This window comes from Marmota monax, unplaced genomic scaffold (assembly GCF_021218885.2).
Source record: "Marmota monax isolate L192 unplaced genomic scaffold, Marmota_monax_Labrador192_F-V1.1 WCK01_AAM20220418_F8-fsc00057, whole genome shotgun sequence".
NCBI classification, from domain to species: Eukaryota; Metazoa; Chordata; class Mammalia; order Rodentia; family Sciuridae; genus Marmota; species Marmota monax.
In genome coordinates, this window is record NW_026693933.1 from 7,377,849 (window position 1) to 7,449,937 (window position 72,089).

The window sequence follows — 72,089 nt, forward strand, 5'->3', positions numbered from 1 at the left end:
GATTATGCTAAAATATAAACAGGGCTGACCCACACGGAGCAGATCTTTTCTTCGCCTGCACAATCTGGCGAGACCCTTAAGAGTGAGAGAGAAGTCCGCCAACCTTGCGGACTCTTCCGCAACACAGGATGCAACCCTAGAAAGGTAGGTCATTGCTCTGCACCAGCGGCCAGCCAGGGACACAACAAATAAAAAATGGAAGATCCTTCTCTGTGGGAAAACAGGCCTCGGACTCATGCGGTGGGCCTGAAGGGGGAAGGTGAGCAAAGAAAGGCTCAGCAAAGGCGCTACTTCAAGAAGCCGGGTTCATTCAAACCCGGAGGACAGTAAACCCCGCCTCCCCACGCCGCCGCCCGCTCAATCGCCGAGCGCTCCCGGTGTGAGCTCGCCCCTCGGGGAGCGGCTTCAATCCGAGGAGGCGGTGGCAGAGGTGGTTTGGGCAGCCCCGCGCGGCGGATAGGCCCAGGCAAACAACACCCATTCCCCCTCCCCCTCGCTCAGTTCAACTCCCACTCGGCCCCGGCCACGCCCTGACGCCGCCGCCCCCTCGGGCAGCTTTCCGCTTGGCAGCTCGGCCTTGGTCGGGGGCGGGAGGAAGGCGGTGCCTCGGAGAGGCTGCATAGGCTGCTGGAGACTACAAGGGCCGACAGCCTTTGCGTCAGTGGCCCGCCCCCTTTCTCCCACCACTCAGCGCGCGTCAGCAGGAGCTCAGCCAATGGAGACCGAGCCAGGGAAAAAGGGCGCCCGGGTCCGGATGCGCCTCAGGAAAGCCATGCTCGCTGCGCGGGGGCAGTGGGCAGTTCACCCCTCGCGCCGAGCCGCCTGGGGTCTGCGCGTCCCGACGCTCGCCTCTCGCGCTTCCCTTGAGCGATAGCCCCACTTTTTCCTTTAGTGGCCATTCGGAGGGATGCTGGAACAGGGTTTTGAGTGGAGGGAGCCGGGAAATGAGTAGGGGGCGGGATATCCTGAGACAACAAGTTTGGCTGTAAGGAGGGCCTACCGGCAGCGCGCCTGAGCTAGAACATCGAGAGAAAGAGCGCGAGAGGAGCCAAGGGAGGAAAAGAAAAGTGACTGAAAGAATAACCCCGGGAAAGGGGGTGGAGAGGAGGCGGCCCCAGCGCCCCGGCCCCCGGCAGGTCGGCGGCCAATCCGCTGGGGGAAGGGGTGGAGAGTCGGCGGCTCCGGCGGAGAGAGGCCTAGGGGGGTGGGGAGTCGGCCTGGCTCGCACCGCCCTGGCCCCGCCCCCGGCCCGCGCCACCGCCCGCGCCGCGCGCCGCCGCTGTCAATCAAGGGCGAGTCAGCCGGGCTCGGGCGGAGAGAGGAGCTGCTACGCCACAGCCCAGCGGCGGCCATTCGCGGAAAAAGAGGCAGAGCCTGTGCCAGCTACAGCCTCCTCCGAGCCACCGCGGGCGGGCGGGACCGGCCTCTCCTCCCGCCTCGCCCCCACCCCCACCCACCTCTATCCCAGTGTCTCCGTCTGAGGGTTTGTCCTGTTAATGCGGGATGAGCGGTACGTATTCTCCACCCCCCTCGGTCTCCTTCACCGCCTCCCTCTCCCTCCCTCCCCAGACCCTGCTCGGTTCTCCCCCCTCCCCCGGGGCCGCTGAGATGCTTTAAGGGGAGGAGGAGAGGGAGGGAGGGAATCAGGGGGAGGGAAGGAGGGTTGTGTTTTGTCTTAATGTCTGAGCTAGAACAACCTCCTTCTGGGTGTTGCTCTGGAGCCGATGGGTCGGGTTTCAAACCACGTTTTGTGATATCCCCCTCCTCCCTTCCCTCCTTCTCCCCCACCCCCTGCCGGTGTGCAGGGATCGCCGGTTTATGGAGATTAATGTTCGGGGGGAGGGGGGAGAAGTGAAGAGGGGGAAGACAAATAATAATAATCCTAATAACCTGTTGTCGTGTATGTGTGTATGGGGGGGTTTGTTGCAGATCAGAAGAAGGAGGAGGAGGAGGAGGCGGCGGCAGCGGCGATGGCTACAGAAGGAGGGAAAACCTCTGAGCCAGAGAATAACAATAAAAAAACCAAAACCTCAGGCTCCCAGGTAAAAGCCAACATACGGAAAAAAAAAAAAAAAATCATCACGGAACATTAGGGAAGAAAGGGAGTTATGCCCTTTAAATGCCCAAAAGTAAAGAGCAAAATAAAAATGTTTATCCACTCAAAGCATCTTAAAGTGAGGAACTTAAATTGTAAATTCATGAAGATTTCACATATTTGAGGCTATAACGTTGTTTAAAATTACATCAGTAACTTATACTGTAAGAAAAAGGTATGTATTTTCCCAAGGGCATTTTGAGCTTAGGTGAATAACACTTTAGGAAAGTTTGTTAGAATTTTTTTTTTTTTTACTTAAACTTTGTATTACAGGTTCTGTTTCCTTATCCATATAGTTCTTACCTGTGTTTGTTAATATTTCTTTTTTTATTTCTGCCACTTCTTGAGTAAGTTCTGATATGTAGAGCTGTCAAAATAAATAAATGACCCCCTCCCAACTTCTGGCCTCCACTAAATCCGCCCACTTTTTCCCCCCCTCTCCTTTACCATTCCATTTTGGTTAGGACTCTCAGCCCTCTCCTCTGGCTTTACTGGCAGCTACTTGCAGCAAAATAGGGACTCCTGGTGAAAATCAAGCAACTGGACAACAACAAATTATTATAGATCCAAGCCAAGGATTGGTGCAACTTCAGAATCAACCACAACAGCTAGAACTGGTAACAACGCAACTTGCTGGAAACGCTTGGCAACTTGTTGCCTCCACTCCTCCTGCTTCAAAAGAAAATAACGTTTCTCAACCAGCTTCTAGTTCATCTAGTTCTTCCAGCAGTAATAACGGGAGTGCATCTCCTACAAAAGCTAAATCAGGTAATTCTTCCACCCCTGGTCAATTTCAAGTCATACAAGTACAAAATCCAAGTGGTAGTGTACAGTACCAAGTGATTCCACAACTTCAAACAGTGGAAGGTCAGCAAATTCAAATCAATCCAACTAGTAGTTCATCTCTACAGGATTTGCAGGGTCAGATTCAGCTAATTTCTGCAGGTAATAATCAAGCTATACTCACAGCTGCTAATAGGACATCTTCTGGGAATATTCTTGCTCAAAACCTCGCAAATCAGACAGTTCCAGTCCAAATTAGACCTGGTGTTTCAATACCACTGCAATTACAGACCCTTCCTGGTACTCAGGCTCAAGTTGTAACAACCCTACCAATTAACATTGGAGGAGTGACTTTGGCTTTGCCAGTGATAAACAACGTGACTACTGGAGGAGGGACTGGACAAGTTGGCCAGCCTGCTACTACTACTGATAGTGGGACTTCTAATGGGAATCAGTTAGTTTCCACACCCACAACCACCACTGCTTCTGCCAGTACTATGCCGGAATCACCCTCCTCCTCCACCACCTGCACAACCACCGCTTCAACATCTCTAACAAGCAGTGACACATTAGTGAGCTCAGCAGATACAGGCCAGTATGCAAGCACATCAGCCAGTAGTTCTGAACGCACCATTGAAGAATCTCAAACACCTGCTGCTACTGAGTCTGAAGCACAGAGCTCCAGTCAGCTTCAGCCTAATGGAATACAGAATGCACAGGATCAATCAAATTCTCTTCAGCAAGTGCAAATTGTAGGCCAGCCTATCTTACAACAGATCCAGATCCAACAGCCTCAGCAACAGATTATTCAGGCTATTCCACCACAGTCATTTCAACTTCAGTCAGGGCAGACAATTCAGACCATCCAGCAGCAGCCTTTGCAGAATGTTCAACTTCAAGCAGTAAATCCGACTCAGGTGCTTATCAGGGCTCCAACTTTAACACCTTCAGGGCAAATCAGTTGGCAAACTGTACAGGTTCAGAATATTCAGAGTCTTTCAAATTTGCAAGTTCAGAATGCTGGGTTATCCCAACAATTAACCATCACCCCAGTGTCTTCAAGTGGTGGCACAACTCTTGCTCAGATTGCTCCTGTGGCTGTTGCTGGTGCCCCAATAACTTTGAATACTGCCCAGCTTGCATCAGTGCCTAACCTTCAGACAGTGAGCGTTGCCAATCTGGGTGCTGCAGGCGTTCAAGTGCAGGGAGTTCCAGTTACAATCACTAGTGTTGCAGGTAAGTTACAACGTGTTTTCTGTTTAACTACAGTATAAACAGTTTTTAGTAATGATCAACTAGTGCTTCTCTTTGCTAACTCTTAGATTTGATATGATCTTTGAAGTAAACAAATGATCATAAGGAATTAAAACCAAACAAGAATACAGTATGAACAGCCATAACTATAGCAATCAGTGTGACCTGTTCACATCTGTAGATTTTAGTGTCGGGTTTTATGTGTTAAATTTGTTAAATAGACCGTTTTAAAAATTCTTCCATGAAACAAAATTTTCTCATTGGAATCCTAATTGTCTTCTGTAATTTAGACATCATGTTTGAGTACACTTGAACTCTTTAGAAAGAACTCTAGTTAAAATGATGTTCACCTGTTCTTCAGGAAAAGTAGGTTTAAATTGAAGTATGTATAGTTGAGAGTCTGTTGAAGTTTGAGTTCTGCTGTGTAATAAGTCTAGCTTTTTTTTTTTTAAACTGGAAGTTATTGCTCAAATTTCAGCATCTTGTTGCCAGTGTTTTGTATTTTATTATACTGTGTCATTATAAACTAGATATTGTTGCACTTAAGGAATAGAATTTGAAGTTGCAAATTGTTTCATTAACTTTTATGCCTACTTTTTGCTCTAATCAGGATTTGCTCTAGACTGTGAATTAATAGTTCTTTCATTAAAAATTTTTATTGTTTAAGTTTTGAGGTCATTGTATTATTTGTAGATGTTTAATGTGAGGTTGGTGGAAAGCAATATAAAAATGTAGACAGTAAAATGTCACTAATTTGGACTAACTGTAGAAAGGTCATTTTTAAACCAATTATAAAAGCAGTTGTTATTTGTTATGCATATAAATAGATACTGCTAAAGTACTTGGAAAACTAGTCCCTAGTAAGTAGTTTAATCTTTTTTGAAACAGTCTTATTGTACCTAATACTTGTTGACTTCTAGTAATTAAATATTTTTCATTGATTCTGGTTTGGTGAAAACCTAGTTGTGGTTTTAAGTGCTGTTGGTACTTTTAAATCTTGTTAATTGAATATTTCTATTTTGGTAATCTGAAATAAACAAGCTTGTCACTTTTGAATGACCTTTCTTAACACAAGTTGCAAAAAAAATATACTAAAAGTTAATACATAGAGTAGATGCATACATGTAAAATTGGAAATTGCCTGATAGGACCTATTGATTCAGGAGAACATAGACTACATTTTTTTTTCATAGATACCCACTACCTCTAGACCAGTGCCATCCAATAGAACTTTCTGTGCTCTTGGAAATGTTCTCTCTCTGTCCTATCAAACATGTTAGCCACTAGTGACATGTGGCTATTGAGCACTTTAAAATGTGGCTAGTGCAACTGAAGAACAGGGTTTTAAATGTTTATTTGAGTAGCCACATTTAGCTAATGGCTCCTATATTGATAGCACAGTAATCTTTTTAGTATTTTAATTTGATACTTTTTCCTCTATCACCATTACAGTACAATTATGTAAGTGATTCTCTGGCTTATAATCCTTAACTTGCTTTGTTCCTACTCATTTTCTAAACATTAACAGTGATTGGAGCATTTCAGAACAGTGTCTGCATTTGGTAGGTTGAGTGACAGTTTGCATTGTCACAGCAAAAGTTATTTCATCTTGACCTTTAAGTGTTAGTTAGTGAATTGTAGTAATTAAGAGAATTGAGTAATTTATAATTTAGATTAGAAGTAGCCACTTCTGCTCTTTAATTAATGTATGTTACAATCCAGAGGTTTCCCCTTCCCTGTTGAGAGTAAGCCAGTGTTCTGACCCCTCAACTCAAACTCACTTGAGTGGTTCATTTTAAACACAGGATCCAGCTTCTGGGATTAAGAATCACCTGGAAAATTTGAAAGAATCAAGGGTCTAATCATCAGCAGTAAACCAGAAGACAGAATATGGAAACAGAAGAGTATAGCTTGCCTCAGAAAATAGATTGACTGGCAAAAAAGGAAAAACTTTAGTTTTTAATTTCACAAATATATTTTGAGGATGGCTACTGTATGTTGAGCACTCCTAAGAGATGTGTTTATTTCTTTATTTTAATGGGTGATTTTTTTTTTTAAACTTAGAGAGTTCATATGCTTTAGGAGCTCCACTTAAAAAATGAGGAAAATTGAACTTTACATATTTGGATTTTTCCCCCCGAAGCCCAAGGACTTTAAGTTTTGTTGATGTTGCAGAGTTAATGTTATAGTAGATCAGCTCCATTTTTAAAAGAGATCCACATTACAAAGACCAGAAATTAATCCAGGTTTAGTTGTTTGCAGATTTTATCCTAATGCCTATCATGGTAGTTGCTTTTTGAAGTATGGTACTCAAGGTGATGGAGAAGGGTTGGGGACATAGTTCAGTGGTAGAGCACTCACTTAGCTTGTGTGAGGCCCTGGGTTAAACGCTCAGTACTCAAAAAAAAAAAAAAAAAAAAAAAAAAGAGAGAGAGACACACACATAACAGTTTGGAATTGGGAGTAGAGCCCAGGAATGATTATAGTGGAGCTAATAAAATTGCTCTGTTTTCTTTGGTTTTGTGTTTTTAAGACTTTAAAGAGTAGAAGACCAAATATTTTAATGCTTTGAGAAGAGGAGAACAAATACTTACATATCCCTTTTATAAATGAGCCCTGGAATTTCAGATCTGTAACTTCGTATCCCTATTCCATTTTAAATACCTTCTTGGTTATTTCATGTTTTTCTTCATGAGAATGTTTAATTTGTAGAAGTGTATTTACTCTTAATAGTCACAAGTTTTAAAAAATATTTTTAATTTTTAATTGACACATAATAGTTGTACTTATTCATGAGATATAGTTTGACATTTCAGTACATCTGTACAATGTATCACCCACCTCAGATGTTTATCATTTCTTTGTGTTGGGAACATTCAAAATTCTATTAGTAATTTTGGAATATTCAATTAATTGTCAGCCACAGTTATCCTACTGAGGTTTGGAACATTAGAAATTACTACTCTTATTCAACTAACTGCCTGTGTACCCACTAACCATCCTCTCTCTGTCACCTCGCCTCTTCCCTGGTTCTGATAACCACTGTTCTGTTCTTCATGTTTTTGAGATAACTCTTTCTCTCTCAACATATAAATGAGAACACTGTCTATATTTGAAAACATTATTGGTCAGCTTTAGCAGAATGTTATAGGTAGCTCAAGGACAAAGGTTAAAACTTATGCACCATCCATCCTCATTTTACTCTTCAGGGGGTATGGGGGAGATATGAATGATATGGACAAAGAATGGAAAAAATCCTACAAAGCAAATCTAATGAAACCAGTTCTTGAATCTGGGGAGCTTTGCACTTTGTATTATGAAATGAGACGCTCTCTTTTCTTGCTAATGTACTCAAAATAGTATGTTTCTGTGCTTTGGTCTAATCTAAAAATTCTGATTTTTAGGCTAAGCATCTTTAACAATTAGTTAAAATTGTAGTAGGAAGTAAATACATGTGCTTTCTGCATGTTTCTTTATTGGGATTCTGAGATTAAAGGAAAAGTGGGGAACCTTATTTTAAGTTAAGCACAAAGATAACAACTAATTGTACTTTGGCTTAAGGACCTCTTTTGTTTTAACTAAGTGAGGAGAGTGCAGGTTTTGTTCAAATGAGAACTATCTTCATATTGTCCCTAGTTACCAAGTGAACTTCAGGAGTTAGACCCTAAAGAATTTAGAGTTTTTAGGAACCATTGGTATATATAATTGTAATTAACTTGGGCTGGCCAGAGCCAGTGATTTAGCTTATTTTGGGCTATAATCATCACATATAGTAACACATCATGCTATAGGCCTTTTGCTTGATGACTGGATACTGCTTTGTTAATTTTAGTGGAAATTACATTTGCTATGCTAGTTTTCCCACAAAGGAAGTTCCGACTTGATAAGATATTGCTGACGCTGAGACTCTTACCAAATTCCTTTATTTTTGTGGGGGCATTGAAGTTTAAACCTGGGGATATAGTATGAAGCCAGAAATTGGAAAGCCAGTTCTTCATTACTGGTAAATATGGGGACCAAATAATATAATTGAAATTTATGTTTAATTTATAAAACTAATTTAATCTAGTAGAATTATCCTCTTACATCCAGAGCTACTAAAAGTAGAAACTTGGCTTGAGATTTAACACAAATAAAGTTTTATTTTGCCATATAGGTTATATTAATTTGGATTTCACTACTAGGCATCTTAAAAGGTCTGTATATATACATAAACTTATACTCAATTTGGTTGTTTTTCAGACAAGTCAGATTTACTTTTGTAACTCTTATTTTCTTAAAATCTTCTAACACTCTTTGTTACAGATTAGAATTTGTTAACAAGGGACTTACATCTTATACCCTAATGAATGATTTGGGTTCTGAACTACCAAATTGGTTTTAGCCATTAGATAGTTTGTTCCTGTAAGATGAAAAGGACTCAAGTTAGAGATAACATTAATTTTTTAAAAGGGCATCTTCTGCAAAGGATTTCAGGATTGAGAAAGGAGCAAGGGAAAACACTTTCAATCATTTGCTTTCTAAATTCTAAATCAGGCTGGATGTTATAGCACTTACCTGTAATCCCAGTTAATCAAAAAGCTGAGAGAGGAAGATTGCAAATTCAAGGCCAAACTGGGCAATTTAGCAAAACCCTGTTACAAAAAAGAAGAAGGTCTGGGGATATAGCTCAGTGGTAGAGCACCCCTGGGTTCAATCCCCCCCCCCCCAAAAATATATATATAAATAAATAAATAAATTAGTGTGTGTATATATATATATATATATATATGTATATATATATATATATATATATATATATATTTATATATATGTAAATCTTTCGAGTTTTGGGGCAGTCCAGAATAGTAGATTTAAGAGAAAATAGAAAAGGAAGTTTGATTAGGAAGCTAGGGGAAGGGGATATATGTAGACATTGTAGAATTACAGAGATTTATAAAATGATAGTATTTTTTAATGGGAAAGGATCCTTGGCTTACTAGCTCTGACCTTTTGCTATTGCTGCTAAAGTCTGTTTATAAAAGCATTTTATTGTTTTAAGTGAAAGCAGAAATATGGGTCAGGTGTTGTAGTCTCTAATAAGTGGGAATGACACATTAAGGATTGATTAAAAATGGGGGGAACCTGGCCTGATACCAGACCATACACATATATGTGCTATTCTGTACTCTTCTGAACTGTAATGTACATGATGAGGGTTGTTTTACTACCTAATGAATGAGCAAAGTGTGTCAAAGAAAATCTGTTTTAAATGCAAATTGCTTATAGAAGTAGGTGGTGGTAAGATGAAGGCTTAATGAAGTTGTAGTTACTAAGGAAACTTCAAAATAATCGAGTTGCTCCCATCCTCATTCCTTAGCCCTATTATTAGAAATGAGTAAATTGAAGCCCAGAAAGGTTGAAAGACTTTCTTGTATTTTATGGCTAAGTGAGAGCTGGAATCTTGACTTCTGCTCCAGTTGTTTTTCCGGGTTTGTTATCCAGATCTCTTGTGAGAAAATGTAGCTGAAGTTTAGAAATCAAGGAGGGACAGCTCTCCACTTGAATTTGTCTTTCACAGGCTGTTCCTGTCTTCACTGAATATTCCAGCTCTTGTATATTAAGTATGATATTACTGGTGAAAAATAGAATTCTCTAGGTTTCCGTGTTACAGAATTTAATGGTGGGAACTAGGTGATAGTATTTTTCTCTTTCTTGAAAGAGCATGTTCAGAAAAAAAGATGTTAGTAAATTATTTTTATACCTTTATTTTATTTATTTATTTTTTTTAATGCGGTGCCAGGGATAGAAGAACCCAGTGCCTCATGCATGCTAGGCAAGTGCTCTAGCCATAACTCCTACGTGTAAATTTTACATGTAGGTAAGGAAATCCTTGGGCTATAAAGAAGTATCTTTTCCCAAACTGTAGTTAGAAATGGCTTTTTCTTTTAAATGAAACTTGTGAAGGAAAGAAGTAGACATTTATTGTTTACCTAATATGTGTTAGGTGCTGGACCAGCGTTTATATGGTCTTATTAAACCTTACAATATTCTTATAAGTATTGTGTCCATTTTATAGACAGCCTTACTGAGCTTTAATTTCTTTAGGAAACTATGACTGCCAGTAAGTGGGAACAGCATGATTCAAAGTCATCTTTGATTCCATTCCTATTGTTACATAAGAAGCTACAGGATAAGTCCACAGACTTTTGCGTCTGATATCTATGCGGAAATCTTTAAAAGGGCTGATTGGTGACTTTGAAAATTGAAATATTGACTGTGCAATTAAGCTCTCTCCTAACACCAATAATTTGTGGTACTGACATATAATAATGAACAAAAGTGGTAAAAGAAGTGGTAAATTCCAACTAGTGTGGCTACATGGAGACCTTGTTAAGCTCAGATTTATTGTATGTGGAGAATAGAAGGAGGAGCATAGGATTAAGAATGAAAACAAAAAATAGCATGTATTTTAAGAATAATGTCAGGAAAATAGAAACTCATAATAAAAACAGGATTTTGAAAACATTTTAAACAACTTGCCAGGACTTTATTTATTTATTTTTTAATTTATTTTTTGGTACCGGGGATTGAACAGGGATGCTACTGAGCCACATCCCCAGTCCTTTTTAATATTTTATTTAGAGACAGGGTCTCACTGAATTGCTTAGGGCCTTGCTAAGTTGCTGAGGCTGGTTTTGAACTTCCCATCCTCCTGCCTCAGCCTCCAGAGCCACTGGGATTACAGGTGTGTGCCATCACACTTTGAATCAGAGCAAGATGGACACTCATTGAGCAAAATTGTGTAATATGAAGAGGGGACATAGCAAAGGCAGAGTTTTTCTATTCTGCTTCTCTTAACCAGAAGGAAAATATAGTACCAGCTGAAATGAGTTCCCTGTCACTATGAGATAATTGTTCAAGGTAAGTGAGGAGATATATCACATTTAGTTGTTTTGTGTAGGGGGTGGGGTGGGGGGGTACTGGGATTGAACCCAGATGCTGTACCACTGAGCTACATCCCCAGCCCTTTTTTAAATTTTCAAAACAGGGTCTTGCTAAATTGCAGAGGCTGACCTCAGACTTTTTAGTCTTGCCTCACTCAGCCTTCTGAGTCTCTGAGATTACAAACATATAGACTTGTCACTGTGCCTGGCTAGGTTTTTCTGTCAGTACCACAAATTACTGACTATGATGATGGTACAGATTATTCCTATCCTATGGTCAGAAGGAACTTTCAGATTCTGTTTCAAACTAGTATCAGTAAAATATTAGGGTGGAAAAAGTACCAGAAAATTAAGGATGAATAAGCACCTCAATTTTTTAAAATATTCTAAGCTTCAAACAAATCAGTTTGATTACTGTATTTAACAGTCTTTGAATGAATCATAAAGTAGATGGCCCCTGAGCATTTGAACAACAATCCAGGATCATTGGGAGCCACTGTGGGCTGACTAAGAAACTGGGTTCCTAGCCATGCATGCTGGTGCAGGCCTGTAATCTCAGCAACTGGAAGGCTGAGACAGGAATATGTAAGTTTGAGGCCAGCCTCAGCAGTTTAGTGAGGCCCTAAGCAACTTAGTGAGACCCTGGCAAAAATAAAAAGTAAAAAGAAGGCCAGGGTTGTAATCAGTGGTAAAACAGCCCTGGGTTCAATCTGCAGTACTGCCCTATCCTCATCTTCTTTGCTTAAGCTTTCTAATGAGTATACCAAGAAAGCAATGGCAGCACAATGACACAATTTCTGAATGGTTCATAACTGGTCACACAATCAGATGAAACCTGTTAATTGATTGTCTACGTTAATAGTTGTCTTTGGCATTTTGGCATGGGATTCTACCTTTGATACAGTCCTGTATAACTTTCTTTTTCAAGTACCAGGCTGGAAGATGACCTTATTTTATTTACTGAATTCAAAGATGAGACAAAGCTGGGAGATGGTGCTAATATGATAGGAGATAAAATTGAGATTCAGGGTGATCTTAAGAGGCTCCAATGCTGGGAAGATAAATACAACAGATAAGATCCTGTACTTAAAAGTGGGGAGTATTATATTTCTATAGGATAAAAAACCTGGCTTGCAGCAGGATTGTGAAAATGATTAGGGTTTTATTGGTTTAGTGTGGACTGAGAGTAGAGTATAGGTTTTTCTGTACTTCGTGCTTGTCATACTGCTTCTGCAATAATGTACACAGTTCTGGGTGGCATGTTTTAAGTGAGACATTGACAAACTAGCAAGCATATCAAGAAGGTTCCCAGAATGAAGAATGTGGAAAATATTTTATACTGGTAATAATTAAAGAAAGGCACTTTTTATTGTTAAGTGAGAACAAGAGAAAATGTGACAGCTATCTTTGGATATATGAAGGCCTGGTTGTTTTTTTTTTTTTAAACCTAAATAGTTCTGTTTTGTTTGGCCCTGGGAAACACAACATGCATGTGTATACACACACACACACACACACACACACAGTCTAGAACTAAACCATAATGGAATGATGTTTCATTAGTGATCTTTTGTCATTAAAGATTAGCTGTCCATCTGTCAGAGATTACTGTAGACTATTTTAAAAGACTTTCTTGTGTATAAAGTTTGATTAGATGAACTGTGAGTTGACTTTCAATTTTAAAACTTAACATTCTATGGATATTTGAGTTTATGGACATATATACGTCTGTCCAGCCTGTGGTCAGAGAGTTCTATAAGTCTTAAACTTACCTGATAGAATAAGTAGGGTTTTGAGGAGGAAGTTTGAAGGTGATGTTTACCATTTTTCTTATCAGAGGCTATATAATACAGATTAATTCTATGATGCAATGAATGTTTAACTCATATATTAATATATTAATATGTTCTTCATTATTTAGGTTTGTAGGTGCTAATGATAGACCCAGCCTGATTCCCTCTTAAAATTGGGATATTTTTCAGTATTATTTGTCCTTTAATTTGGTGAATATCAAAGCATTAAAGATAAAATTGAGATTCAGGGTGATCTTAAGAGGCTCTAAACATACACTTTGGCACCCAGCACTGATTTGGTACTTATTAGCTCTTTAGTTACAGTTCTGTTTCTGATACTGTTACATTAGTATGAACAATATGATCACTTCTTGAGTGGAATTGGAGAACAGTTGGAAAATCTGGGATCCTGAGATCAAACTCTGAGAAGCACTCACAGCTTTAAATTTGTTAATTTACCCTGTGGAGTATACAAATCCAGAATGTCTGTCTTTGGGGGTTCAAAATATCTAGCACCAGAAGTGTATGTATGTATGTATGTATGTATTTATTTATTTGTTTGTGTGTGTGTGTGTGTGTGTGTGTTTGGTGGTGGTTGTTTTTGAATTGAGACAAGAGAACCTTTTGAATAGGAAAGAAGTGTGATTCATACACCTGAAGGGTCTTTTCCTCAGAGATGATGATAAATGTAGTCAGGTGTGGTTCAAGGAGCAGATTTGTTGTTTATTAACTTCAGAGGCAGGTACTGAGAGCATAGCAGAGGACTGAAAATTAAAACTTTTTGTATTTTTGCTTCCATGGTACCAATTAACTGTTCCACCCTGGGCAAACTTTGTATTTGGAGCTTCATCCTTGTTTTCATTTGTCGAATAGCAATATTAGTTCCTTCTGTCTTTACTTCATAGAGTAGTAAAGATCAGATGTATGTATAAAAAAACCTGTTATAAATAAAACTATATATGAGAGGTGATGATCTGGTACACTCTTAACCTAGTAACATCCACTAAAACAATGTGAAGTAATAAAGTGGGAGAAAGTTATTTTAGGTATGGATATTAGTATTTACATTGGAAGTAAATGAGTGGTTTACATAAGAGAAGTATCAAAACTTTGGCAAAGTTCAACCAAGGATATGAGGAGAGGTGTATGTACAAGTGAAAAAAGCAGTGTTTCCATGTAGTAAGAATTAAATGTCTGCTTTGTGCTCTCAGCTAGCCTTTATTAGATTCTGAGAATACTCACCTGTCATTAAAAGGTGCTTATGTTGGGGAGATAAGGCTTATTATATACATGAAACAATTATCTGGAAATTGCAACTATATGAGATTTTAAACTTAAGTACTGGGTTTTGAGGAATGGCAAACAAGCATGAGAACTCAGAGACAAGTGAGATCAGGGTATTGGAGTAAACAATCAAATCTTTCTTGAATGGATATAGGACTTGATAATAGGCCTCAAGGATTGGTTTGAAAACTGGACATCTGAGACTTTGAAAGTGGAGAGGTGAAGGAAGATGATGTCTTGAGTCAAGCTGCTGAACATGGAATGAACTTGACAGGGATCAAAGCATAAAGACCTCACTTGGAGCTTAGAGCTAACACAGGGAGTGGTATTCCATAGAGGTACAGGGGTATCCCAGAATAGTAGCTCATCCTGTGCTCAGTAGGTAGTATGACATCCGTGTTTCAGCTGGAGAAGTTGTATTTATTGAACCAGTTCCTAACATTTTGAAAAGGAGATTTTGCCAAATCAATAATAAAAGTAAGTTCAAATAACATCAATCTAGTGTGTAGAAGGAATTAAATGGGAATATTTGTGATGCAAATGATATATACTAGAATGTTTCTCTAACTAAAAGTGTGGAAAAGTTAGAAAGGAGCCCAGGAGCCCAGTTAAAAGGGTTTTGTTGAGGTAATTAAGTCATAAAGTCACAGTGCCCTCCAAAGACTATGGCAGTGAAGGAAATGGTTACTAGATATGAAAAACAGATTATTGAACTTTTCTTTAGTACCTAGAATGTTGAGAAATGGTAAGGGATTAGATAAAAACATCAGATTTGTTCTTTTCCCTATGTATCAAGTATGGTAATTGGTATTGAAACACTAATGATGAAGTGAGACATTTTCACCTTTACAGGATATATAATCTGTTGTGGGAGAGACTGTTTTTTATTTTCTTCTAAGATATACTTTGTACATTTTAATATATTTAACATTGAAATACACCTTATAATAAAAATCATTTCATAGTTTAATAGACTTTTTTCTTTCTTGAGGTCATTCACATCTTAGACTCAATGGAATATGATGTATATATAGTTTATTAGATTACAATGTGACATTTGGTTTATAAGAGCTACGAGTGAAGTGTTATGGAAGCCCATAGGAAAGGAGAACTGGTTCTGGGAATGTGTTCATGGAGAAGTTTATAACTGAGCTGGGATTTAAAAGAAAACTGAAAATTTGCCAAGTCAAAAGAAAGAGGAGTACTATTTCAGGTTGTATTGGATGTCACATGTAGTTTGAAAATTCAATTAGTATTGTGTATACTTTATGGAATTTAGACTTAGATTAAGTAATAATAGTATATATTAACAAATATGTATACATATGTATATATGTACATACACACACGTGTATTTTCTTCTCACGCCCTGGTGAACATTTCTCCATACATATGATCTTGATACTAGGAAAAATATACAGGCAGAGAACTTAGACTTAATAGAAGAATGGAATGAATGAATAGATCCTTGAAATAGATTCAAGATTCATACTTAAAGAATGAGAGTTTATGATTATAAAAGGAAAAGTGATCAGTAAAGTGAAATAAAGAGAATTTGTATCAGATTGCTTTATATATTTTTGGTAGACAATTGCAGGCAAAAACTTTGGAAGAAAGGGGAATTTGAAGAGAACTTGAAAGTGCGTACAGACTCCAGTTTGTTTCTCTCCATCTGAGGTTATATAGATGCTTCGTAAGGAGGCCATCAAGAGGGGTTTAGCACAGTTCTGTAAATAATGAGACAAGTCACCATAGCTTTTTGTTCACAGAAGCGGAGCTGCTTTTGCACAGGAGTATAGGAACCAGATAGTGATCTATGCTGTGGTAAGTGGGTACCTGTGCTTGGTTTGGGGCTGTGGGAGGGCTGGAAAACCCTTGTTTTGGTATAGTTGAGGATGTTGACACCAGGGAGTTGAAGGAGAAAAAGGAAGAGGAAAAGATTAGATGAATGTGATGTCAAATACTAACTGGATATATATAGGAGAAATATCTAAGATGCTTTATAAATCCTGTAGGTTTTCCCAGATAGCTAAATGTACTTATGAAGCAATTTGAGACATTTGACAGATATTGTCATACATACTATAAATTATAATGTTTGTTGAAACAGACATCTAAGTATTTGTGATTTTAGTTTTATGATGTTAAAGCATGCTGTAATTTTATTTCTAGAATTTCTCTTGTCCTCATTAGTAGGCTACAACTACCTATATTTATTTTTATAATAGAGCAGGTAAATGCTTTTAGTAATTCCTTGATAGACTTTTATCCATTTCACTGACTCCCACTGGTGGACTGTATCCATGAATTCAGTAAACAAATAGATACTCAGCATCTATATTGTGTGGCTTCATGTGTTCTTTATAAGGTTTAATATCATGGGACTGATCTCCTGTCCCATATATTCTAATGGGGAAAGAAATCATGCTGTTTTATTTCGTGAATAAGACAAGTAGTAAAGGGGTACTTCTTTCATCCTTATATTTTATATTTTGGCTGACATTTACTGCATGGTTGTAGTATACTAGATTATAGATGCAGCATGTGATGTAGTAACTCATTTAATCTTCAGAACACACTATAAGGTAAGTGTTGTCATCCCTCCTTTCAGGTGTAAAAAACTGATCTAGAGAGAAATAACTTGCTCAAGGCCATCTGGTAAATGATGGTTCCAGAACCCTATACTTTAACCTCATTGTGTATTCCCTATGTACTATAGTGTTTGTCTCCTGTGATCATTTATGAAATTAGTTCATTGGTTGTCTTTTGTATGTTATACACTGTTTAAACACTGTGTTTATGGTAACTCATTTTTTTTCCCACAATCCTATAAAGAAGGTGATGGGTGGTGACCTCAATTTATAGAACAAGGAACCGAAGCCATCAGAGGTGAATTTACTTAACAAGGTCATTCAGCCAGTAAGTTAGGGAACTAGGAAGAACAAATTCTTTGTAAGATTGATCTAGGGCTGGCGATGTAGTTCAGTGGTAGAGTACTTACTTAGCATGTGTGAGGCCTGGGTTTGATCCCCAGCACTGGGCAGGGGTGGGGGTGGGGGGGGGTAGCGAGGGGAGGACTGGTTTAGATATCTAGATGAACAGGACTGTAATTGTAGTATAGTATGTTCAGTAAGGCACAGACATTCCTATATCTTTAAAAAAAACTTTATTCATTTTTTATGTGGTGCCAGGGATTGAACCCAGTGCCTCATGCATGCTAGGCAAGCGCTCTACCACTGAGCCACAACCCTGGCCCCCAAACTTCTATATCATCAGCTGAGTGTTCCAGTCCTCATTTCTTTGGGGGCACAGGGCACATTAGTCACAGAGGGAATTAAAATGCCAAAAAAAAAAAAAAGTTTTTATTACTTTGATATCCCATTTTGATTGGAAATTTGAGGGTAGGAAGAATATTTTATATCTGTAGAATTTGTATTCTTCAGGTAATTCTGCATGTCATTTTATGTGAAATTAACTCAATTGACAGGGATGGTGCTGTGGCTTTATTGTTTTGTAGTAGATAAATAATAAGCAAGATCTGCCACTGTATATCAGACATTGTTCTAGATGCTGGGGAAATAAAATATGCCCATTCTCTATTCATGGGGACTGTGCTTTATCTAGGTAAATTGTGTTTTATCTCAATCTTAGAATGTCATTGGCTTTTTGAGGGGGAAGCAAGCCTGTTGTTGTTGTTGTTGTTTGTTTTTTGTGGTTCTGGAGCTCAAATCTAGAGCCTCATGCATACTCAGCAAGCACTCCCCCTCTGAAGTACATCTCCTACCTGGTATTTTTAATTATTGAGGAAAAAAAATCAAGGCTCAGAAAGTTTAAATACTTTACCCAGTGTTACAAAATTAATACATGAAGATATTGGGGAAGGAACCTGAAGTCACTCTTGCTTTAAATCTCTTCCTGCTGTTTCATCATAATTTGTTGAGGCAAAGGAAATCATAGTTTCCATGAAAAGTTTTAAAGGAATTTTCTCTTTCCTTTTTTTTTTTTTTTTTTTTTGGCAATAAACTACCAAAGAGAATTGAAGACCAATTTACATTTTACAGAGGTTGATATATCAGAGTTCATTCACAATATTAAATTAAATAGATTAAATTTAATTTAGCTTTCATTTTCAAAACGTGATTGAGTTCATTTGTTTATCTGTATGTATGTTCATAGTATGTGTGCACATATATTCATTTACATATATATTTTCTTGTTAGAAAAATATTGAGGAATTGGGTATGATAGCACACACCATAATCCCAGCTACTATGGAGGCTGAGGCAGGAGGATGTCAAGTTCAGTTGGAGCCAATCTGGGCAATTTAGCAAGATTTTGTCTCAAAAAATAAAAAGGGTAAAGCTCAGTGGATTGGATTTGATCCCCAGTACTGGGGGCGGGGGGGAGAGACAGGAAAAGGGGATTATATTCTATGCCTATTCACCTTCTGTGTCCTCCCAGCACTACTTTATAATTAAGGTGTCACCCCATTTTGGAGTATTTACAAAAATTTGGTACACCTCTTCACATTTTCACCCTTACCCTAAAGGCACAAATAAAACTTGATTGTCAAAACCAAAGTATTCAAACAGCTTTCAGTGCTTTTTAAAGGCTTCTTTGGCAGCTGCCTGTCTTGGTACTGATAATCATGTATAATTTTCACATTGGAAGGCAAATATGTTTCATTCTGTAAGCAGTTTATGATTAGTAGAGGTTAACTGATACTATTTAAGAAAAACGCTCTGTACTGGAGAGCAGGTGTCTTTGTCATGTGTGATCTTTGGGAATAGCATCTGTTTTTTCTTTAGTACAAGAAAATGCTAGTGTGTGTGTGTGCGCGCGCGCGTATGTGTGTGTGTGGTGGTGGTGAAATAGTTGAGATAACTTTCGTTTAGTGTTAGAATACTGTAATTTTAAGCACAAATGTGTGGAGACTAGATTGGACTTAATTTTATTTCAGTGAATCAAGGGGAGTACTCAGATAAAATATCTAATTATTAATATTGTGAGTTTTAAAACTAATTACTAATATTGTGAGTTTTAAAATTGATTACCTTTTGAAGTTAAACTGTCAGTATTTATAAAAAAAAAGTTAAGTTTTGTTTTGGCAACTCTTTGAAGCCACATGTAATATTGAGTCTGTTATCTATAGATAAAGATCTTTAAAGATCAATATCTATAGGTTGAAATTGTTGTTAAGGACTTACAGAATTTGTTTTAAGAAAATGATTTGTTTGCCAGCATCCTTCTAACTAGGCACAAGCCCTGCCTTGAACAACAACAAAGGTAGAAACCAGGCCTCTACATCCTTGGGCATTTAGATTGATACAAACATTAAAGATGCCTGCTCAGAGACCAGTTGCCCTTTAAATCTGGGGAGTGTGCTTCCCTACCCCTGAGAACTCTAGCTTAAAAGCACAGTCCTGTGATAGTGCATACTGCCACAGTAACTTTCAGAAAGCTCTCCTGTCCGGTATTACCTTCTGACCTTTCAAAAACCAATTCCTGATTTTTAGACCAAAGATTTTTATCCCTTGCGCTCTCTCTTTTTAATAACCATCTTAGCTTACCTGTTTATTACTTTAGCACCTCATGATTGGACTTCTAGTCAGTCTGTCCCATGGACAGTAGTTATGAAATCTAGAAATTTAGAAGTGGTGTTAGGTACATTTATTTTGAAATCTCCATTTCAAAGGAGAAAATATTTTACTTCTTATTCTAGAAAGGGAAGAATGTCACAATTGTTTTGTACTCCTACAGGTCTTATAAGAGGAGTGGTATCTTGTCATCTGCTAGAATTTTTTGCTAATGATATTGAGGCAGGGAGCCTACCAACTACCAACACAAATTTGAGATCAGGTTTTAGCTGATACTGTGGGAAAAAAGTACTATAGATGCTAATGTCAAGAATGCATTTACACAGTGGCTCCTTGTGAAGAATTTTTTAGCTAATAATAAAAGTAGAAACATTTGAAAAGCAATTTATTTAAATTATTTATTATTTTTAATAGATAAATTGTATGTGTTTACATGATGAAGTATATGTACATTGTGGTATGGTTAAATCTAGCTAATAAACAAATGTATTACTGCACATAATTATCGTTTTTCTGGTGAGAATACTTAACACCCATTCTCTAAAAGCAATTTTAACTACAATATTTGCTTGGACTTTATATTATAGGTTAACAAATTTATAACCATTTTAAAAATATGTAATTACCCATGATTACCAATAAATAAAAGATTTGTTTTGGTAATATGTCTTAGAAAGGTTACACTAGCATACTACTATTATTAAGAAGTTAAAAAGAGAAAATTGTGCATTCAAATACTACTTATAAGAACTATCAGTAATGAATTTGTTTCATTAGTTACTAAGAATTCTGCATGCTTTTAAATATGGTATTAGCCCCACACTTGTAGTAGTAAAGGTTATTGAGCAATTAATCTTTAGCGGTTGGGAAAACTGTTTTTCCACATAATAATCTTGTAGACTTGACTGAAAGTAGAGCTGACTTTATGGTGTTGGTGAAAGTAGCAGTGGTCAGAAACCAAGACCGAGGTTCAGTACCCTGTTCTGTCAGTTGTTGTCTGTCATTTTGGATGTCATTTAACTTTCTTGAGCCTCATTGTAAACACTTCATTGTAAACATTATAAAATGAAAACAAGCTGCCTGCCAGACAAGGTTTTTCTGAGGATTAAACTGAATGATATGTGTGAAAATATTCTGTGAAGGCCAAAGCACTAAATAGTTAAGTTTACCTTTAGTCTTATACATTAATAAATGTGTATGCTTACTTAGCATTTTGTACTCTTATTTCCTAGTGCATGGCCATTTTTGTATCTGTGACATAGTACAATGCTGGTACATAGTGTTTAATAAATATTCAGTAAAAATAATTTTTTTAATGTATTCTCATACTTTGATATCTGGGAAGTTGCTGACTCTGGGGGATTTAGCCAGTTCTTAGATAAACAAATAGTCTGCCATTGTGATTTTCAAATACAAACCAGTCAATCCAGAGCCCATATTTCAATCACCTCATAATTATGTCCTAATCACCTAGAACCAGGTACCAGACAATTAGGAAGTATGCCCCAAAGCCCTCTAAAAATCATTTGAAGTAGTTGTCCTGAGCTTATTCTTTTTTGCAGAAAGCAGAAAGTGTGGCTCTGACTCTGGTATTCCCCACCCCTCCAATCTGTGGCCTGGTCTGTTCCTCTTGGGAACTGTCAACAACAAAACTGTCTCTTCAATAGCAGTCAATTTTTTATTAATACATTATTTTGTGTATTTAATTTTTGTAGTACTGGGGATTGAATCCAGAGGTCATTTCCTGCTGCTAAGCTTATATCCCCAGCTCACCCCACCTTTTTGGTTTTTTTTTTGAGATACAGTGTCACTAGGTTGCCCAGGCTGGCCTCAAACTTGTGCTCCTCCTGCCTTGGCCTCCTGAGTCACTGTGATTACAGGCATGAGCCACTGCACCTGGCTAATAGATTATTTTTAAATACTGGGCTACTAAATTATTTTTTTAAACAGTCCTTGTGCCAAAGAATCTTATCTTTAAGAAATAGTGTTAAAGTTTTCTTGGAAATAATTTGCATCAAGATTCAGAATGGTATTGAGATATATATGTTTGTATGTAAAGGTAAATATGTATGTGTCTGTATATAAAAATATTTTTTAACCTTACTGGAAGATGACAGGAATTCTGATCTCTAAGTTACCCTTACAGATCATTTTTGATTGATCTGTAAGGGTAACTTACATGTTACCCTTTTTTTAAAAAAATAAATTTTAAAAGTGAGACCCACATTGGAGATATAGTTTATCCAGATCAAACCTTTAGTTGTTGGCAATGCCAGAAGAACTCAGATCTAACTCCTTGAGGCATAAGTAGATACTCAAGTTCTATAAGGTTTTTTATTAGGAAGAATATTATTAGAGGCAAGTTTTTCTTGCATCTCCTCTTCTCAAGGGAATAAGTTCTTAAAGTAAATGTTGTTTTCTCCTATCCCAGGTGACAGTGATTTGGTTGCTAAGTAATTGTTACAATTGGTGTAGCTTCTCCACTAGCAAAACTAAAATTTAAAATCTAATATGGTCATTTAAATTATTTTACATGCAAGTGTTTAGAGTAAACCCCATATAGTTTATGCCTGAATCTTGCTTTTTCGTGTGTGATTTTTCTTTTATTTTGTTTTCAGCATTAGATTCACAAACCAGGCAGCCTTTAAGCTGCTCTAAATGTTTTATCATAAACATTTTATAGCAAATGTAATTAATGATTAATAGTCATATTGTGAACAGGTAATATGGGGAAATTATTGACTAAAGAGATCAATGAATTATTGTGAAAAAGTGATTTAGGAAATGGGAATTTTTAAGGGTTTTTGGGTTTTGCTTTTGTTTATTTGGGGCTCATAATTTCAGAGGTCTTAGTCCATAGGTGGCTGGCTTCATACTTTGGGCTTGAGATGAAGCAGGACATCTTGGCAGAAGAGTGCGGTGGAAGAAAACATCTCAGGACATGCTATCAAGAAGCAGAAAGACTACACTCATCAGGGATAAAATATATACCCCAAAGACACAACTTCAGGGACCCACTTCCTCCCGACACACTATCTGCCTACAACCACCACTCAGTTAATCCCTATCATGGGATTAATGCACTGATTAGATTAAGGCTCTCATAACCCAGTCATTTCACTTATAAACTCTCATGCATTGTCTCACACATGAGCTTTTGGGGGATACTTTGTATCTAAACCATTCAGATAGGTCTTCGTTACCCTCAGAAAACTAAACGAATTGTAATTATTTTGGAAGGATAAATTAGTTTAAATTAATGTATTCTTGATGTAATGCTTAAACAAGGGTATAACTATTATTGAATCTCTGCCCATGAAAAAATTTTTTTATAGTGCATGTTAGTTTGTTCTAGGATTGCAAGTCACCTGCTCCCCAGGGAACCCAATATGATTTTTTAAATCATATTGAATAAAATATTTAGCAATTTCATTTTATAGTCCAATCCTAAATCTTGGTTGAATGATGTAGAATTATCTGGTTTATTCAGGAACTCAAGAGTTCTAAAAAATCTTTGATTCCCTGTCAGATTTTTCATATAGCCTTTTTTTTTTTTTTTTTTGGGGGGGGGGGGGGAGCTTTTACACCTGGTTTCTAGGAAGCCCAGAGATGTGCTTATTGCCATAACTTCCAGCTTTTGTAATGGAAAATACACAACTATAAATGAGATCTAATTAAGTAATGGTCCATTATACCACTAATACTTTAGTGCACTGATCATCTTGGCTTCCTCCAGACTTCCTCCATAGATTCCTTGTTTATTTTTGGTGCTTAATAAATATTTGACTGAGTAGATTCAGCTTTACTGAAAATTTTTGAATAAAATTGAGTTTCTATAGGCATATGGGCATTTTCCTGAACTAAGTTATTTCAGGGACAAGTAGTTACATGGGCTGTAGAAAGCATATAGAAATTTTGGAGTTAGCTGCATGCAGTAGTGCCCACCTGCAATCCCATCAATTAGGGAGGCTGAGTCAGAAGGGTTGCAAGTTCAAGGCCAGCTTCAACAACTTAGCAAGACCCTAAGCAATTTAGTAAAACCCTGTCTCAAAAAATAAGAAGGGTTGGGGATATAGCTCAGTGGTAAAGTACCCTTCGGTTAAATCCCCAGTTGCCTCCCAACACCCCCCACCAACAAAAGGAATTTTGAGTGTCTCTTTTGGAGTGTTTGCTTTTTTTGTAAATTAAATAAAAGATCATTTTATTATTTCTCTGGTAACATGAAAATATGAATATTCTGTATTATGACAAAATCTGGTTTTTTTCAGTGATATATATCTGCTTTACATTTACTTTGTGTTTTGTAACTGCTAATGAAAGTTAAACAAGTTTTTGCTTGTGTTTTATTATTAATAGTTCCTTTTCATACTGAAACATTGGATGTTCAGTGGATATCTGTTTTCTCTCTAGATGCTATAACTCTGGCCAGATTTTATTTTTTAGAATTTAAAATCATACACAATGCTTTGATTACTAATTAAAACTAAAATTTTTATATGACACAAATTTAGTAGCATCACAAATTTAGAAGCACTTAGTAACTTTTCAGGTTTCTTATGATGAAGTATTACTAAGTACAGTGTAGTGGTGTAGGCCTATAATCTCAGATACTCTGGAGGCTGAGGAAGGAAGATCCCAAGTTTGAGGTCAGCTTGGGTAACTTAGCTAGATCCTGTCCTAAAATTAAAAAAAAAAAAAAAAAATTAAATTTAAAAAAGGATAGCTAGGGATGTAGTTCAGTGGTAGAGTACCCTGGGGCCTAGTCTAGTCCTCCGAACTGTTAAAAAAAATTTTTTTTAAAAATATATAAATAAAAGCAAATTTTTTTAAAAATTATTTTTTTATTTAATTGTTATACTTGACAGCAGAATGCATTTCAATTCATAGTATACATATGGAGCACAATTTTTCGTTACTCTGGTTGTACACAAAGTAGAGTCACACTATTCGTTGTCTTCAAAAATGTACCTAGGGTAATGATGTCCATCTCATTCCACCATCTTTGCTACCCTCAGGCCCCCTCTCTTTTTTTCCCTCCCCCTTGCCCTATCCAAAGTTCCTCCATTCCTCCCATGCTCCCCCACCCCCACCCACATTATGGATCAACATCCATTTCTCAGAGAAAACATTTGGCCTTTGGTTTTTTGGTATTGGCTTACTTCACTTAGCATGATATTCTTCAGCTTTAGCTCCACCCATTCACCTGCAAATGCCATGATTTTATTCTCTTTTAATGCTGAGTAATATTTCATTGTGTATATATAGTTTCTTTATCCATTCATCTATTGAAGGGCATCTAGGTTGGTTCCACAATTCAGCTATTGTGAATTGTGTTGTTATAAACATTGATGTGACTGCTTCACTGTAGCACACTGTTTTTAAATTCTTTGGGTATAAACCAAGGAGTGGGATAGCTGGGTCAAATGGTGATTCCATTCCAAGTTTTCTAAGGAATCTCCATACTGCTTTCTAGATTGGTTGCACTAATTTGCAGTCCCATCAGCAATGTAAGAGTGTGCCTTTTTTCCCACAACCTTGCCAACACTTTTTGTTGCTTGTATTCTTAATAACTGTCATTCTGACTGGAGTGAGGTAAAAATCTCAAGAGTAGTTTTGATTTGCATTTCTCTAATTGCTAGAGATGTTGAACATTTTTTCATGTATCTATTGATCAATTGTGTATCTTCTTAGAAGTGTCTATTCAGTTCCCTGGCCCTTTTATTGATTGGGTTATTTGGTTTTTTTTTTTTTTTTTTTTTTTTGGTGTTAATATTTTTGAGTTCTTTATATATCCTGGAGATTAGTGCTCTATCTGGTATGCATGTGGTAAAAACTTGCTCCTGTTCTGTAGACTCTCTCTTCACCTCCCTGATTGTTTCTTTTGCTGAGAAGAAGCTTTATAGTTTGAATCCATCCCTTTTATTGATTCCTGATTTTATTTCTTGCGCTCTATAGGAGTCTTGTTAAGGAAATCAGAGCCTAATCCAACATGATGAAGATTTGAGCCTACTTTTTCTTCTATTAGGCATAGGATCTCTGGTCTAGTTCCTAGATCCTTGATCCACTTTGAGTTGAGTTTTGTGCATGTTGAGAGTTAGGGGCGTAATTTCATTTTGCTGCATGTAGATTTCCAGTTTTTCCAGCACCATTTGTTGAAGAGGCTGTTTTTTTCCCAATGTATGTTTTTGGCACCTTTGTCTAATATGAGATAACTGTATTTATGTGGGTTTGTCTCTGTGTCCTCTATTATGTACCATTGGTCTACAAGTCTGTTTTGGTGCCAGAACCATGCTGTTTTTGTTACTATTGCTCTGTAGTATAGTTTAAGGTCTGGTATAGTGATGCCACCTGCTTCACTCTTCTTGCTAAGGATTGCTTTGGTTTTTCTGGGTCTCTTATTTTTCCAGATGAATTTCATGATTGCTTTTTCTGCTTCTATGAGGAATGTCATTGGATTTTGATTAGAATTGCATTAAATCTGTATAATGCTTTTGGTAGTATGGTCATTTTGATAATATTCTGCCTATCCAAGAACAAGGGAGATTTTTCCATCTTCTAAGGTCTTCTTTAATTTCTTTCTTTAGCATTCTGTAGTTTTCATTGTAGAGGTCTTTCACCTCTTTTGTTAAGTTGATTCTTAAGTATTTTTTTTAAAATAAAAGCAATTTTGAGTATTAAAAAAAAAAGTTAAGCCATTCTCTGAATTTAAGTGCAGGTTGAACATACCTCACCTGAAATCCATAATGCTCTGAAATCAGAAGCTGTTCTCTTTTCTTTTTAATGGCAGTCATCAGATTGAACCCAGATAAATTGGAAATGTTTTGAGCACTGACTTGATGGCAAGAGTGGAAAATTCAACAACTGACTTTGTGTGATAGGTTGCTATCAAAATGCCAGCACACTGAAAATATACAAAATTATTTCCAGGCTATGTGTATAAGATGTGTATGAAACATAAATGAATTTCATGTTGGACTTAGGTCACATCCCAAGATATCTCATTATGTTTATGAAAATATTCCCAAACCTGAAAAAGAGAATTGAAATCCAAAATAGCTGTGGTCTCAAGCATTTCGGATAAGGTATTGTCAACCTGTATTTACTACATCTAGAAATAAGAACAGTTTCATGTTCTTTTCCTTTTTTCAGAATCATCAAAGGTAAACAGGCCAGAAGTATTCTTTGATCACAAATAGATAATTTTCTGCCCAAGTTGATAAAAGCACATGACTTTTTTCCCCAAGGGATAACAAAATACAAATCTAAAATAGTAATTAAGCCTCCAGTGTGATTAAGGGGAAAGGGATATGATTGTAATCAATCGTTGGTTCTTTTCATTAGTTGTTCTTTTATTTATATCATTCATTTCTCATCTGTTGCCATACATAATGGTTAAGTGCACATATGTGGAAAGATTCTTGAACTATCTTAGTATGAGCAGTAAATTACATGAATCTAATTTTAAAAAACAGCAATATACAAATACATGGTCTTTTGGAGATAATTATTGTGTTGAAGACACTAGAAGAATAAAATACTCTTGATTTAAAGAGTTTTTAACTCTTAGAAGTTTTGATTATACTTTTATAGTGAAGTTCATTCCTTTCCTTGTCTGAATTCTCCTATAAAGTATTCAAATTAGTCTATAAAGTGCAGAAATGGTTGTCCTATCAAAGCTCATATATATAAATGAGATTTTGTTTTTTCGGTCATAGTGTCAATTAATCAGGTAAATGATAAAACCTTTTCTTTGCTTATGTTCTGATCTCCTCTCCTCAATATGCCAACTGTTATTTTGTCTAGGAAAAAAAATCATATTTAAATATAATTTTTCCCACTCAAATATATGTACCTACCTACTCTTCTCATCTTAATTGTGGGTAAAAGAAATAACTAGAGCTGAATTCCTCACAATTGAACATAGGTCTGGATTACATAGTAGAATATGGAGGATGGTTCCATGGTTAGAATGATCCCCATTAAATTTTTATAGGAAAATTGTGGCTAGTTCATCTATACTTGAAAGTAGAAAGCTAGTATTTCCTCCTTGCTCAATATGCTGTTTGGAGATGCAGCTTAAAATAGCCATCTGTGGGGTTAGGTTAGACTGCTCTATGGCAGTGTAACAGTCTTGGACTAGCCTCCCTTGGCCCTACTGAGCAACTATTTTAAGCTGTGACCCTAAGAACTGACAGGGCATACTGTACCCTCTTACCTCTGAGTGCCAGTTCTGTATTTCCAGGGCTGGACAGATCAGCTATAAACTTCTTTGAAATTAAGGCTATCATTGTAATTTTGGAAATTCTTTTACCCACCTACCCTGGCTGCCAGATTGCCTTGATATATCAGGTTTCATTAAAATAAATATCATTGTAGGGGAGAAAAGATGATTAGGAAATCATAAACCCTATGTTTTACTCATTTATTTTAAGTAGTGCTCATTTGGGTGAACTTTCTATGCAAGAGAAAGATCCCAAGAGTCATTGATGATCACTGTGATAAGATTATGCTATTTTTAGATGGCTAATATACTAAGGTCTGATTCGGTGGTTGCTTTTGCCCATATTCTCTTCTCATGTCAGATTGCTTTTCCTTGTGTTTTTTTTTTTTTTTTCATTTTACCCATTTAATGTTTAGTATCTAGATTTCTTTCTCTTTTTCTCTGTGTGTTCCCACTTGAACAGCATATCTCTTTGTGATTATTTATGAACATTCCGACTTACAAAGTATAAACACAGTTAAGGGTAAGTGCTAGAACATAAAGGTGGAAATCTTTGCCTTCTAAAAGCTTAGGTTCTTGTTGAGGGGACACAGTATTCATTCATATAAAAGGTAGAACATAGGAATAATAGATGATGACATGTATTAAAAGTGAAATGAATGAAAAAAGGTAGTGATACTGAAATTAAGAGTGGAATGAAGTCACTGAGAGCCATAGCAGAAATCCAAGACTTCATGAAACCCAGGAGACTTGAACTGATTCCTAAAGAAAAGAAGAGCCTTCACAAACATGAATAAAGAAGCAAAGCATATAGACTGAGGAGACAGCAGGTACAAAGAAAGGAATCTGGAATATGGTTCACATATTTAAGATAGAATGGGTAGACCATCTAAACTGTTGTGGAGCTTTTGAGGGAAATGCTAGAAGATGAAGTTGTCCAGATTGATAGAAGTCTGGTTTTAGAATGGTGGTGTCAGACCAAGGACAGGTGACAAGTCATTGAAGAGATGTGTGAAGGTGTATACTTTTTGAGGGGAGTTTCACTTGTAGTGCTGGATAATAAAACTAAAACACTAAGAGAAATAGGGAAATCAGTTTTTATACCACAGATTTAGTCCAGATATCAGTGATAAAAATCTGAACTTGATTTCAAGGTGTGATTTTTCAGGAGTCCTTAAGAAAAATTACAGTATTTGATTCATGATTATAGAGAGGAAAACTAAAGGAATTTTAGTAAGTTTAAGTATGGATGACCATGGGTATAATTGTACCACTGAAAGAAATAACACTGAGAAAAAGAATGGGGTGAACTTGAACTTTCATATTTGTTATGTTAGATTTACTATTTAGCTAATAGTAAATCATTTTATTGGAAATGTTTAGTTTGTATTTGGAGACTAGATGTGAGAAGGGATCAGAATTGGCATTCTAGATTTGGAATTCTGCAGAGAGCTGGTGATTGAAATTGTGGTAATAAATGGAATTGATGAGACAACAGCTTTTGTTTGAAGTTCTGACACTGACCTTTGGGGACCAAAAGGAGACAGTTGAGCTAAGAATAAGAGCTGAGAAAGAATGAGTGAGTGAGAGAGAGCGAGAGAGAGAACACAGGATGATCTGTCAACAACGAAGAGGAATCTCAGTATCGAATGTTATTAAGATGACTTGAAGAGTGAGAAAGTTTAATGGATTTTGTATTTGAATTATTTGATGAGATGTAAGACCTATATTGTTCAATATGATAGCCAACATGTGGTTTTTTAAGGTAAAAGTAATTAAAAATTTACATCTTCAGTTGCATTAACCACATTTCATGTGCTATTAGCCATATGTGTCTAGAGGAGACCATATTGGAAAGCACTAATGTAGAACATTTTTATTGCCCCAGAAAGTCTGTAGGGGTGTGCAACTTTATAAAACTAAGGGATTTCTAAATAAAAAATTGGGGTGAGGGTTTAAATATGAGGGCATAGTGACAATATTAAGTGTATAATATACTTCAGAAAAGTTTGAAAACAGAGGAAGAACAACAATATCTTGGAGGCTGATAGAGAAAGGCTTTGTAAGGCCATGATTTTGTTTTTTCATATAGTACCTATTTGTTGAGGGCCTGTTGTGTGCCAAGTACTGTGTTAGGTATAGATGATATAACACAAAAGAAGGCATAACAGAGTGTGTAAGTATATAATTGGATCAGGGATGTTAACAGGTTGGAAATCAGATTAGTTACGATATAGTGTGGTATTTTTTTAAATGGAAGGACTGTCTTCTATGAGAACATTTAAATGTGGCTTTATAATAAAATGAGGGACTTTGTGAGGAAGGGTCCCTGAAGGAGGTAATACAGGATAGTTCAGGTAGAATGACATCAGCCATACTGGCAAAGAAACATCTAATGCTGAAGGTCAGGCTCATGTAATGGCATGGTATAATCTGGGATTTATGGATAACTTCAGGTGCTGTGACCACGAGTTCATGTACTCAAGTCAAGGTGGTAAGGACCAGGTCAGAAATATTCTTTTCTTGATAAGGAATTTAAACTGCATCCTGAAAGTTACGGGCAGCCTTCAAGGGACCTTAAGTATAATATCATGGGCGAATTTGCGTCTTGGATTGCTTAGTGTGTACAGTGGAGAAAGGAGGACAATCTGGTTTCACAGAAATTGAGAGTATAGGAAGATGAATCTTCGGATAGGGAAGGACTTGAGTGTGTATTTTTCTTTTAAGATCTGATACAGATCTTTTCAGTTACTGAAATGCTCTTAATCTTGTATTTGTTGTGCCAGAGAATCTAGAAACCAAATAATAATCAAAATTAATTGGTGAGGGTTGACTCAGAGGATAGGGAAGTAGGTAATCTTTTGGACTAATAACCTATCCCAGCAGGTTATGTGTGAAGTATGAAAAAGGGTAAGGTTGTCATTAGGATTTTCCTCGGAACTGAAATTTCATCCACTTCTATTGTGGTTATCTTTCTGATATTTGGAATATTGTCTTCCAGTTACAGTTGTTTTTCAAGATGGTAGTTCTCAATGAATGTTGATAAATTCTTACTATTCAGTACTTTTTTTCCACGTAGATAGATCAGGGAGATCTCTAGTTCTGCTGATGAATATAATCATTTCAAACCACACCAATATATTAACTTCTGAGCAAAATTAACTGTGAGCTTTTAACTCCCTTAACACAAATTTTAATACTTTAGTCTGTTTGCTTTTCAAAATAAAAATCAGGAAGAAAGGTTGGAAGTATAGTGTAAGAATTCTTGCCTAGCATACAAAAGGCCTGGCTTCAATTTCTAGTACAGCAAAACAGAATTGCATACAATTTCATTGAAAACAAAAAATTTAATTACAGGGGCTGGGGCTGGAGCTGGAGCTCAGTGGTAGAGCGCTTGCCAAGAGTGCTTGAGGCCCTGGGTTCAATCCTCAACACCACATAAAAATAAATAAATAAAATACAGATATTGTGTCCATCTATAACTAAAAAAAAATATTTAAAAAAATTGAATTACATACAATTTCATTGTGGCTAGTGAGGCCTGACTAGCCCAGCCCTAAAGTTCATTAAAAAGAAAGGAAGGAAGGAAATATTAAAAATTTGTTTCCAGTCAAATTAAGCATCCACTTATGTATATTTGGTACTTACAAATTATGTATTTTATAATTATTTTTATAAATTAAATTGTAATTATAATTATATGTACACATAAAACACATGTATTCTGGTGTCAAGGAATTTCTAGTGATAGATAAAAAAGTTTGAGATACCACTTTTATCTGTTTTTTTGCAAACAGCATTCTCTTTGCTTGTTTTTTGCTTTTTTTGGGTGGGGTTTATTTCCCCTTCTAGTACTGGGGATTGAATCCAGGGCCTAGCACATACTAGGCAAGTGTTCTACCACTAAACTATATCCCCAGTCCTTTCAAAATTTATTTTTGAGGCAGAGCCTCATCAAGTTGCTCATGCTGCCCTCAAACTTGGGATCCTCTTGCCTCTACTTTTGTGTTTGCTTGATTTTTTTTTTCTTTTCTTGCTTTCTTTCTGTTTATTTATTTATTGGTACTGAGGATTGAATCCAGGGCCTTGTGCTTGTTAGAGGCAAGTGTTCCACTACTGAGCTACATCCATCTTTTTTTATTTTGAGACAGGATCTCACTAATCTGTCACCTGGGCTAGCCTTGAACCTGTGATCCTGTAGGGAAACACATAGTTGTAGCCTTGCATAAAACAAAGAAGTGTTTTGTATAATTTCCAAACCTCTAGGATATTATTGTTTTCACTTTCTACTGTGGAATCTTTTTAGTTGGGTCTATCAAATCTGTCAAAGCCTATTCCTAAATTTATATTGTCTTCTTTTCAAAAGATTTAATCTCAGAGTCATGTAGTTGTTAAAGGTAACATACAAGGTACCATATTTTAATTTTCCTATGTTCAATTTTAGTTTGTGATAGTAATGATATGAATGAAAACCATAAACATTAGTTGAGTTCTGATACTGTTTGATAATTATTAAATAGGTGGTTTTCATTGAAATGATAGTTGGGTTAATTTATTTATAAGTAGGTAGTAGACAGTTGAGGTTGCTTAGTTTTTCCATTTTCTGGGTTATATTACCTACCCAGTAATGTAACCTGATATTCACTATAACAAACAAACAAAAAGCTTGGAAATCATTATGTTTTCCATAGGAAGAAATAGGCCCAGCTGGCTACAGTGGCATACTCTTGTAATCCCAGTGGCTGGGAAGGCTGAAACAGGAGGATCATGAATTCAAAGCCAGCCTCAGCAACTTAGCCAAGCCCTAGGTGACTCAGTGAGGTCCTGTCTCTCTAAATAAAATATGAAAAAGGGCTAGGGATGTTGCTCAGTGGCTAAGCATCCCTGGGTTCAATCTTTGGTACAAAAAATTTAAAAAAGAAGAAGAATAGGCCCAGTTGGATTATCTTGGGTCTGTTTTCTTATCTGTAAAATGAAGGTGTTAATGACTGACTGATTTACCTCAGTGGGTTTGTGTAAAGAGCATGAATCATGTTAATAATAGGTGAAGGAAATTCACAAGTTGTATCTTTATATTTTTTATTTCTATTTTCCTCTATGTTCCTTTTTGTTTAAAGTGTCCAAAGTTTGGTTAAAGTGTGTACACCATAAACAATATTTTCAACACATTAAACTAGGGGTCCTTAATAAGTAGAGCTACATAAAAGACCTGACTCCTTATACATAAATGGCAAAGGATATAAACACACAGTTCAAGAAATATTCAAATGACCAGTAAACATTTGAAAAACATGTTCAACTCTATTAGAAATCTAATAAATATAGATAAAATCAGTAATAGATTATTAAAATTTCCCTTTTAAAATTAGTCATATTAGCAATACATGAAAATGTTTTTTTTCCTCAAAAATAAAAATTGCAACTATTATAAGTGAGACTGAAGTTTCCTTTGACTATGCTCTAGTCTCAACCCCCTTTTATTTTTTTATTTTTATTTTTTAAAGAGAGAGAGAATTTTAATATTTATTTTTTAGTTTTTCGGCGGACACAACATCTTTGTTTGTATGTGGTGATGAGGATCGAACCCGGGTCGCACGCATGCCAGGCGAGCGTGCTACTGCTTGAGCCACATCCCCAGCCCCTCAACCCCCTTTTAAAGAAAATACTTTCAAATATTATATATTTATATTACATATAAAATATAATATTTAAATATTATATATTATATATCCTTTCAGATTTTTTCCCACTTTTTTCTCTTTTACTACATGTGAATGTCATTGTAGGAGCCTTATAGTACTATAATATAAACATTTACTAGGAACTCTGTTTTCATATAACCATATGCTTTAAAACAGACAGTACTTAAGTATTTCTATTGTTCTTTTTGACTACTACATTACATTCCATCTTTCAACTCTTTCACAGCATTTATCTTTCCCCCCAATTCTTAGTTATTTGTTTCTGAATTTTCACTGTTAGAAACAGTTGCAATAAATATCCTTTGGTATGTGGAAAAAGAAAAGTTAAACAGAATGTAAGGGAAATGGGATTGCTGGAGAGGATTGAGTTTTAAATAGAACAGTTGGTGTAAGGCAGACAACATTGAGGAGGTGACATTAAACCAAAGATTTGAAGGAAGTAAGGAATTTTTATATACATAGTTTGGGGAAAGACTATTCTAGGCAGAGATAGAGAGCAGAAACATCACTTTGGAACTATGCTTATTATATTCAAGGAACAGAAAAAGGAATCAGCATGGCTGAGGTAGAATACACCTGGAGATGCTTTTAGGGAGGTAAATGTGACCAGTTTATGTAGGACTTTATAGGCAGTCATTAAGCAGAGTAATGACTTGATTTGACTTTACATTTTAGAGTGATCCTTCTGGCACCCTGGAACTTATTAATAGATAGGGCAGTGGTAGCAGAAAGACCAGTTTGGAAGCTGTTGTGTTGTATTGTGATCAAGCAAGTGTCTTTGACAAAGTGTCTGGGATGTGGCTCAAGCGGTAGCGCGCTCGCCTGGCATGCATGCGGCCCCAGGTTCGATCCTCAGCACCACATACAAACAAAGATGTTGTGTCCGCCGAAAACTAAAAAATAAATATTAAAAAATTCTGTCTCTCTCTCTCTCTCTCTCTAAAAAAAAAAAAAAAAAAAAAAAAAAAAAATGCAAGCTGTGGGAATGATGGAGAAGTCCTTGAATGTTGGATAATTTTTGAAGGATGAGTCAGCAGGTTTGGTAATCAAATATAAAACAAAGCAAGAATCAAGAGTCATGGTGATTTCAAAGACTTTGGTCTAAGAGTTGATCAGATGGAGTTGGAGTTGTATACTTCAGAAATTTAAATTCTGATAAGGCCAAATTTATCAGTATTTTCCTTCATCTTTTGTATTGGAGTCTTGTTGAAAAGACTGGTTCTTCTGTATTTTCTTATAATATTTGTTATTTTGTTTTTACATTTAACTCTGTATGTATGTATTTGTAGCATTAGGGGTTTAGTCTAGAGTCTCTCACATGCTAGGCAAATGCTCTACCTTTAAGCTACATCTCCAGCTCTATTTTTTTTTTTTTGTCTGTCAAATAATTTAAAATTCTTACTGAATTTCTCTTGTGCATGAGATGCAGTAGTGTTCTCATACTTCTAGTGGAATGTAAAGGAATGCAGCTCTTTTCATACACTCCTGAAATTCCATAATCTGTATGAAATCTTATAAATGTTTCATACCTTTTGACCTAGTAATCTCACTTCTGGACTATCCATTGAAAATAGTGAGTAAAAGTATTTTTGTTCAAGTAACTCATTATTTATGTTACTTATCATAAGTGGAAATAATCTAAATGTCTGATTGTAGAGCAGTAGTTTTATAAGTTATGTTGTATGTATATGATAAAATAATGTACACTTATTATCTTAAATGTAATAGCTTGGAAGTACTTATTAAGAAGAATACAGAACCATTTTGTAGTAGAATTGCATCAGTATCAAAATGTGCTGAACAAAAGATTAGAAACAAATACATCAAAATGGTAATAAGTGGCAATCTATGGGTAATGGCTATATGCATGATTTTATTTCTTCCCTCTTAGTTTTCAATGGTGAGCATGCAGTATTCTTAAAACTCTTAATTAATTAATTAATTAATTAATTAATGGATGTGAGATTTTTCAAAATTTTGGTATTTGACATCTCAAACTTTATTATTGGCAAGCAATACTGTTAGCTGCCTTGCCTGTGAGGTATATTTTTAATACTCTTTTTTAAGAGAGATCTTGCTGAATTTGTTGAAAGTATGTTATAGGATAAATTCAATACCTGAGGGAGAAGAAATACAGTGACTTTGGTAGCAGGTTGTGACTTAAACCCCAGCTCAGCTCTTAAGTTGCCTGAATTCTGTGTTAATAAAGCTGGAGGGAATTAAGGTAAACGTCCACTTGCTCTTCTTATCATCTTGCCACCAACGTTACGTGTATATGGCAGACTAGCTAGCATCTAGGAGCATTCTGATGTATTATTGGCCTTGTTTCAGAAGAAAGCTTCTGCGTTTGTTTGAATTTTAAATTCCCATTCACTTTATTTAAGAAACAGTCACTGAATATTTCCAGTGTGCCAGGAACTTTGATAGCTAAAGTAAAAACGACACAAAACCACACAGATGTTCTCTGTCCTGAGCGGCCTTTGTTGGAAATAATTCTGTGACTAATACTATGATGGAATATCTGATTAGTGAAACTGGGAATTCTTAAATTCTAACTCAATCTTTATCATCTCTTGGGGAGCTAGGTATATGAGAAATCAAGTCAGAATGATACTTTGTTGCCTTAGGCAAGTTCCCCTTCCTCAAAACCCAGAGAACTAGGCTTGTGTACATAGAATATGTATTTTCCTTTATTAGTTAAACCTGCTTTCCCTTCTTTTTCTAAACTTATAAGCCTCAAATTTAATACTCTATTGAAGTAAAAGACCACTCAATTGGTGACAAAGGTAAATGTGCAAGAAGTGAGTTTTTTGGTTTTTTTTTTCCTCTCATATACCCATTCTAAATGTTGTTGAGTATCTCAAAGTCTATTGTCTTGCTGCCTTGGCCAAATTTCCGTATTTGAGAAAAAAGAAAAGACTAAAACAGTGGAATAAGAGAGATTGCCTGACTGCTGCAAGCAGCCTTGGAGTGCTTTTTTCCTCTGTTAGCATGGGAGAAAGAAAAAAGAAGGCTATACTCAGCCTGTTCTACCATAGTGTGTAACCACAATACCAAGAAATTTTGAGTTACTTAAAAATTTATTTCATAAAACTGTTTCAGAAGTATCAGGTGTCTGCATCTGTGCTGAGTATATACAGACTTTGCCCCTTGTCTGTATTCCCCAAACAATGCAGCAAACTACTTATATAGCATTTACATTGTATTAGGTATTTATTATAAGTAATCTTTTAAAAAAATAATTTAAAGTGAGTGGAGAATGCATAGATTATGTACAAATATTGTGCTATTCTGTATAAGGGACTTAAGCATCTGTAGATTTTGGTATCTGTATGTTGGGCAGGGCATGAGGGTGGGGATCCTGCTGGAACCAGACCCTTATCAATATTCAAGATGGCTGTGTTTATATTCAGAGAAGGGTATTCCCACAGAGTTCAGAGTGCTGTGGATACAGAGAAGGTTGAGATTACTTTGGCTGGGAGAGTCAGGGGTTTAAATTTGTTTAGTTAAATGCATGCTGTTTTCTTACTTGGTAATTTTTATTGTCTTTTCTTGGTTATTCCATATGTTTAACGTACTGTAAGTGCAGTTTTAAAAAACATTCCTTTATTTTTACAGCCAGGACCCACATGTTTGTTTCTGCTAATATGTTTTATCCTTATGTTGCCACCCACTCAGTGGAGACTCGTAATAATAGCTAACATGTAATGAAAATTTTGTACCATAAGAGATTTGTAAGTATTAACGTAATTAATCTTTACATCAACTCTCTGAGATGGGAGCATTCTTTCATAAACGGATGATTTTTTTTTTGTTTTTCAGTCTATTCATTTACTTGATATTGCTACCTCTGATGGTCAGAGTGTAGAACTATGTTGGAAAAAGGGTGATTATAAGATTTACTCAGTTTTACTTCAGGGTAATGTTAAACCATGCAAATAGATACTTTTTGGTCATATTATGCATAGTTTTTTTCCTAAGTGAAGAAGCTGAGTTAGTGTATATACTAATTTGAGAGGTGAAGCCTACGTTATAAAACATGAATGAATAACAATATCCTGTCTTTTTATTGCTGTAGTGATGGTAAGTAATAGTCATTAGTGGTTTACATTTAGAAAACCAGTTAACTGTGCATAATACAAAAATGACTTTTCAATAAAGGGATTAATTTTGCTTAAATGATTGAGAAATAAGAAATGTCCATAAAAGTTAATCCTTTGTTATTTTTTTCTTCTGTATTTTCTCGGCGCGATTAATACATGTTGTTTACTGTAGAAATAGTAATAATGCTTTGTATTTATGTAGCATTTTTCATCTGAGGATCTCAGAATGTTTTTCAAATATCTCATGAATCCCCACAGTACTTCACTGAGATAGGTAGGTGGCAAGTATTATTATCTTCCTTTTACAGTTGGAGGGAGAAATTAAGCCACAAGGAAGGTTAACTGATTTATGTATGGCCCCATGAACTAGAGAAAGAGATACTCTGAGCTACTAAAATCAAAATGAATATTAAATTTTAGGAGAGTTGGCATATATGAGTCATTAACTCTTTTGTACATGACACAGATTATTAGAACAAATATATTAGTTTTAAAATACCTACATGGGGACTGGGGATATAGCTCAAAGTTAGAGTGCTTGCCTAGCATATGTAAGGCCCTAATTTTAATCCCTGTACTGCAAAAGTAAATAAATAAATTACATGGAATTATTTCCTTTCTTTAGAAATAGAGAATATCATTTACTCTCTTTTTTCCCCCTGTTCCTTTTTAGGTCAGCAGCAAGGACAAGATGGAGTGAAAGTCCAGCAAGCTACCATAGCTCCTGTAACGGTAGCAGTTGGAGGAATTGCTAATGCCACAATAGGTGCTGTTAGTCCTGATCAACTCACTCAAGTGCATTTGCAGCAAAGCCAGCAGACTTCTGACCAAGAGGTGCAACCTGGCAAGAGGCTTCGAAGAGTTGCCTGTTCCTGTCCTAATTGTAGGGAAGGAGAAGGAAGGTAAATGCTCTGTTTTCAACTCTTTTAACTCTCAAAGTTATAAAATCAGTACTCCCAGTGAAGTTGTTGGCTACCTACTTTGATTCCTAGAACCTCACTGACTTTGTTGCCTAGAATCTGAAATATGTTATGAAGGGAATTAGACTATTCTAGGAGTGAGACTTGAGTGATCCTCTGCCTTGTACCTCATATTTTTTAAAAAGTGGATTTCTTTTATTTTGTAAAAATTTTAAACACCCTTGTTAATATAAAAATAACTCACACACCGTGACATTTTCCCATTTAGAGTATAGTTTGGTGGTTTTTATGTATTCACAAAATTGTACAAATATCACCATAATCAATTTTAGAATATTTTTTTATCCTCAAAAGAAATCCTATTTTTTTTAAGAAGTCCTGTGTTCTTTAGCTCTCAATCTCCCAGCCCTCTCAGTCTACGCAACTGTGAGACTAATTTCTGCCTTTATAGATTTGTCTGTTCTAGACATTTCATATAAATAGAATCATGGAATTTATGGTCTTTTGTGGATGGCTTCTTTTATTTAGCATTAATGTTCTCAAGGTCTTTCCATATGATGACACGATTAATACTTCATTCCTTTTTTATGGATGAATAATTCCATATTGTGGACTGTATTTTGTTTTTCTCATCACTTGGTAGATATTTGGGATTTTTTTCCCTGTTGAGAATCATGAATAATGTGTTGTAAACATTTGAGTAGAAGTGTTTGTGTGGATACAGGTTTTTCATTTCTCTTGTGTATGTGCCTTGGAATGGAATTGCTGGGTCATGTAGTTTAACCATTTGAGGAACTGCCAGGCTGTTTTCCAAAGTGACTGCACCATATTACATTTCTATCAGTGGTATGTAAGAATTCCAATTTCTTCATATCATTGCCACACTTGGTCTGACTTGTTATATCCAATTGTAGGATTAAAGAGGGATCTCACTGTGGTTTTGACTGGAATTTTTCTGATGATTGTTGATGTTGACATCTTTTCATGCATTTCTTGGTCATTTGTATATCTTTGGAGAATAGTATCCTTTGCATCAAGCACCAATGGTTTTGAATTCAATTTTTTTTCTGTTTTCTTTTTCCCCCCTTGGTTATTTCTGGTTTTGGTGTGATATTTAATTCATTGTCAAATCTAAGACCATGAAGAATCCTAATTTTCTTTTGAGAGTTTTATAGTTTTTACTCTTCAGATCTTTAATCAACTTAGGGTTAATTTTTGTATGTGGTGTGAGGTAAGGGTTTTGTCCAACACCATTCATTTATTGACAAGACTATCCTTTCTCCCACTGACTAATCTTGGTACCCTTGTCAAAAATAATTTACCATAGACATATGGGTTTATTTCTGGACTTTTAATTCTATTTTATTGAACTTTATATTTATCTTTATGCCAGTATCACACTGTCATGATTACTGTGACTTTGTTATAACTTTTGAAATCAGGAAATGTGGTGTCTTTCAACTTTTGTTATTTTTCAAAATTTCACGTACTTAGCAAAACTTTCACTTTTATGTGACTTTTAGCATCAACTTGTCTGTTTTTATGAAGATGCTAGATGAGATTCTGATGAGAATTACATTGAATCTGCAAATCAATTTGGGGAATATTGCCAAGTTAACAATATTAAATCTTTTGACCAATGCAAATGAGAGGTTTTTCTAGTGATTTAGATTCTTGCTGATTTTTTTGTCAATGTTTTATAGTTTTTAGAATATAATTTTAGCATGTTCGTTAAATTTATTCTGATTTTATTCTTTTTGCATATTATAAATGACATGGTTTTCTTGATTATTCATTCTAGTTGTAAAAAATAAACTTTTAATATATTGATCTGCTGGCCTAAAACTTTTGCTAAATTTTTTCATTAGTTCTAGTAGTTTTTTTTTTTTTTTTTTTTCAGTAGATCCCTTAGGATTTCTATATGTACGTTTATGGCATCTGTGAATAAAGATTTTACAATTTTCCACTCTAGAGAGAGAGTTCAGTTTCTCTCTTCCCCGCTCTCTCCTTCCCCTCACGTTAATTGCCTTGTCTAGAACTTTGAGTACAATGTTGAATAGAAGTGGCAAAAGTATACATCCTTGTTTTGTTTCTGATCTAGCTCTGAGTCCCTTTATCAAGTTAAGGAAACATCTTTCTATTCCTATTTTGTTGAGTATTTTTATTATGAAAGGATATTTGATTGTCTCATGTGCTTTCCTGCATTTGTTGTGGTGATCATGTGCTTATATTTTTATTTTACCAATATGTTACATTAGTTGATTGTCAGATATTAAAGCATTTTGCATTTCTGGAACGTATCCAACTTGATCATGGTGTATAATTCTTTTTATATGTTGTTGGATTCACTTTGATAGTATACTGTCAAGAATTTTTACATCTATACCCAAAAGAGATACTGGTCTTTGGTTTTCTTTTCTTGTAATGTCCTTATCTGGTTTTGGGAATAGTAATACTGGCCCCATAGAATGACTGGAGATATGTTCTCTCCAGTTTTATTTTCGAAAACATTTTTGAAGAATTGATATTCTTTAAATGCTTTCTGGAATTGACCAGTAAAGCTCTTTATCTTGGACTTTACTTTTGGGTAGTTTTGATTACTAAATCAATCTCTTTTCTCATTATGGATTTATTCTGACCGACTGTTCCTGAGTCAGTTTTACATTTTGTCTCTAGAATTTGTCTGTCTAGTAATTCCTTTATAATTCTTTTTATTTTTGTAAGATTGATAGTGATGTCCCCTTTTTCATTTATGATTGAACTAATTTTGAGGTGAGCCTATATATCTAATGAAGCTGTTAAATCTCCCGATCCTCTTTTGTAATAATATTTATTTGTTTGAGACACCCTTAGACTTGAACTTATTCAGCTTCATTGTAAATTGTCACTTCCTTTAGGAAGAGATTTGGAACTCTCTGATGGTGTGCTTATCTCTTTCTGGGCAAAATTTGAGTCATGGCTTTCTAGCTGGTGGTTGAAAGATGGCACATTTCTCTCTGAGTGACACCCTGTTTTAGGAGCTGAGTGCATGGTGGCAGGGGTAGCAATAGCCTCAGGTCTTCTCATCTTGCCTCTTCCAGCTTAGAAGCTCCAATTTATGAATTGTGAATGAAATAGCTTACTGTCCATTTGGGTCATAGATTTTTCATCTTGTCACATCCAAGGTAGTGCCTATGTTCCAGGGTTGGGGGCTGATGGAAAAAGAGAGTCTCAAGATTTCTCAGCCACACACTGACTAGAACTTAGTCACAACAGTGGGTAGCTGGGGGTAGGATGAGAAATGCTGTATCCTGCTCCTCCTGGGGATATAGCCCTTCAGCTAAGAGGTGGGAGGAAAAGGAACCCTGTTCTTGGCTGCATCTGTTTCCTGTGTCATGAAGATGGGGGCAAGAGGGGAAGGATTGAGTCTTGGTTCAAAAACCATAGGCTTGTGGTTGCTCTTACCAGTTCTGTTAGATTTTCTTGAATAAACGTGTGTTTACTGTTATTTGTTCCTAGAAGGACCATTGCCAGAAACAAAAATGATATTTTGTTTTATAATTTTTACCAGTTTTGCTGGCAAGCAGATCCAAGGAACTCCTCCTCACACTGTCCTGCTGGAAATAAAATTCTGCACCTTATACTTTGAACAGGAGTTAGCCATCCTTTTGATATTTCAGAGGAGAATTTTAAAATGTCTTAAAAAGCTTAAAGAGATTATTCCCCCAAGGTGAGAGCCTATGAGGGAAGGAACCTGAGGTCCATAGTAGACGTAAGCACTGAGGAAGTTTACAAGTTTTTAATAGCAATTTTTGTTCAATACACAAACCCGATTTATTTATTTTATTTGGTACTAGGAATTGGATTCCAGGGTGTTTAAGCACAGAGCTACCCCATCCTTTTCATTATTTTATGTTTCGAGACAGGGTCTTGCTAAATTGCTAAAGCTCTCAGTTGCTAAGGCTGGCCTTAAACTTGAGATCCTCCTGCCTCAGCCTCCCAAGTCTCTTTGGGATTTCAGGTATATACCACCACACTTGGTTATTTTTTCTTTAATTGAAGTCTTTCTGACTTTAACTGCTGTTGTGAGATTATGATTAAACAAACCTATTCAGAAAAGCACCATTTAATTATCTTGATTCCCTTTTAGTTTTTCATAGTTATAAACTTAGATTTGAAAATGTAACTATTATTTGGTTTTGTTTTTTGGCAGGAGCAGTAATGAACCTGGAAAAAAGAAACAGCATATCTGTCATATTGAAGGATGTGGAAAAGTTTATGGCAAAACATCTCACCTCCGAGCACATCTTCGCTGGCATACTGGAGAAAGACCTTTTATATGCAACTGGATGTTTTGTGGTAAAAGATTCACAAGGAGTGATGAGCTTCAGAGACATAGAAGAACCCATACAGGTTAGTTGGTTTATTTTAGTAGGACTTGTATGTTTTACTTGTTTTTTTTGTTTGTTTGTTTAATACTTAGCTAACCTGTTGCTAAAATGTCCATCTGTCAGATTAGAAATATGCAAATGAAGAAGAAAGAATTCACTTTAGCAATTATGTAAAAGATGTTGATGATAAAAATTTTTTTACTTCATTCCTGAAATGTGTTTTTTTTCTACTTTTTGTAAGCTTTATCAATGTATTTAAATGATGTGGAGGAATTTGTTCCTTTTGCTTATCTTGTGTTCTTAGTTTGTTGAATTCCCGTAATATTTTTCATCAGTGTTTAAATAGATAAACAGACAATTGGATTTTGATCTTAGAAGTGACCTTCATTAGTTTTGTTTTGTCTTTACAAATTCAGAAAATTCATCAAGAATAATATAACACATACCCAGTTCTCACTCAGAACTGACAGTTGTTGATATTTTATTTTCTGAGGGTCTAGGAATGTGAGACCCTGAGTTCAAACCCCAGGACCACAAAAAATAAAAAATTATATTTAGTAAAACAAATCTCTTTCAAAGTCAATATTGAAGACAACAGCTCCAGTGAATTTATTAATGTGTTAAAGTTTTTAGTGCATCTCTAATACCTTTACACAAATTATTCATGATTCTCTATATAAAATAATGTTTTGTGTAAATTAAAAAATGTTCCATAAATATGTTTCAGTCATAATTTTACTATGTTTTAAAAATTATTCAAGCACATATATGTGTATATTTTCAAGTATGTGTGCCTTAACAGCTATGTAGTATTCTGTCACATGACTGTACTACCTATATTAATTCATTTCCCAGTCTGTTGAGGTTATTGTTAGTTTTTTTTTTCTTTCACAAACTTTGTTGCTGTGAATATTCAGTGAACATGTGGAGAATTGTATTACTGGATACTAGAGAATGTGTATATGTGGTTATGCTAAATAATAGCTAAAGGATCTTCACAGTGGCCATTACAATCTGTACTCACTAGTAGGCGACATTAGTTGCCACTTTGCTGTGTGCTCACTTGTTAGCAGCATCAGGGCTCAGAAGTTTTTGTCTATCTACAATGGTTTCTATTTTTTTTTAATTTGTATTTTTCCTAATTATCAGTGAGATCAATCATCTTTTCATATGTGTGTGGGTCATTTATATATATTTTTTCTGTTCATTTTTCTTTTCCTCATTTGTCTTTTGAATTGTTTTCTTTTTTCTTATTCATATTATATGTTGCAGATTCTATATTTCAAACAATTTTTTTATTGTGCTATACTTTGTCATGCAGAAGTTCTATAGTTTTATTTAGTTAGATATAAATCTTTTGTTTTTTGCTTTTTGTTTATGACATTTTCTTCTTTCCCAGGATTTTTTAAAGTTTATTCAAACATTTTCTTTTAATGGCTTTAGTTTTCTTTTTATTAATTTGGCTTTTTAACAGTCAAGGTTTTTGGTTTGTTCAATCAATTCTTTTTTTTTTGGGTGATCAAATGAATCAGGGCTGCAATTTTATTTCTCTTCCGTATGGAAGGTAATTCCTTTTTTGGGGGGCGGGCATACTGGGAGTGAACCTAGGGGTACTGAAGTATATCCCTAGCCGTTTTATTTTTTTATTTTGAAATAGAGTTGCTAAGTTGCTGGAGGCTAACTTCAGACTCTTGCTTCTCCTGCCTTACAACCTCCTAAGTCACTAGAATTACAGGATGTGCCACTATACCCAACTAGGAAGTCATTTATTGTCTACTCATTCTTTCTCTATTGATCTGTAATAATTATCATAGGTTTATATTAGGTCTTGACATCTGGGAAAGCAGTCCCCCCACATCTGTCTGTCTGTCTCTCTCTCTCTCTGTCTCTCTGTCTCTGTCTCTCAGAACATGCACCCACTCTATTTAGAACATGCCTGTCATATATCAGTATTTAACTGCTGAACAAATTAGTTTAAGTAAATTATTGAATTAACCTTAACTTATACCAAGTATATGTGGAACAAAAGGAAGACAACTGACTCTTTTTCTTTTCATGGCAGGGAGCTGGGGATTGAACCCAGGAGCACTCTACCACTGAGCTACATCAGTCCTTTATTTATTTTAAGACAAGTTGCTGAGGCTGGCCTCTAACTTGTGATCCTTCTCCCTCAGCCTCCTGAGTCAACTGAGATTAGAGGCATGTCCCCATGACTGGCTTAGAACTAACTTTTTTTTTTTAATCAATTACCATTTATTAGATATTTTGAATATGTTGATTATAGCAGCAACTCTATGAGATAGAAATTAGCTCCTTTGTACAGTCTCAGAAAAGAAAAAATGTTAAATGCAAAATTATCTGATTTGACATGCACACATAGTAGTAACAACAATGAGTATTAGTTTATTGGCTCAATCCCTGGAGGACTTAGTACTAAAGCAGTGAGCTATAAGTTTTTTATAAAAGTTTTTATACCTTCCTGTATTTTATGAGGTTTTTAATGCCAACTCACCCTTGATATTGTCAACTATGATGTGATTAAAATTAATTCCTTAATAATGTTATATCTTTTGTGGGAAAATTATCTGCTATTTATGTCTATAGAAGAGGAATGTTGTATTTCCACCCTGGAATAGCAGTAAGAAAGATTAAGGAAGTTAAGAAAAATTACAACTTTGATGTGGAATCTCACACTGTGATTGCATCATTTTGTCCAAAAAGATAATGTGTTTATAAAATCCTGATGTGCCACACATCTACATTCACACAGATATACAAGACAGGTTAACTAAAGGATTTACGTGTACATATGCTTTCAAGTTAAATATTAACAATTGTTTAGGCCATCTCTTTTTAAAAAAATATGATTCATGCCATCATCATCATCTACTAGCTTGATAATTGAGAATCAAATATACATTATGCATGTTTATTGATACAAATGTCTTAAATACACCCTATCCAAAATTGCTTTTTTTAAAAAATTTTTGTAGTTGCAGATGGACACAATACCTTTGTTTTATTTATTTATTATTTTATGTGGTGCTGAGGATCAAACCCAGTGCTTCACACATGCTAGGCAAGTGCTCTTCCAGTGAGCCACAGCCCCCCAAAATTGTTTAATTAAAATTTGTTAGGGACTAGGAATATAGCTTGATGGTAGAGCATTCACCTGTCATGTACAAGGCCCTATCACCAGCACCATGAAAAAAATAAAACATAGTAACACAAATAGTAAACTCAATATCAGCATACTTACAAATGTTACTTTTTTAAAAGATTTTAACATAATAACTTCTACATGTTTACTGAGTTTGTTGAAAACAAAATGAAGAAGTAGATGTGGCTCAGTGGTACATCCTTTTGCCTAGCATGTGTGAGGCCCTGGGTTTGAGCCCAACACCACCAAAAAACAAACCAACAACAAAAAAAGTGTGTGTGTGTGTGTGTGTGTGTGTGTGAGAGAGAGAGAGAGAGAGAGAGAGAGAGAGAGAGAGAGAGAGAGAGAGAGAGGGAGAAAATACCTTTTGGAATAACTGTTGAGTGTTAAGTTGAAAGCCTTGACCATCCAGGGCAAGAACCATTTTATTCAGTGTTTAATCACTACTATCAGTAGAAACACATTGAATTACTATGAATGAATAAATGAGTTATTTTTAGTCACTGCTGAATATAGTGAATGATGTATTTGTTTGGGGGAAGAATGTAAAGGTCTTCAAAATGATACATGCATGTAGTGTTTAAAAATCAAATCCTATAAAGGAGCTTATATTTGCCTGGATTTCGATCTCTAGCACTGCAAATATTTTTAAAAGATTTTTTTTTTAAGTTACATTCTTCTTCATTTCATTAATTATTCTTTTTCCTCCTCCTCCTTGTTGTTGTACTAGAGATTGAACCCAGGGGTGCTTTACCACTGAGCTGTGTCCCACTGTTTTATTTTGATACAGGGTCTTGCTAAATTGCTATAGCTAGCCCCAGGCTTGTGATCCTCTTGCTTCAACCTGCCAAGTAGCTGAGATTATGGTTATTCACCACCACACCCAGCTAGAAGATTTATCTTTTCAAACTTTATATAGGCCACACATCATCTCTTGATTTACCCCTCTATAATATAGATATTACGTGTCTGTTCTTCATTTTTTTATCCTCTTAATTTCACTCACCTAAAAGGTTACCCTCTCTTTCTCTTGAGGTTAAAATGCTTATATTTTCATCAATAAATGCTAATCTGTTTTTAATAGCTTAATTTTTTAAAGTTGAAAATTATTTAATAATTACATTATGATCATATATGTACTGTTATTGTTTTCTTCATATTGTTTTTAGTTTCTCTAGCGAGTTTCTACCTTTTTTTTTTGTATTACCTAACTTTATCACTTTTGCAATTATTTCAAGTTTTCAAGAATAGAACCAACTTCATTCATTTTCTCTATATTCTGGAGATTCCATGTTTCTGATTGGACATGGACTGATTGTGTCGGAGTGTAATCATGAGATCTTTCTTGCCTGCTGTATGGTTTAGATCTCATATTGGTTCCAAAGATCTCATCATTTTTCTTGGTTTACTCCTTTCATTGCTGGAAAAATATTCTGAAATGCTTCCTAATCAAGAAAAGAAAGGGATAGTGATTTTGTCTGAAAACTTCTTTATTTTGCTTTTCCACTTAATTTGACTAATATAGTGTTCTAGATTCAAAATCATATTCCCTTAAAACATTAATTGCATTACTCAGTTGTCCTTTTCTTCTGTTTTACCAATTAAAAATCCATTGTCATTCTCTCTTGGGTTTTTTTTTTTTTTTTTAAGGTGATGTGATTTTTTTTTCCCCCTACAACTTTGTTACTTTTTATTTTGGAATAATTTTATGCTTAATAAAGTTGAAAAGATAATGTGAAGTTTTTATGTATTCTTTATGAAAGTTCCCTTGATGCTAACTTCTTATTAACCACAGTGACTTATGAAAACTAAGAAATTATCACCATACTGTTAGTTAAACTACAGACTTTGCCACAAATACACTTCTCTACGTTTAAATCTAGAATAACACATTGTATTTATTTGTCATGGCGCCTTAGTCTCTTGCAATATTTGGGATTTCCAAGTTCTTTTCTTATCTTTTATTGTCATTACACTTTGACAAACACTAGGTTAGGTATTTTGTAAGATGTGCCCTAATTTGGGTTTATCTAATGTTTTCTCATGATGAGACTAAATTATTTGATTGAATTAGATTATGAATTGTTGGAAAGAATATCAGAGGTTAATGCCTTTCTCATGTCGTTTTATGAGGTGGATACCCAATGTAATTATGTCTTACCAATTTTTTTTAGTTGTAGATATATACAATGCCTTTGCTTTATTTTTATTTATTTTATGTCTCTTTGTTCTTTTATTTTCTGTGACATTCTTTACTCTGTCATATATTTCTATTGAATTGTTTTTTTTCATTTCCAACAATGTCTTTTATTGTTCATGTTTTTTTTTTATTTTTATTTTTTTTACTGCTTGCTGTTTTCATAAGATGGATGCAATGCAGGTGCTTGCTGTAAATATCTTGAGTTTTTCATATGTCATTCAATATAGTTTTTTGTCTCTATCTGGCTTTTTCTGAATTGTACAGTGAAACTTCTTTTTTATTCAAGTTAATCATGATGATTAAAGAATATGTTTAAGTGAAAGATTATGAAAACTTTATTATAGGCTGGTCACTTTCATTGTAAGACTCTTGCGTGGGGCACTGTATCAACACTGGAAGATGTCTAATTAGCAAAGTTCAATAATATAACCCAAACCCAAGTAATGTTTCTTTAGATACATACAGATCCTCAAATATTTTGCTCCAATTTTTATTTATCCAAAAATTGATAGTAGGACTTATATTCTATGTATAGACTTTTTCTGTTTTATACTCTTTGTTTCCTTCTCACCATTTTGAGTCCCAGACTCTTACAGGTTTCCTCAGAAGATAGATTGGCTCTCTTCTATAACATCTCTTCTTTGATAATCTCTGTTTTCATTTGCAAAAGTGTGACACCATCATTTTGTTGATAACTTCCTTTTCTATTTTTGTTGTAGTAAATATTTAACCTGTTTTTTCTTAACCTTCAAATTTACCGTTACTTTTCCTGTTAATTGGGAAATAGTACAACAATGTGACCAAGTCACATTGTCTATAATACATATGTTGTATAGATGTATATATTTAATGTGTTCATATGTTAATGTAGTTTACTTTTATGAATATTTTATTGTAGTTATCTTGCACACTTACTATACTATTAGAGAACTTTCACTTTTTAAGAAACATCTTTGATTTTATGAATTTAATTTTAAGTTCTGTGATTTGAAAAAAAAATGGTTATTTCACACTAATGTGTTTGGCACATGCATGCCTAATGTTTATTTTAAAACTTAAAAAAAAAAAGAAAATTGGATCAAAAATAAGAATTCCATCACTTCCACTGAAATTTCCCCCAGTATTGTTTATATAGATGTCTCAGAAGTTAGTGAAATGGTCCAAACTGTTGTCTTTTAGTTCACTGTCAGCCACAATGGATCAAGCTGCCTGCAGCCTGTCAGTGCCATTTGATTACACTAAAAACTCTGGGGCACTAGTCTGTTTTCTTGAGCATCTGAATGACAATAGTGAAAATTAAACAATAACTGGCAACTGAGGAGTGAAACCAAACTTGTAAAACAGTGCATAATATGGGTGAGTTTCAGAGGTGTTTTTCACCAGTGTTTCTGATCCTGTGGGTGCTGCATAGGTATAGGCAAAAAACATAACTGCACAACTGGCCTTTTTTTTTTTTTTTTTGGTACCAGGAATCAAACCTATAGAGGCTGTACAAATCCAGCCTGTTTGTTTGTTTGAGACAGGGTCTTGCTTAATTGCTTAGGAACCTACTAAGTTGCTGAAGCTGGCTTTGAACTTGTGATCCTTCTTGCCTTAGCGTCCCTAGTTACTGAGATTTTAGGTGTGCACTGCCACATCCAACAGAAGACACTACTGAAGAAACTCCTGTATCTTGAGAGAGAAGTAAGAAAAGAAAATTAAAGGAAAAAATCTTAAAAGGAGCCAAAGGAAAATAACACATTTTACATATGGGGGAACAAAAATTTGAATGATGGCAGATTTCTCCTCAGAAACTTTGGAGGCCTGAAAAAGAAAAGATCTGTCAATTCAATATTTTATATCCAGTGGAAATATCCTGAGTAACAAAAGCCAAGTAAAGTTATTTTCAGATGAAGGAAGACTTAAAAAGTTTTTGGCATCAGATTTGCTCCAAAAGAAATGCTAAGGAAGTTCTTCATGGCAAAAATAAATATTGCTAGAGAGAAACTAGAAGGAAGAATAAATAATAAAAATTAAATGTAACTCCTATAAAATATCTGATACATTATAGAATTAGATAATTCTATAAATTAAATTAGAATACTATTAAAATAATACAAAATATGGGGCTGGAGTTGTAGCTTAGCAGTAGAGCACTTGCCTTGCATGTGTGAAGCACTGGGTTCAATTCTCAGCACCACATATAAAGAAGTAAATAAAATAAAGGTACATCAACAACTAAAAAATGTTTGTAAAAATCCAAAATAAAAAGGAAAGGGGAAAGGAAAATGAAAAAGGAACAGAAAACAGATAATAAGGTGATAGACTTAATTCTAGTCAAATCAATAATTATATGGTTTAAACATACTAATTAAAATTGTCAAGATGACTTTTTTTTTGTTTTATTTTAGAGGAAGGCCCCACTGGTGATTGAATCCAGGGATGCTTTACCACAGAACCACATCACTAGTCCTTGTTATTTTTATTTTAAGACAGGGTCTCGCTAAATGACTGAGACTGGCCTCAACTTTTCCTGCCTCAGTCTGTCAAGTAACTGGGATTACAGTCATGCACCACTGCACCTAACTATCAGATGGCCTTTTTTTTTTTTTTTTTAATGAACCAACTAATTACACTCAAAAACTCACTTTTAAATCTTATTCCAGCAAAGTTCATATTTTATTCAAGTGTAGATGAAGCCCAACATGGAGCCAAATACTTGTAGTAATCCCAGATACTTGGAAGGTTTAGGCAGTTCACAAGTTTAATCCTAGTCTGAGCAATTTAGCCAGAATCTGTCTCAAAATAAGTAAAAAGAGCTATGGATGTAGCTCAGTGGAAGAGCAAGCACTAAGGTGCATGTAACACAAAGAGAGATCATGTTCTGTGCTATGAACACACCTTAACAAGTTAAAAAGAACAAATTTCATTCAAAGTATATTCTCATCATCAGTGAATTAAACTACAAATCAAATAAAAATATCTGGAAAATCCCCAATGTTTGGAAATTAAATCACACATTTCTGATTAACTGATGGATCAAGAGGAAGTCTCTAGGGAAATTAGTAATTTTTTTTCAACTGAATGAAAATACAAATACTAAGACTTACAGGCCGGGTGCAGTGCCACATACCTATAATCCCGGTGGTTCGGGAAGCTGAGGTAGGAGGATTGAAAGATCAAAGCCAGCTTCAGTAACTTAGTGAAGCCCTAAGCAACCCAGTGAGACCCTGTCTCTAAAATAAAGTTTTAAATGGGCTGGGGATGTGACTCAGTGGTTACATGCCCCTGAATTCAGTCACTGGTACCAAAAACAAAAACAAAAAAAATGTGTAGGATTCAGGTAAAGTGATGCTTAGAGTGGATTTATACCATTAAATCCTCCTATTAAAAAAAAAAAAAGGAATGCCGAATGCCTTCAGTCAGTAAACTAATAAGCTTTCATTGTAGGAAACTAGAACGTGAGCAAATTAAATCCAAAATAAGAAGTTAGGAAATAATAAAAAGCAGAAATAAATTGAAAATAGAAAAAAATAGAGAAATTTAATCAAACCAAAGGTGGAATGGATAGACATCATTATCCAAAGTACATGTATGAAGACACAAATTAGTACAACCTACTTTATATACTTTATATACAACCAGAGATATGAAAAATTGTACTGTGTATACGTGTAATAAGAATTGTAATGCATTCCACTGTCATTTTTTTAAATCAATTTTTTAAAAAGAGATAAAACTAGTAAGTCTTTTTAGGTAGACTGTCAAGAAAATTTACCAACATTACTAAAGACCCAGTAAACATTAAATGAGTAATAAAGGAGTGCTGAGCATAACTCTGCTTTCTAAATTTGAGAATCAACTCCTTAAAAGACACAAACTACAAATACTTGTTCAACAAGAAATAGATAAACATGAATAGTTCAATATTTGTTAAGAAATTGGATATGTACTTTAAAATTTTGAACAAAGAAAACCCAGGGCCCAGATGATTTGATTGTCCAATTATATCACTTAAGAAAGAAATATCAGTTCTACACAGTCTCTGAAAATTTATGAGGAAATACTGTACAACTCACTGTGCAAGGCCCACAGTGACCTAGCAAAACCAAAGACTTCACAAGGTAAGAAGGAGAACACTGCAGACCAATATCAAAAGTTTAGGTGTCAAAATTCTCAACAAAATGTTGACAAACTAAATTCAGCAATATGTAAAAAAGATAGGCTATCATAACTAAGCAAAGTTTAATCCAGGAATTAAAAAATGTTTGAACATTTGAAAATCAGGTAGTATAATTACTAATGAAAGAAAAAAATCATTATTACTTAAATACAAGTAAATATTTGGCAAAATTCTGCATTTGTTTTTATAAAGAAGAGTTGAAGAAAACATCACACATATACCAGCTTAAAATAGCATACTTTATTATCTCAGTTTCTTTAGGTCAGAAGTCTGAGTGGGCTCAGTTGATGGCCCTTCTCAGCATCTCACAGAACCAGAATCCAGGTGTCAGCAGGGCCACATTCTTTCATGAAGACTCTGGGAAAGTATCTGCTCCAAACTCATTCCTCTTGGCAGTTAAATTCAGCTTTTTGCAGTGGTAGGACTAAGGTCCCTTTTTCCTTGCTGCTTGTCAACTGGGCTCCCAGTGTTTGCTTTTAGAGGCAGACTACCCATATTTTTTTTGCAGTCTTGACATGTGACCCCATCCAGTTACTCAGGTCAGGTCCCTCTCACACTATTAATCTCTCTGACACCAGGTAAAGTAAGTCCTCTGCTTTGACCAGCTCATGTGACCAGCCAACTTAGATAATTCAGAACACTTCCCCTATATTAGCTCTATAAGCTTAGTTACATCTGCAAAGTCTCTTTTACCGTGTAACACATTTATAGGTTTCAGGGATTGGATGTCTTTATAGGATCATTCTCTCTACCATAGTAACCAGTACCAACAGTTTTGATAATTAGATGCATTAATTATAAAAAGTAATCATATATTGTTAATAATTATAAAAGTAATTATTAAAAAAATATCATATATACTTAGTATAAGCACTGTATGTCCTTGAGTTAAAGTATACTGATAATGTTTGCTGAGGGTGGGAAATTTAGAAATTGTCTGACAAAACAACTTACTTCTCTGTGGAAAAGGTTAATAAACTGAAATGAGTCATTCCCTTAATGAAAAGAATTATACAACATAATTTGCACATATGAGATTCTAGGAAACTTTTCTTGCTTAAGATTAACTGGATGCCCACACCACTGAAATCCTAACACAAACCACATCACCATTATTTCCCTTTTATCTTACCATTTGCCACTGAGTATCTGAGCGCTAGAATTTCTTTGGGACTGATAGCTCTACATGGTTACAAGTAACTCTCAAGAGAAAGGAAGCTTCTTAAAGTGAGAGGCTCACTTGTTTATTTTTCATATCAGCAATGCCTGGCATGTTGTAGATAATCTACAGATTGTTATTGAAAAATTACTGAGTTTATGAATATCACAGTTAATACATACTTGTTAAATGGCCACTATGTACAGGTTGATCTCCAGCTATGTACTTATGAATGATTCCATGTCTTTAGGCTATCACCATCTGATTTTGATAATTCACAGCCTTTGTTGCTATAAAATAACATCAGTCTTTAGTTGCACTCTGGTAGAATAGCATAAAGAATTCAGACTGTAAATCTAATACCTGGCATGACTCTCAAGCAAATTAATTTCTGAAACTCAACTTTTTCATGTATAAAATAAAATATAAAATCAGATGCTGACAATTTTTCCAGTTTTAAATCTTGTTAACAGATTTTTTTTCTTTTAAATTTCTCTACTCCTTTCCCTCTCCGTCCCTCTCTCATGGTGGTGGTTCTCTGTGGCACACTACCACTGAGTTATACCCCCTCAGCCCTTTTTATCTTTTAATGTTGAGACAAGGTTTCACTAAGTTGCCTAGGCTGGCCTCAAATTTGTAGTCCTTCTGCCTCAACCTTCCAAGTAGCTAGATTGATTACAGGCTGTACCAGTGTGCCCAGAAGAGTTATTTTTCTTTTAAAGAAAAATAAGAACATTGAAAAGGTAAAGGAGTTCAAGATTGAGCCTGAACTGCATTTAATATTTTCACCCTTACCTAAATGTCATCTGTATTTGTAATATTCATATCCCTTTACTGCCTTTTAGTTTGAATATCTTTTAAGAATTCATCTAAGGCGTTTAATTGTTTACTATTTCAAAAAAGTAAATGCAAACATATAACGGGAAAATATCTGATGTGGACAAACTTGAGCTTATAGATTTTGTCTTGGTATGTCAAAAGTAGATCCATAAAATGAAATCAGCTGAACTGAACTTTCTTATTATCCAAGTTCTGACAGTCTGGAAAAACATCACTTTGTTTTATTAACTAACAATTTTAGAAGCTAATAGTCACCCATTTTAGATATCAGAATATACCAGTTAACCATATTTTTAATATTCCTTGTCCATTTTACACAAAAATCAGATGACCTTTTTTTTTTTTTTGTAGTTAACTGTTTTTATTCCAGAGAACTGAAGTAGTTCTACTAGGACTGTCTTACATTTTGAAGACCGTATGTTTGTATAAGTGCATGAAGATCCCTTTGTATAATAGAAAGTAATATTATTTTTCTGTGAAACCTAAAAGCTTTATTTAATTTGAAATTCAGCATGTTCTTGCTTCCCATTTTTACCTTGTGAAAAACTCAGTACAATACTAAATTCCTGGCTTACTTTATTTAAAATAGTTCTAAAATATTTCATGCCTTGGGATTAAAACTGAAACCCAAGTAACAGTTTTAAAGATGAGTAGACATGATCATCTATTAGAAGCATTCTTCTGGTTGGGGAAACTGAGATCCAAAGTAGTTTTTTCACTTGTTCAGCTTTTATTGTTCAGCTTTTATTTAGTTCATAGTAGAACTAAGACTTTAACTTAAGTATTGTTTTCTCACTCACTGATTTTTCTCCTGTAGGACTTGTTTGATGGCATTTTAAAATAAAAACAGAAAACATTGTGCTTCTAAGTAAACTATACAAAAAAAAAAAAAATCATACCATAGAAAAAGTATGGTATGACCAGAAGAGAAATTATTGAAAATTACAGTTTTATTTAAGTTAAATGTATATAACTTCATTTACTGTTTTTCCTTATAGGTGAAAAAAGATTTGAATGCCCAGAATGTTCTAAAAGGTTTATGAGGAGCGATCATCTCTCCAAACATGTCAAAACGCACCAGAATAAGAAAGGAGGCGGGACAGCTCTTGCCATTGTTACCTCGGGAGAACTGGACTCATCTGTTACAGAGGTGCTTGGCTCCCCAAGAATAGTCACAGTTGCAGCCATTTCTCAAGATTCGAATCCAGCAACACCCAATGTTTCAACCAACATGGAAGAATTCTGAAAAGTTATTTATAACAGAGACCTCTAGTGCTGCACTTAAGTTTACACACCTTTGAAAATCTGGAAATGGGCTGGTCAAGTGGATTACAGAGTAGGAAATCATGTTTTTATTCTTGGCTTCTTTAAGTATTCCAGGGTTTTGGTTCAACACATAAAGTGTTGAATTTTTAAAAATACAAAAACAAACTAATATACTGGAAACAGGTAGAAAAGTATTTCCTCCATACTATAAGTTGTAGTTATTTGGAAATATGTATCACATAACCTTTAAACAGAATCCTCCCCTCTCAATGATCATGTATTAATATGTTTAAAAAGACAGACCTCAGTAGTTTGCAGGCTGGACCTTAATTGGACTTTTTTTCTTTGAAAGTACTTTGTTATAAATTCAGGCAGTAATAATTTACGTGATTTTTTTTCCTCTTTCTCTATAGCACAGAAAACACATAGTTAATTGATGATAGAGATAATATTATATTTCCTTAGCTTGATTTTTGGAAAATCAATTCAAAATAGTTTTGGCCGTCTTTTCTAAATGTTAGAAATCCTTCAAAAGTTGAATTAGATAAGTTCCAAAACAGTAATCTGAGATGTATCTCAGATCTTTATTACCACTACATTATAGTAGTGTGTATGCAGACAATCAGTGAAATCCAATTACTTTCTCCATTTTGGAGACACAGAGGAACTTAGAGCTAAATCTTAGGTTAAATTTTAGGTTGAAACCTTAGGAAAATGCTGGGAAGAAAATGGTTAAACAACTCATAATAGCTTCAGAAAAATAAAATGAAGCAACTTAATGTGCATTGTTTTAAAGTTAGGATTGATTACATTCCTAACCCTAGGTTGAACCACAAAATTTCATTTTAAATGTTTATATTGGACATATTTGCATAGATTATAAATCATTTTGTAGTTTCATATTCTGTAAATATGAGTTATGTTGACAATGTGCAGAATTCTTTATGCTTTGACTTGGTAGCCAAAGAAAGAATTATCACACTTTTTTCAAAGTCAGCAGAAAATTATTTTTTAACTACATTATAATTTTTTGTTTTCCTTTACTAAAAATTGGCCATTCCCATTTTATTTTAAGTACTGTGCTAGAAGGTTAATTAGGAATTTATATCACAGTAATGTCTTCATATTATGTCAATAACTGAATTTTTCCTAAAAGTCTACACAGCCTAATAAATATATAAGAGATATATTATGAAGCAGAAATTATTTTTGAAGAATCAGAATACATTACAGTCAAATAGTGACTAAAGAAAAACATATTTCATCGTTTATGCAAGGATCTTATAGAAAGGGGTCTTATTAGGAAAGATGGCCAAAAGTTTCATATGAAAAAAATTGGATTATTCTGATAGCTTAAGCATTAGTAAGATGCTTACCGTTTTTAAAAGTATTTACACAAAATCAAAAATAACATTGACCATTTAAAAACTAAAGTTTTTACCTGCTTGGTTTATTAACATCATTGGTTTGGGGACTGTTTGAATATAGGTACATGTTTTCTTGTGCATTCTCTATTATTTCAGGAAAAGTACTACTCATGTGAATTCTCTTCCAAAATTGTGATGTTTCTTGTATTTTTGATGAAGGAGAAATACTGTAATGATCACTGTTTACACTATGTACACTTTAGGCCAGCCCTTTGTAGCGTTATATAAAACTGAAGGTCTTTTGTGCTTTCAGTTTGTATAAAAAAGCTTTGAGATTAAAGGAAAAAAAAATTTTTACACTGTGGTTATAAATTTCAAGTTTCTTAAAGCTTTTGTAGACTTGTAACAAAGTCTTTAAATTTTAGTTGGATTTTGTAAATTGTTTTGTATATTTTATTTAATGTACTCTTAACAACTGATGTATCTGGCTTTAAGACATCAGAATCAGTTTGTTGTTTTGTTTGGTACAGAGGAGCATTTGGTAGTGTTCATTTTAATTTTATTATATAGGAGCTGAAACATCAAATATATATTTTATCTATCATTATGCTACACAATCAGTGCTATAAATTTTTTTATGCAAAAAAACTTTCTTAATGTTTTAATCATGTTTCCTCCGAGTGACACTTTTTGTTGTTAATACCAAGTATGAGTACTCTGAATCATTATTCCATGAACCAGTTTTAATGCAAACCCATGTATGTTCATCAGAGATGGAAGTTATTTTTAATCAACAATAAGACCTATTATAAATTTATCAAACTGAATCTGGATAGCTTTATAGCATATAAAATATATTAATTTGTGTTAGCAGGTGCACATTTCACCACTGAAATTAGAAATATTTTGACAGTCTGTTCTGCATAACATTCTGAGTCCACTTTTCTGTCTATAAGAATCGTAAATTTCAGTGTCCTTTATTTGACTCAGTGGGATATAGCTGTTATAAGTAATAGGGCACAGATGTGCAGTAGAGTCTTGTTTAATGGCATTTCACTGTTCATTCCCTTTGCCACCATTATAAAACTTTTCTTTATTGTAATTATCAGTGCAAAGCTATGTATTTATCATGGTAGAACTCCAGTGTTAGAATAGTTTTTTCTTACAGTATACTTTCTTTGGTTAGGTTTGTGTATGTGTTGCTGATTACATTAGAACTTGATGTTAAGTCATTATTTATCACACTCTCATGAGAGCAGTAATAAAAGTGTGTAATCTAGGAGAAAAAGTTAATTTGTCAAACTTAGATAAGCATGATGTTTAGGTCCTATTTTTCAATTTTATAACTGTTTTATTGCAACAATATTTGTATTTAAGTCTCCATTTTAATGCCTTGTGGTGTTTTTTTATGCATGTCACTAAGTTGTCATCCCACATAAATTGATGTGCAGCATAGGGTATTAAATCTACATAATGATTTTAAAACAGAAATAGTTGATGGTAAAATGTAAATGTTTTGCAAAAATTCCTTATAAAAAGTTTCGTAGTAACATTTCACTTGTAAATTTTTTTGTAAAAAAAAAAAAAAAAGCAGAAGAAGAAGAAAGAAAATGGAAAAAAAAAAAAAAAGAAAAAAGATGAATCCAGGAAAAAACCTTGTTTCCCATATCCTAGAATTTAGACAATTACTCTGCCAGCAAAGCCTCTGGGGCTGTAATTGACATTTTTACAGTGCTGATTTGTATAAAATTTGTTTTTTGTGGATTTGGAAATAAAAATCATGTACAAGTTGTTGCCTGCAATAACAATTGCAAGTAACCTATTAAAAATTCCCTTGAGTTTAACATGTTTCATTTAATTATGTATACTCTAAAGCAGCAATAAATTGTTTGAACTATCAACCTTTTTATCACAGTGAACACTGGAAAGTAAAATGCTTCTCACTAGAAAATGCATTGGTAATCCCTCATAATTCCTGGTATTCAGATGTGGTCACCATTTCTCTGAACATACCGCCAAAGAATACCATTTCAAATTGCATGTTAATTTGTAACCATTGCTTTGAACATGTATGGAAATTAAATTTTGATTTAGAGATACTTTTTATTAAATATTTTCAGCAATAAATGTTAGGAAATTGTAGGAAGATCTAAAGCAAAAAAATCATTAAAATATTATTTAAGCTCTCAGAAGCACTAAGAAGTAGATCATGTGTATATATGCTACATAGTCTGTAAACAAAAACTCTTTTCCTCTTGGGAGAGCCTTGCAGATCTCATGAAGAACCTAACTGACATAATGAAGACTGGTGACTTTAGTGAACAACATCTCCAAACGCTCAGATAAACAGCAAAGGCGGGCAGGGAACAGCTGAGGGATATCTGGCCAAAAGGAAGTAAACTGGTCCACTGGCCAAGAACTAGAGTCTTTAAATCTCTAGGAATCAGGGTCCATTATAGTGTATTGGGTAAAGAGCTTATATGGCAAAGCCCTAAAATCATGGTTATATTACAACTTAATGTATGTTCATAACAATGACTAAATCAAGGAGCGGTTAAATTTATGTCACTCTGCCAAATAAGACCACAAAAAATACATTTTGTTAATAGATTTTCTGTCAAAAACAGAAGTGTATATTTCTGTTACCTGAAAAATTTACATTTGGAGGCAACAGGAAGATAGTGTATAAAAGAGTATAATGTGGGCTGGGGTTGTAGCTCAGTGGTAGAGTGCTTCCAAGCACGTGCAAGGTACTGAGTTTGATTTTTAGCACTGCGTATAAATTAATTAAGTGTCCATCGACAACTAAAATATTCTTTTAAAAAAGGGTAGTGCGGGGCTGGGGTTGTGGCTCAGCAGTAGAGCGCTTGCCTAGCACATGTGGGGCATTGGGTTCAATCCTCAGCGCCACATAAAAATTAAAGGTATGTGTCCAACTACAACTAAAATATTTTTAAAAAAAGGATAATGCAACTAGAAAATTAAGAAAATATGTTTAAATTTTTTTTAATATAGTAGCAATCTGGCTTTTTAACTTCTAGGAATTTTAACCACACAGGACAATCACAAAAGATGGGATAAATCACTTTATCATAGCTTTTTGACATAGAAATTTGTTCTAATAAATAGGGAAGTTGAAGCAATGCTAAAGAACATTACTTTGTATGTGTGCATGTATGCCTGTATGCAGGGGAGTACAGAATCTAGGCAAGGCAAATGCTCTACCAATTAATTATGATGCCCAGCCTGACACTTCTGTATCCTTGGAGTGGTTCACAATGCCATCATTAAAGATGACTTCAATATCATGGGGGTGGGGGGGAGCTTATTCAGTATAGCTTATTATTTACAAGTTCAAATCTTAATCATGGGGTGCAGAGGCTTCAGATGTCTTACACGAAATGTGAAATATTTTGTTCCTCAATGAATTTGAATAATGTATTGCAGTATTTACTGCTGGAGGAATAATGTCTGCTTAATATACACATAGCCAACTTGTAATTGTGTAGCAGAATATCTATGGCTTGATTTTCCATTCTTTTTTTAAAAGTTTTGCAGATTAGCATAAGCCTTGGGCTCTGCTAATGAAATCATTCATATTTGGATACCTGAGAGTAATCTCAAGTGGAAATAGTGGAAGAAACCAAGGAACAGAGAGAAAGAGGGGAGAAAAAGGAAGGAGCCTACAGACCTGTTTAGAATGCTGAGTTGCTTTCCATGGTGATAGCAAAGCACTGTGACAGAGATCATTAACTCCCCCATGGGGAGTACCCCACGGGGAGTCTGAGAATTAGGCTGGCTGGGTTCCTGGTTTAGGTGCTTACTAGCCATTCATCCTTGGCCAAGTTATTTTATTTTTCTGCATCTAAAATGATATATCATGATATATCTATTAAGAAGTTAACAAAACCATATCAATCACCTAGTAGTAATGTGTAATATGAGGATTTATTACTACTAATTATAAGTGAATCCAAAAGTCAGAGGTTATCTTAGTTCAGCCTACTATGGCAAAATAGCATAAACAATAGAAATTTATTTCTCACAGTTCCTAGAGGCTGGAAGTCCAAGGTCAGAAGTGCCAGCAGATTCAGTGCCTGCTGAGAGCCTGCTCCCTGGTCCATGCATTCTGGACACACTTCTAGCTGTGCCCTTGAAAGTAAAAAGGGCAAGACATCTTTCTGGGGCCTCTTGTAAGGACACTAATCCTGTTCAAGAGGGCTCCACTTTCACGATCTAATCACTTCTTAAAGGCCCATCTCCTGATAGAGTGGTAATCAGGTTTCAACATACAAATTTTGGAGGACACAAACACCCAGACTATCAGAGAGGGCATGGAATAGTTTCCACAGACCAATGCTGAAATTTTTTGCAAAGAAGCAAAAGTGAATTCTCAAAATCTCAAAGGAAAAAAAAACTTCAGTGGAAATTCCTCATTTCAACCATGTATTTTTCTCAAACTACCAGTAACGATAGCTAGGCCTAAACTACATCTGGAGGTCATTGCTTTGTTCTTAAAAATTTACAACCATCAGTCAAAATTTAAACATATATTAAATGAAGGGCTGCCCTATTCCTAGTTCAGTTCATTTCCCTTAAATGAACATAAAAGCAGTCAGGCATAGTGGCACACACCTGTAATACCAGCTACTTACAAGGCTGGGTAGTAAGCTAGTGTGGGGTACTCTAACCTCAAAATTATATGATGATCGTCTTCCTGGAGCATCCCAATCTGCGTGCCACACTAGAAACAGACTGCAGAGATATTGGAACACAGGAAGACCATGTCTACAGGAGGGATCCCAGGCTGAGGTAATGGGAGGCCAAACTGAAATGAACAGGATTCAAGACAGCTAAGAAATCAGATCTGGGAGCTAAGTTCAGACAAAAGCAGCATACAAAGAAAAAGAGTAGTTGTTTCAATTCTTCACTGAATCATGCCTTTCTAGGTGGTTAGTTTGGTTTAGATTGTGTTATTTATTATCTTGCTATGAAATGCCATCTAATAAATATTTTATTTGTAGTAGTAGTAGTAGTATTTTTTGAGATGTGGAAGCCATAATGAAGTTATATTTTCTGCTGGTAAAATTGTTCCTAGCTTGTATAATTTTATGCTAGAACTAAATACATCAGTAATTCATGGTGCTCTGTCTGTAAAGGGCATCAAGGCTTCCAAGAATTTGGTCAATTTAAGTTTGAACACACTACTGTTGAGGAAAACACTGTAAAGACACACAATAAGCTAACTGGAAAAACATTCCAATTCAATTCAGTGCTATCGTAAAGAGTAAACAACTTTACCATAGCTACGTTATGTCTTCCCAGCTTTTTTATGTTAGGGTATTCTTTGTCAAGTTCATATGTGTATATGTGATGTGGAGCATCATGTGTTTTTCTAATTATGGTTGATAACTCAGTAAATTTGAAAGTTTTTTTGTATTGCAGTTGTTGCTTTTTTCTTGAATTATGTGGACAGAAATATAACATTGTGAGAAAATTAAGCCCTATTATGATGACCTATATATTAGCTTACTTAAATTTTCACACTTAAGGAGCAAATCATGACTAGTACAGGATCTGGAGTCCTACAGAAAGAATTTCTCTTTGTTTTATTTGTTTGTTTGGCTTTGCTTTTCAAAATATTGTGAATGCCAATTTGTACTATCAGTGTATATAAGTACATCTGTTAGTTCCATAAATAGCTGGAAGTACTTTTATTCTTGTGTCCAATTGTAAATGTAAACTTTGACTTTAAAAAACAAATAAGCAAACCTCAAAATTTTGTTTAAGTTACCATTTGTAGACATAGGTGGTGGTCTGTACTTTTAGGAAAAATGTTATCTCATTTTATAATATTAATTTTTAAATATTTAATGTTTAAATTTGTTTTGTAAATATTAATTTTCATTTAAACTTTATGCATATTTGAACCCATGATCTTTGACATTTCTCTAAAGAATCAGTGATGTGAGAAAAAACCACCAGAGAATATATTCAAATAAAATTATCTTCAGCTTATGCATTTTATTCTAAGTGAAAATAATGATCAGGTTTATGATTCATTTGTTTGGGTCTCTTGTAAGAGAAACATAAAATGTCATTTAACTCTGGCATTATTCAGAATATTCCCAAAATAATTATGATCTTTAAAAAAATCTAATAACTTCATTGCTTTAATTTTTTTGTAGCTGAACGATAGCTAGGCCTAAACTACATCTGGAGGACATTGCTTTGTTCTTAAAAATTTACAACCATCAGTCAAAATTTAGGCATACTTATATATTAAATGAAGAGCTGCCCTATTCCTAGTTCAGTTCATTTCCCTTAAATGAACATAAAAGCAGTCAGGCATAATGGCACACACCTGTAATACCAGCTACTTAGAAGGCTGGGTAGGAGGATTCCAAGATCAAGGTGAACCTAGGCAATTTAGTGAGACACTATCTCAATATAAAATTTTGAAAAGGGCTAGGTATTGCAGTTAAGAGGCAGAACACTCTTGGGTTCAATGACTAGTACACAGAAAGAAAGAGGGGAAAGCAATTATTGGTTCTCATCAGATACAAAGCAGCTATGGTCTGAATGTCTGTGTAATTCAGAAATTTGTATGTTGAAACCTAATCTTCAAGGCGATGATATTAAGAGGTGGGCCTTTGGAGGTGAACAGGAGATGGGGGTGCCCTCATAAAAGAGGCCCCAGAGAGCTAGCTAACCCTCTTCACCACGTGAAAGCGCAGAGAGAAGTTGCCATGTATGAACCAGAGAGTCCCTCCCCAGATGCCAAATCTACCAGAACTTTCATCTTGGATTTCTTAGTCTTGAGAACTTTGAGACAAATAAATTTTTATTGTTTATAAGCCACCTAGTTTATAGTATTTTTGTTGCAGCAGCCCAAACAAACTTGGACAATGGGTGACAGTAAAAATACTAAGAAGCCACAGCACAGTTTCATCCATCTGAAGGTCTCAGGGCAACTCTCCCTCCTCCCTCCCCTTGCCTTTATTGTTAATCTAGAGAAGATCTCGGGGTGGTAGTAAATTAATTAAATTTTACATAAGTAAAAATATAAATGAGCTGGATGTCTTGGTGCATATTGAGGAATTAGAGGTGCTAGCACCTCTTGGTATGGAATTAGTTCAAAGTTTTAAGAACCAGTGTGGTAATACAGATGTCCCTCTGTAAAATGGACCCTGGGTGGGTGGGTTTATGTTCTGCCTATGCCCCAGACTTTAATATGTGGATAGAAAACCCAGACTCCAAAACATCCAATTAACTGCTAATATAATTTGTGAAAAAGCCCATGCAAGTTACATAGCATTTTGCTAAGGCTTGTGAAAATCAAGAGAAAGGGAAAGTGGAGAAGTCATTTCACTTCAAGACAGTTGGGGTTGATTCAAAAATACCTGTAAAACTTGGGTAAGAAAACACTTCATATTAAATTATGCTGGGCAAGGTGGCCCATGCCTACAATCTCATTGACTCAGGAGGCTGAGGCAGGAGGATCACAAGTTGGAGGTCAACTTCATCAATTTAGGGAGACCCTCAACAATTTATTGAGACACCGTTTCAAAAAATAACAATGTGTGGGGGGTGTAGTTCAGTTCTGGTTTTGGGGGGTTGTGTTTTTTGGTACCAGGGATTGAACAGAGGCACTTAACCCACTGAGCTACATCCCTAACCCCTTGTAAATTTTTTTTATTTTTATGTTTTATTTTGAGATGGGGTCTAGTTAAGTTACTGAGGCTGGCTTTGAACTTGAGATTCTCCTACTCTGGCTTCCTGAGCCACTGGGATTACAGGTGTGCACCACTGCACCCAGCTGTAGTTCAGTTCCCAAGCACCCTTGTGTTCAATCCCTACTACCAAAAAACAAACACACACAAAAAAACCCTTTGGATTATTATACCTTTACAATTTTAAAAGGCAAATCAGAGAAATGGGTTAAGTTTTGCAGTTGGGGTATTATATGAATAAATGTGATTGCTCCTTAAACTTTCTTTTCAGAGATTTTAAAAAGTATCTTCACTGTATTTATTAAATCTAAGACATGGTTGATTATATACCACTGAAAATACTCTGGCAATCATACAGCAACACAGTGCTTTAGTATAACTTACAAATTTTCTTTTGCACTATGAAAGGTCTTTCCAAGATTAACTTAGATATTTTATCATGTATTGCTCTTTTACATAATTAAAATATAAATGAGCTGGATGTAGTGGTACATGCCTGTAATCCCAGCAGTTCCAGAGGCTGAGGCAAGAGGTGCATAGTTCAAAGTCAGCCTCAATTATTTAGCAAGATCCTAAGCAACTTAGTGTGAAACTTAGTGAGACCCTGTCTCAAAATAAAAATTAAAAAGGGATGGTAATGTGGCTCAGTGATTAAGTGCTCTTGGGTTCAATCCCAGTATCCAAAAAAATACACACACACATACACACACACACAAATATGAAATTGTGTCTTCTTATCACTTTCTAATCATATTTTGCCTGAGAGTGGTAGTATTAAAACTACAACATTAAAGCTACTCAGGAGGCTGAGGCAGGAGGATCATAACTTTGAGGTCAATGTAGACAATTTAGCAAGACCCTGTCTCAAAAAATAAAAAGGATAGTGATGTGACCAGAGATAGAGAGCCCCTGGGTTCAATCCAGGGGTCAGGGTGGTGGGGAAGCCCTTATAATTCTTTTTGATACTCCTCCTCTCAATAGGTGGAGACTAATTAATTCCCTTCCCATTGAGTGTTGGACTGTACTGAATGACTTTCTTCCAATCAATAGAATACAGTGGATGTGACAGTATGCAATTTCAGGGACTCACTCATTTGAAGTCACTGTAGTTTCTCTTTTAGTTGTTCTCCTGATTGGACACTTTGGGGGAGACCATCTGCCATTTCATAGCCAACTGTATCCAGAGGTGGCGAGGAGCTGGCACATCTGTGAGCCTGGAGGAAATAGGGCACTCTATTTAGAGGCTGCAGCCTCAGCCCACATTTTGACTACAACCTCAAAGGGAGCCTTGACCTAGAATACCCAACTAAACCCCTTACAGATTTGTGATCAGCAGAAACCACATGAGCCGATAAATGTTGTTTCAGGTTGTATTTTGGAGGTAATTTGTTATACAACAGTAGATAATGAATATAGCATGAGTCATCAATTCTCAACCAATACCATCTTCTGCATCATGATGAGCATTGATGATACAGCTTTTTTTTTCATGGTTGTTTTGGTTTTTAAAAATTTTTTAAATCTTTCCCCTTTTTATTGGCACATTGTAATGATACATAACAGTGGGATTTGTTATAATATAGATGAGGCTTTTCTTGAAAGGGTGCTCCACTTTCACCTCCAGGAGTTTCCTCTATACTGACTCTATCCATTCTGCAAGTTCTGCTGCAGGTGTATGGGCAATAATAACTACAAAGGACTTGTCTCCTGGTGGATCGCAAATGTAAGAGAGACCCTAATTAGAAAGACACTAAAATGTGGGGTGAAAGGTACATCATGGAATCAGTGAAGTACATTTAAAGTCATGCTTCTTATTTCCTTTTTGTTCTACCTTTCTCCTGTTAGACCTTGATCTTCTGCGTCTCAGGACAAACCAAGTGTTCACAAAGGCTTACTTTGTCTGCATCCTCCACTTTACACGAGGAGTGAAAGGCTAGGGAGATGTTGGGGAAAGAATGATCGGTGCAACTACAGAAATGCTTTACCCAACATCTCCCAGCCCAGGCAACCCTGGCTGTGATTGTCACAGAGGGGAGCACCCTCTTGAAACCCGCCTGAAATTACTGGTGGTAGTTGGGGGAGGGGATCGTTGGTGCTGGTAGAATTGGAGGCATGAATGAGGACACATTAAACCTTGGAGACTTGAGAATAAGCCAGTTCCATGTGATATTCTATATCCTGGAGTAGTTCATTACCAGCATAATATATATTTAAGAGGAAAAGCAAGAATGCAAACAATACTTACTGGTTTATTAAGAAGACTTGGCTGTGTCACAATGGGTACACACCAAAGAAAATATAAAGGAAAGAAGCAGATCTATCTGACCTAACCACTGCAATCTCCTCTTTCAATCCTTCTCCATGAAATAAGATGCCACCCAGGAAAGGATTTTGTAAAGTGGTGAGCCCTGGCAAATGTAAGGCTTAATTACATTCGTTTTCCATCCTGCCTCCATGCTGGGAGAGATCACAGAGCCTCATTTAATTCCCACCTGTGCCTGATTTACAGCCCTTTCTCTGGGCTTTCTCTTCATTTCTAATCTCAAGGAAAGGTGTAAGGAACAGAAATAGAAATAATAACGCTTAATACGATTTAGGAGATAATTCAGAAGTAATTGTGCTTAAGACCTTTATAATTTTACTCTCTTTCATATTGTTGGGAAGAATTTATTTAACCTGTCAATCTTTTTCCCTCTCTGGAACTAGGATTCCTAAAATAAATTTGCTTTTCCATCCTGATCCCCTCTAATTTAATTTATCTCTTTTTACAGGTTTCCTCTAGTCCTTCTCCCTTCAGAGTTCTAACTTTTCTCAAACTTGAATTTCTTGGTTCTAGAAGTCCTTTCTTCCTAGCATTTCTGTAGAGCTCCTTTCAATTTAACAAATATTTGAACAATGGTATTGTTAGAGGGTCTATCTATGCTAGATGCTGCAGGAGGTAAAAAATTAATGACACAGTCCCTGACAGTGCCCACGCAAAGGGCGTGGTTACTACCCATGAAAAATAAGAAAGCAACAAATAAGTATAATGCCAGGCAGAGCATGTTACACTGGAACAGGAGATTACTCCAGGTGTTTCGTGAGTATTTTCTCTCCTGAGAGTCTTGGCTTGGTTGCTTTTTCTGTCAGTCTTGGTCCTCAATAGTTTTTTTCTGTCTAGATATTACATCATCAATCTTTGAAAAATCTATCAGTTTTATATGATACTTTGTCCTTTAACTCTTAAATTCATGCTTAAATACCACAATGATGATGCAGTTTTTTTAGTTTAGTTTGTTTTAAATTATTTTGTCCAAACCAGCAATAGTAAGACACTTTCGTTTTATTTCTGCTCTGTGTGGTCTTGACCTTATTAGGCTACATTTCTGCCTGTGACCTGCAAGTCCTCATTTGGGCTCAGCCCCTCTTTGCCTCCATCCTCATGTGCACCAAACAGCTGGTGACCTTAACAGCAGCTGCCTGATAGATTTGCCTTCACCCACTTGTTTCTATGTCTTGATATCTCTGGGCCAGATATTAAAATTCCTCAAGTCACATGGTTTTCTTAGTTTCACTCTGATTTTCCTTTTCTCCTTCCAAAATACTAAGTTGAGAACAGTCAAGGGCTTCTCCAGAAATAGTTTGTTTAATGTTTAGCCACACACTTAAAAAAAAAAAGTCATGAAGTCTCTATCAGGCATGGGAAATCACATTAGTATAAAGTGCTATTTCCAGCACTGTTGTATATATTGGGGCATCTGAAACAAAACCATTTTCATATGTTGCTTGGTTGACTACCAGATACTCCCCTCACTCGCTTTTCCTCACTAAGAGAACCTAGATTTTGCTCAGACACCTCCTAGTGGCCATATCCTTAAGAAGAGATTGAAGATAAATCTTTGGTAAGCTAACCAAGAAGGTCTCATTTCTCGTGACAAATGCCAAGATTTAGACATGGGCATGAGATGTCATTCTGGCCAAGCATATGTAGAAGGAAGTTTTCATAAGGCTTTGGGAGGTTGTTTGTGGGTTTTGTTGTTGTTGTTGTTTTGCTAAAAATGAAGATGTTCTTTGCTATGTTTTAATTGCCCCCTTTAAAAACTCATGTTAGAATATAATTGCCATTGTAACAGTACTAAGAGGGGGGTCTTATGGGAAGTGACTAGATCACAAAGGCTTCATCCTTATGAATGCATTGATGCTGTTATGGAGGTTATAAGGGAGTGGGTTCCTGATAGAACAATGAGTTGGTCCCCCTTCTTGTGTATATATGGCATGCTCCCCTGCCCTTCCTCCCATGTTATGATGCAACATTAGCCTTAATCAGATGCTGGCATCATACTCTTGGACTTCCCCATCTCTAGAATCTTCAGCCAAACTAATTTCTATTCTTAACAAATTAGCTGGTTCGTAGTATTTTGTTATATCAGCAGCAAGCAAACTAAGACGTTTCCTTTTTTGTGGGACCTAGTCACCTGCGTGGAATGCTAAAAAGCATAGCTGCCACTTGGCAATCATGATAGAAGAATCACTGACTCACTGGGACCATAGTCTCATCCCTGCCTCATTGAATCAAACTGCCCACAAACTCTGTACATTCGGAGTTCTTGCGTGAGATTATCAATGTCCTTCCCATATATCATTTTTTAGTTAGATATTTTTGTTTACAGCAGTAGAAAGCATGTCTGTCTGACATGGCTTGTGGTAGAATTAGACACAATACTGAATCACTTTCAAGTCTACTTTTGTTGTTCTTTCCTCCTCCCCTCCAGGCACTCTGTTCCCCTTCAGTTGTGTGGAACCCTCCTACTCTTCTTGAGCATTTTATCAAACTTGAAAAGAATTGTAAAATTGGATCATGTATCCTCACAGAATAATTGTGTGATTGGAACTGATAGGTTGAGGGAATTTTTAGGCATTAGCAAATGGTAGAAGTAACTGTATTTAGGATTCTGGAAATCATTATCTACTATTATTTATGAGGTTGGTACTGAAGACGAAGTCTGAATTCATCCTTGTGTTCAGCAGGAATCTACTTTCCCAAGAAGAGACAGTATTTATCTTGCATTAGGCGAGTTATTTGACTTCTCTCAGTGTCAGCCTCCTCATTTCTTACATAGAGATGATAGTTGTAGTATCTCAAGAGTCACTGTGAGGATTGTATGAGATACCTTGTTGTCCTCTTCAGATCCCTGAGCCATTCCTTCTTAGAGCTCTTGCCTTACTGTCACTCTTTCCAACACAATTTTTGTAAGTATTTTTAGTGCTTTCAGTAGCAACAGAGATGATCTTTCCAAAGCTTTATTTCTGGAAACCTCTTTTCTTACAGTGATCCTGAAGTTCATACAACTCAGCTACTGACCTACATGCTCCTACCCTAGACCTCTTCATTTCCAATAACTACAAATACTCAATTGTTTCACTTCCAACATCACATTCTCACTACCATATCTTATCCTTCTAGCAATCTTTCTCAGCTACTCAGACTTCAAGTGTCTTTAACTTCATCTGGTTCAGCAATCCATTGATTCTGTTTTTTTTTCTTTTCTTTTTATTAAATTGATTTTATTTTTTTAAATACACAACAGTGAAATGCATTATAATTCTTATTACACATATAGAGCACAATTTTTCATATCTTTCTATATAAAGTATGTTCACGCCAGTTCATGTCTTTATACAGGTACTTTATTTTGTGTTTTTTTTTGCATTACAGTTCTTATTACACATATATACCACAATTTTTCATATCTCTGTTTGTTTATAAAGTAGGTTGACACCCAATTTGTGTCTTCATACATGTACTTTGGATAATGATGTCTATCACATTCCACCATCCTTGCTAATCCCCTGCCTCCTCCCTCTCCCTCCCTCCCCTCTTCCCTATCTAGAATTCATCTATCCCTCCCATGCTCCTCCTCCCTACCCCACTATGAGTCAGCCTTCTTATATCAGAGAAAACATTCGGCATTTGTTTTTTGGGGGATTGGCTAACTTCACTTAGCATTATCTTCTCCAATGCCATCCATTTACCTGCAAATGCCATGATTTTATTCTCTTTTGTTCCTGAGTAAAATTCCATTGTGTATATATGCCACATTTTTTTATCCATTCATCCACTGAAGGGCATCTAGATTGGCTCCACAGATTAGCTATTGTGAATTGTGCTGCTATAAACATCGATGTGGCTATGTCCCTGTAGTATGCTGTGTCTTCTTTGTACTGCCCCTAATCTCTTCCTATTGTTACTTCCCTCCTTACCCAACTTAAATACGTAGTAAAATATTAATGACTGGGACTGAGGTTGTGGCTCAGTGGTAGAGCACCTGCCTAGTGTGTGTGAGGCCCTGGGTTTGATTCTCAGCACTGCATATAAATAAATAAAGGTCCATTGACAACTAAAAAATATTTTTTAAAAATATGAATGACTGACTTCCATGTGCCCTCAACTCCCCTGCCCCAACCTCCCTCCTTCAAACTATTTTGGCAAAACCAACCAATTATGGTTATATCCAGCCAACTCAGTTCCTACAACCATGCAGTTGAATAGAGCTAGAGAAAAACATCCAAATCCATGATAATCAAACTCAAATGGAATCTTAGTACTGCTTTGCAAACTGTTCATTTTGATGGCTCATTCACCTTCCAAGTCTTCTGAACCATTCTTTCACATCTTCTCTGTTATCAAGCTTTGAACATCTCTTCTCTATTCTGCACTCTCAGTTGATGACCCTGCTTCTATTTCTTTTTTTATTATTATTAGTTGTTCAAAAGATTACAAAGTTCTTGACATATCATATTTCATACATTTGATTCAAGCGGATTATGAACTCCCATTTTTACCCTATATACATATTGCAGATTCACATCGGTTACACATCCACTTTTTTACCTACTGCCATACTAGTGTATGTTGTATTCTGCTGCCTTTCCTATCCTCTACTATCCCCCCTCCCCTTCCCTTCCCTCTCCTTCCCTCCCCTCCCCTCCCCTCCCATCTTCTCTCCCTACCCCATCTACTGTAATTCATTTCTCTCTCTTGTTTTTTTCCCCTTTCCCCTCACTTCCTCTTATATGTAATTTTGTATAACAATGAGGGTCTCCGTCCTTTACCATGCAATTTCCCTTCTCTCTTCCTTTCCCTCCCCCCCTCTCATCCCTGTTTAGTGGTGATG

The 72,089-nt window shown here is 35.5% G+C and overlaps 1 protein-coding gene across 2 annotated transcripts; it reads left to right on the top strand.

Annotated features, from left to right (window-relative positions):
• Nucleotides 1-1,289: 1,289 nt before the first annotated feature.
• Sp4 (Sp4 transcription factor) lies at nucleotides 1,290-59,046 on the top strand. Of its 2 annotated transcripts, none has more exons than XM_046463620.2 (6): nucleotides 1,290-1,510; nucleotides 1,930-2,042; nucleotides 2,560-4,114; nucleotides 38,432-38,660; nucleotides 42,871-43,070; nucleotides 55,568-59,046. In XM_046463620.2, exons 1-6 carry the CDS (start codon nucleotides 1,504-1,506, stop codon nucleotides 55,813-55,815), a joined length of 2,352 nt encoding a protein of 783 aa, XP_046319576.1. In that variant the 5' UTR covers nucleotides 1,290-1,503; the 3' UTR covers nucleotides 55,816-59,046. The 2 variants fall into 2 exon arrangements, with proteins under 2 accessions (XP_046319576.1, XP_046319577.1); XM_046463621.2 differs by having other exon boundaries at nucleotides 1,935-2,042.
• The last annotated feature ends 13,043 nt before the right edge of the window (nucleotides 59,047-72,089 follow it).

Excerpts from the sequence above, each read along its gene's own strand:
- Sp4 (XM_046463620.2), top strand. Across the intron at positions 4,115-38,431 it reads TACAATCACTAGTGTTGCAG|GTCAGCAGCAAGGACAAGAT; the intron begins GTAAGTTACAAC and ends GTTCCTTTTTAG. Across the intron at positions 38,661-42,870 it reads TGTAGGGAAGGAGAAGGAAG|GAGCAGTAATGAACCTGGAA; the intron begins GTAAATGCTCTG and ends GTTTTTTGGCAG.